At 35.2% G+C, this 72,089-nt stretch overlaps 3 protein-coding genes and 1 long non-coding RNA gene across 7 annotated transcripts; 1 reads left to right on the top strand and 3 right to left on the bottom strand.

The window, feature by feature from the left end:
* Positions 1 to 16,066: 16,066 nt before the first annotated feature.
* Positions 16,067 to 44,167, bottom strand: LOC126876961 (venom serine protease Bi-VSP-like). 2 transcript variants are annotated; one of them, XM_050639830.1, is made up of 6 exons: positions 44,049 to 44,167; positions 42,434 to 42,631; positions 42,170 to 42,265; positions 41,944 to 42,098; positions 41,561 to 41,615; positions 17,347 to 17,404 (listed from the first exon to the last, which is right to left on the bottom strand). In XM_050639830.1, the coding sequence occupies exons 1-6, from the start codon at positions 44,149 to 44,151 to the stop codon at positions 17,376 to 17,378; spliced, it is 636 nt and encodes a 211-aa protein (XP_050495787.1). In that variant the 5' UTR covers positions 44,152 to 44,167; the 3' UTR covers positions 17,347 to 17,375. The 2 variants fall into 2 exon arrangements, 1 of the variants encoding a protein (XP_050495787.1); XR_007694640.1 differs by lacking the exons at positions 41,561 to 41,615; positions 41,944 to 42,098; positions 42,170 to 42,265; positions 42,434 to 42,631; positions 44,049 to 44,167 and adding exons at positions 16,067 to 16,275; positions 16,352 to 16,447; positions 17,815 to 18,062 and having other exon boundaries at positions 16,660 to 17,404.
* LOC126876968 (uncharacterized) lies at positions 39,547 to 40,887 on the bottom strand. The gene is made up of 3 exons (XR_007694644.1): positions 40,145 to 40,887; positions 39,837 to 39,932; positions 39,547 to 39,760 (listed from the first exon to the last, which is right to left on the bottom strand). It is a non-coding gene; the product is annotated as an uncharacterized LOC126876968 (long non-coding RNA).
* A 17,437-nt stretch (positions 44,168 to 61,604) lies between the features above and the next one.
* LOC126876966 (survival motor neuron protein-like) lies at positions 61,605 to 62,885 on the bottom strand (the record flags this gene model as incomplete). The annotated part of the gene is made up of 4 exons (XM_050639836.1): positions 61,605 to 61,781; positions 61,850 to 61,929; positions 62,050 to 62,347; positions 62,735 to 62,885. Coding segments are annotated over 4 exons (588 nt in total), but the record flags the coding sequence as incomplete, so codon positions are not given.
* Positions 62,886 to 69,041: 6,156 nt separating this feature from the next.
* On the top strand, positions 69,042 to 71,092 carry LOC126876965 (adrenodoxin-like protein 2, mitochondrial). 3 transcript variants are annotated; one of them, XR_007694641.1, is made up of 4 exons: positions 69,042 to 69,573; positions 69,704 to 69,894; positions 69,989 to 70,101; positions 70,762 to 71,092. XR_007694641.1 is itself a non-coding variant. In XM_050639834.1 (3 exons), the coding sequence occupies exons 1-3, from the start codon at positions 69,425 to 69,427 to the stop codon at positions 70,770 to 70,772; spliced, it is 273 nt and encodes a 90-aa protein (XP_050495791.1). In that variant the 5' UTR covers positions 69,050 to 69,424; the 3' UTR covers positions 70,773 to 71,092. The 3 variants fall into 3 exon arrangements, 1 of the variants encoding a protein (XP_050495791.1); XR_007694642.1 differs by having other exon boundaries at positions 69,043 to 69,573; positions 69,704 to 69,840; XM_050639834.1 differs by lacking the exon at positions 69,704 to 69,894 and having other exon boundaries at positions 69,050 to 69,573.
* Positions 71,093 to 72,089: the final 997 nt, after the last annotated feature.

The following is a 72,089-nucleotide window of genomic DNA, read 5'->3' as shown; positions in this document are numbered from 1 at the left end:
TTTTGTTCTCAAGCGAGGTATAATCTAAATTTTGTATGTACACAAAAATGTTAAATATCTGTAATAAACATGGTATAATCAATTTTTTTACATAAAATTATATTGTATAGGCTATTGTTATTTAAACATTTTAAATTGGATGAAGAAAAAAAATGACGCAAATAAAACGTAGGACATTTTAATTAAAGAGACTAATATAGAGATTTATCTACTTAACTGTGATTAAATCATCTCCACTTAACGCTCTACCTCTTCTATTAATTATGCTTCGTTAAACTATGATTACAGAGGATGGGTTTTTTGATAAAATGACATTCTGACAAATATATATAGATCGATATATATAGATATAGATAGACAAATATATAGATTCTTACAACAGTAGTTATGAATGAACAGTAGTTATTGTATCAATTCCGTTCTTCAGAAGCTTCATTTGTGAAAAGACAATTCGCCAGAATATGGATTCACTGTAGTTATAGCTATAGGATTTCAATCTAGTTGACAGACTTGCTTTACGTAGAGAATATCTGTCTCTTGTTCTACCTTATCGCGATTCTCTCCTCATCTTATACGCTTTGTCGAGCAAAGTAATATTGGCATATATCTCGGCTCTGGTTACAATCATTAGTTTCCGCCTAAACGGTTAGAATCACATAGCTCGCGCTCTACTCTCGTTTATTCAACATTCAGGCCATATGGTCGCATGCGACGAGTTTTATGTTAATTCCGACCGATTACAATACCTTTCTTTCGTTTACAAGGAACGACGAGACTGGCAGTTGCGTGATTTCCAATGCAAAGGCCGCGATATCTGCACGATAACCTAACCTCAACCGATTTTGTTGTACTATTCTTACGTGGACTTCGTTTGTACCACTTTCGTAACAAAAATAGAATACGTAGAACACAGCATTCCGTTATGCGATATTGTCGATTCCTAACATCCGAAAAATCAGAGATAATTATTTCCCTACAGTTGTACATTTGTGTGAAAAATTACGAACGTAAAGTTGTTTGGTGCATGCACAGTCCTCCCCTCCGCTGCATTTGCGTGGACATGCTAGAAAGATTCACTTTTCCACGGTGAAACTGTATGTATTATAATTTCATTTTTACAAAGGTCGAACATCCTACTATGCATAAATTTAATATTAATATAAGCAGGTTTCGTGTTAAGTATTACATCTGACGTATAAGCACACGTGTGTACGAGCCTTGGTTTTAAATGTCTTATAGTAGACACCGAAAAGATTATTCAGTTGGATATCTGACTCAATATCAATATTTTACTAGGAGATAACATGTTAAGAACACGTTGGTGGATGGCATGGGAGATGATGAATGAAGACATACTTCTGTGAGATACATAAAATAGTAGTCAGAACGTATTTTGGCGCTTGGGGACAGCAACAGCTTTTTTTTTTTTTTATTTATTTGTTGGAATTACAATCAATTCTCGCGTTGAGAATTTTCAGTAATTTTTCTGGCGTGGCGCAGTGACATGGCTGTTTATTTACAATAAGTTAATACTTATTATAGATAGGTATAATTTATAAGTATTATAAGTAAGTGCATTAGCTTAATTTGGATAATTAAATGAATCTAACGTTTAGGTCTAGCGGGTAGTGCCTCTTCAGCCTGCGAATCTGGTCCGTCGTATCGAGTAGTCCAGTGATTAGGGGGTTTCGGTGTTTCTTGACTCTTTTGCTATATCTGTCGCTATATTTTGCTATTTCCTCTTTGACTGTAGGTATCTTGAGGTCGCGATGGATGGTTTCGTTGGTAACATACCAAGGTGCGTCTGTTCGTAACAACATCGAAGTAGTCAATAAGTTTGAAGAGTATAATTAAGGAAGCTATGAAGCAAGAGGTTAAGAACAAATTCTGAAAGAGGTTATGTACAACTCAGTAGTACTGCTTTACATTACTTTGCGAATTACTTTTCAAGCATAAAAATAGTTTAACAGCCACTTATAGTTACTTCCTTACCATTACATTCATTAAATTCGTTTGATTTTGTAAACTAAATAACCACGCTGACCAGTCTCTTATTTAAAATAGAATTATTTTGTCATATATCCAACAGTTTACTTTCTCTTCGTAAATATTATTAATAATTTTATCAATTTCGTATACTTCCATCCTTCGTATAAGTGACAATAAATCAGAAGAGCTTCATAGCAATATTGAACAACATACAGTCAACTACAGCACCATTAGATACATCCACCATACAGTCAACTACAACACCATTAGATAACAGCAATACAATAGATTATTATTTTCTACGTGTCATTGATTCATCATCATCATTTTCCATTTTTTTAGCATATGTAAAAACGTATCTGACGTAATCTTACCTCGCTCTTTGAGTACAAAAATCCATTCAAATGAAACAAAGGGAAAAGAAATAAGAAAACAAACACTCACATACGAATCTTCATTACATAACTGTATGTACTCCTCGAGGTATAATTACTCAGACACGTTACAGCGTACCTTCTTCGTTCCCTGATGGCTGATGTTGATCGTTGACGTTTATAGTGAAAGAATTTCGTCAACGGCGCCATCTGGATCCCTGTTGAAAAATTAAACTAGCCGCAACAGCACCATTAAGCTCATCACCCAGAGTAGCTTTTGTTGCTGAGTCGTGGAGGAATTATTATCATCAACGACATAAACTTTACCAGTTCCGGTAATGTTCTTCATGTGGTCCAGGCATTCGAACTCGCAACATCGCTTTCCAGGACGAAATTTTTTGCATGTCTGTAGTAAAAAGAAATCGAATCTGGTCCGTCGTATCGAGTAGTCCAGTGATTAGGGGGTTTCGGTGTTTGTTGACTCTTTTGCTATATCTGTCGCTATATTTTGCTATTTCCTCTTTGACTGTAGGTATCTTGAGGTCGCGATGGATGGTTTCGTTGGTAACATACCAAGGTGCGTCTATTAAGGCTCTTAGCGTTTTCGATTGGAATCGTTGTAGTATTTCGATGTTGGAGTTACTTGGACAGCAACAGCTGGTGATACTGTCATACACCTCCATTTATAAACTTTCGAAAATCGATGTGACCTTCAAACTTTAGTGTATTCTGTTTCACAGCACAAAATGTTTCCGAAACGTACGTTTATTGTTACAATAAACTTGACTAGTGGCTCTGAAATACTATCCTTGAAAAAACAATGGGGAAATTGGAGCAAAAGCAGAAGGAAATAAACAAAGACCTTGTTGGTTCGTAAAAATAAAATATGCTACAGGAAAAACTTTTTCCAACGGATTGAGATGCGACAAGCTTTAAAAGCTATGACGCGAATCGAGCGTTTGTCTACAAGAGCGCATTTTCGGTGGATATATATGTCGGAATGACATTGGGGATAGGGTTGTCGGTGTTTGAGGAGTCTTCATTGAAGGTAGCCATCGTTGCGGTGTAACGAAGATACGATTTATTGACACAGGTATGAATAACACAGGTTTGACAATCTACCACGGCGGTGAGACGTCCGCGACACTAGTGACAATGGTCTCCGGTTCGATAACGAATCCGCGGCCAACGGGATGACAGATGGGCGTTCTCGCTGAATCTAAGTCTGATTCGTAAAAATAATTGCTGAGCGTAAAGACGTTACTCTTTGGTCGACGGGAGCGCGTAAAAGAATGCCCGTCCCGTCCCGATGATGCCACAGAGGAAAACTATAATGGGGTGTGTCTAAGGACACGAGATCATCGGATTCGTCGAGGAAAGCCTTCGTTTAGGAAGTAAGGGAAATTGACGTTGCTGCTAATTGGTCAATCTCCATATCGGTGGTTAGAAAAAGATGGTAGCCGCCCTCGAGGGAAAGTTGCTAGTGGGAGACGCCGCTCGTTGAAAAATATGTCTCCCCTATCTTCCCGTAGTTGGGACAAAGACTGTTTGTCTGTTTGAAGGACTTTAGTTAACTAAACCTTAAGATTTATAACGGGCCCTCGGGCTAGCCGAACATGTACTGCGGAGACGCATCGACATCTGGCAATCATCTTACTCGAAGAATAGGGTCTGCGTGTGGCGAGCCACGGGACAGAAACCGTGGGAATGTTTACTGTCGCGTGTCGCCACGAATATTTCTTTTAAGGAGAACTATAGAATTACTCCATACCTTTGTTAGGCAAAGCGTTCATCCCTTGACCGCGGCTACGTTGGGCGACAGACTGTCACCTCGAGCCAAAGCTCACCGTCACTAATCTCGAACAATTACAATCGGATTGAATAACTACAATAGTTTAGTTACAGTTATAGTAGACTTTAGATTGCAATGTTGCGGGGCTATCCAAAGGTTCCGGTGTCCTTTCATCTCCGACATATAGATATACATGTATATGTGACGAAATATACTAAAGCAATATTGACCCTTTGTCGCTGAAAGTATCAAACTACAAAACTTCCTTTCAAATTTTCAGAATAAGGAAATCAGGATCATGATAAATAATTGGAACATAATTAAAAATAATATATCTTCTCTATAAGATAATGAATACATTGGTTCATTTAATTTTTATGGATATTCAAACGCTTCTGTGAAATAAAACGTCAAGATTATAGAGTATAAAATTCATAGCTATGAAATAACTAAAACTCTGATGTATTATTAAAAATATACGTTAGGTTGTATGTAGTGATACATACAAAGATTACATGTACAAACCCATAATTAACACAATGCTACCGCAACCATTCTGCAATCTACCTTGCCCAAAACACTCTTCCAGTCACCTCCAAACTCTTCAATTCTCTCCACCTAACCACCCACAAACCATTCACAAACATGCAATTCCCGACAAAAGAAGAACTTATCGTCAGTTGTCCTTAACATCTCGTTCATTCATTTGGTCCCTATCCCCCTATTTCCTCCCACTGCGATGATCGCACTACATTTTTCCACGTCTCTATTCTATTCTCTGGATGATCTGAATTCTCGAGCAGTCGAGTGACGATTGATCTGTACAATTGATCGATTTCTTTTTACTACAGACATGCAAGAAATTCCGTGTTGGAGAGCGATGTTGCGAGTTCGAATGCCTGGACCACATGAAGAACATTACCGGAACTGGTAAAGTTTATGTCGTTGATGATAATAATTCCTCCACGACTCAGCAACAAAAGCTACTCTGGGTGATGAGCTTAATGGTGCTGTTGCGGCTATTTTAATTTTTCAACAAGGATCCAGATGGCGCCGTTGACGAAATTCTTTCATTATAAACGTCAACGATCAACATCAGCCATCAGGGAACGAAGAAGGTACGCTGTAACGTGTCTGAGTAATTATACCTCGAGGAGTACATACAGTTATGTAATGAAGATTCATATGTGAGTGTTTGTTTTCTTATTTCTTTTCCCTTTGTTTCATTTGAATGGATTTTTTTACTCAAAGAGCGAGGTAAGATTACGTCAGATACGTTTTTACATATGCTAAAAAAATGGAAAATGATGATGATGAATCAATGACACGTAGAAAATTATAATCTATTGTATTGCTGTTATCTAATGGTGTTGTAGTTGACTGTATGGTGGATGTATCTAATGGTGTTGTAGTTGACTGTATGTTGTTCAATATTGCTATGAAACTCTTCTGATTCATTGTCACTTATACGAAGGATGGAAGTATGCGAATTGGGAGAAGTCAGGTTGAGAGATGCAAGATTTATACGCTCGTTCTGTCAGTTATCCCAGTGTCTGTTACGCGATAGAAAATGAACGAACTGAATAATAAATGCATTATCGGCATGAAGATTGCTTGATGTAGGCCACCGCTTTTTTTCTATCCTTCCGATACCATTTTTCTTTTTTTTCTTTTTTTGCGAAACACTTTGCTAGTCGTGAGAAGCAGCAATTCCCTTCTGCGAATCAATTACGGTTCACGAGAAATTGTATTATAGCCTGGAACGTATTCAAATTATCTTCAATTATTCTCGGCTGTTTCCATTTCCATTCGTCTCTTACGTAAGTACTCGTTTGATGTACGTACATAGTGAGACAATAATCGTTAACACCTTTAATGTCTTCAGTATTATAGAATAAGACGCGAAAATACGTTGAAACCTGACTTTTAGATTCGCGAGACTCTATAAGACTTCGAAAGTCTCTTGTTTCAGGCCGAATAAAAAATTGTAGATGAAGAATTACATTGCGAGGTCTGTTAAGGAAAATTTTAAATCGTATCGTTGTAATAGGATTATTTCAGCGAGGGAAATTACGTGTTGCGTGCGAAGCCACGAGCTTTCTTTCAGGCTAATATACATAATTGTCCTATCGAACTTTCCATCTAAACCGTTGCGCTCACACGTGGATTTTGCATTTCAATTTTCTTACTTACAGTCCAGTCCAGTGAGACCAAGTTAAATTTTTCAGCCCTCCGAGGTAGAATATGTTTTATAGAGAGACGTACAACGCCATGAAGGGGAGACAGATCAATAAATTGGGTTATCTTTAAATTACTGACAATCATTTCATCGACGCGGTTTCACCGACACCGAGTCCCCCGGCAACGTCTGTCAAAGCTTATTTACCGATACACTGAAATCAACCACAATCATTTTACCGACCTCTTCCTTTGCTGACAGTTATTATACTCGCTGTCATATGTTATCGTTGATTATACATCTTTATTTACAAATTCGTTCCTGTGTATAACGAAACAAAGGAAGAAACGAAAATGATACGTTTCATGACGCATTGTTAAATTATTAATTAACGAGAGTTACATATCTACATGAATGCTTTGAAATGTCAGTTATAATTCATGAAAATGGATACAAGCCATTTTACTATACATAAATAGAATTATAAAGACATGTTACGTACTAATGCTTTTACGAAATATATTTCTGTATACGTTTGACGTTTCTGTATTATTCCTTATGTGCTTTCTGCTCTTGTGTTTAGCTCGTCGGAAGTAAAAATACGTTAAGCGAATCAGCTAATCTATTCGAGCGTTTCAACGGCTCAGTCTTCTCTTATGCAACTACCAAAAGAGAAGATAAGTCTTTGGTTATACAACATTTCATAACGTCCAAAGTAACGGGGCACTAATTAGTTGCAACTTTAAGACAGACCAGATATCAGTCATCGTCCGTAAATACATTTATTACGATCGTTTAAAGTTTAAAGAAACACCGTTATAAAGTCGTAATACGAGACAAAGCGAAGAGAAAGTAAACTGTTGGATATATGACAAAATAATTCTATTTTAAATAAGAGACTGGTCAGCGTGGTTATTTTGTTTACAAAATCAAACGAATTTAATGAATGTAATGGTAAGGAAGTAACTATAAGTGGCTGTTAAACTATTTTTATGCTTGAAAAGTAATTCGCAAAGTAATGTAAAGCAGTACTACTGAGTTGTACATAACCTCTTTCAGAATTTGTTCTTAACCTCTTGCTTCATAACTTCCTTAATTATACTCTTCAAACTTATTGACTACTTCGATGTTGTTACGAACAGAAACTGATAAAATATTAATCTTAAATATAGATTGAAATGAAAGCTTGTCACGTAAATATATATATATATGTACTACTTACTCAAACTATGGATCACATAACCTATAAAAAAAAAAAAAAAAAAAAAAAAAAAAAAAATTATTGTACACTATAAAGCAAGAGGTTAAATCTTTAATCTGTTAAGAATTAAATTTTTTATTGTAACTGCGAAAATTATAAAAGTACCAAGCGAAGCAAGTACGGAATATATGCGGAATATGAATCGCTCAACGAACCAAAGAGCGGCTCAGTGACAAAATTAGTAAAGTAAAGACCACAAATATTACAACATTATATTCTACCACAAAATAATTCTCTATACAAAAAAGGTACACAACGAATCGATTTTTCACAACGATAAGAGTCAACAGAACCAATCAAGACCAGGCGAGACTCTCATAAGACAACGATATCAGAGGGATCAAATCAGCGACTTCAATCTATGTTACAGAGTATAGTTATCAAGAAAAATTGCTCTTTTCATGAAAAGTATGGTAATGATACTCTTATAACACATTGTATATCTGGCAGTCGGGTGTGCCCGTGGCCATCGGAAATGTAAAGACGACGCTTTTAGAAAGTGATAGCGCCATCGCGTATTAAAAACGCGTTAGAAGAAGGACGGTTTCGCTATCCAAGGCGAATCGAAAAGTGTGCGTGTTGCGAGAATCAGAGTTGATCGAGACGTCGAAGCATAGAGTCGTTAGAATTGAGTTGCGAGTGTTGTCGAGTGTTAGAGTTGCTAGTGAGAGAGAGAGAGAGAGAGAGAGAGTTACCAAATAGTTGTCAAGTTATTTGTTGTAAATACGAGCGTTGCATTTAGTTTTCCTGTTAATCAAACATCGTTTCTCTGTCTAACTAATATCTGTATTTTCAATCCATTATTAATATATTCCGATATTACAAGTGGGGGCTCGTCCGGGATTGAATAAGACAGAGAAACGATACGATTTAACGGAGCTATTTCTGCGGGAGTAGAAAAGAATAGAATAAAATGGCAAACGTTGAAGACGAACGATTGTCGGGTGAAGAGGATTTGACGCTGGAGGAGCTGAGGAGTAAGCTCGCACAGATGAATCTGCCTATATCCGGTGCGAGATCAGTGCTGGTTGCCAGGTTGAACAGAGCGTGCAAACCTGGTCGATCTACTCCTAAGGATTCGAAGCGTGGCGAAGAACCAACAAACCAGCGAGATCTAAGAAGCAAGCAGAGAGCCGAACGCAGTCAAGAGGGAGAGGAAGACCTCGAGAAGCTGAGGACGAAAGAGCTGAGAGCGCGTCTCGTTAGCTTGGGGTTGAAGGTAACGGGAAGAAAATCCGAACTACGCGCGCGGCTACAGGCGGCCCTAGAAGGAGACGATGTATCGTCGGAAGAAGAGAGCTCCGACGAAAGTGAAGGCGAGGACGATAAACAAGGCGCGCGAGAATACAGGAGAGGCACGCGAGCGGTGTATCAGGACCGCGATGAGTAGCAGCAGAAGGTATGCGTCGGTTCGATGTTGAGTCTTAAAGACGTGGAAGACTCATTAGAGAAATTCAGCGGGGATGATCTGCTGAGGGTAAATCAGTGGGTGGAAGACTTCGAGGAAATGGCAGAAGTGTGGGGTTGGTCAGACGCCCACATGGTGGCCTATGCTAAGAAATTACTCGCAGGCTCCGCTCAGGCCTTCGTACGACAAAAACGATGCGCGAAGTCCTGGGCAAAGCTAAAAAAGGCGTTGAGGAATGAGTTTGAAAATGTAGTAAGCGACCAACAGATACATGGCGAGTTATCCCATAGAAAGAAGAAAGCAGATGAGAGTCTGCAACAATATATGTATCACATGTGCGGGATTGCAAAACAAGGAAGGGTTGATACGCAATCCTTGATAGACTACATTATTCAAGGCATTCCCGACGAGGTCGCGAACAAGACTGTGCTATACGGAGCCAGGAATATCGAGCAATTAAAAGAGCGTTTCAGGCGCTACGAAGCGATAAAAAGAGATATGGAGATGAGGACGAAATTTGAGGAGCCGAAGAGTAACAGGGTAAAGCCGGTGGCGAAGCTGTCCGAAACCGAGAGGAACAAGGAACCCGGTCGATCTGGAGATGCGAGGAAGACGCGATGCTACAATTGCTTCAAATGTAGGGAGTACGGACACATCGCATCAAGTTGCGACAATTTGGGTGAGCCCTCAAAAAAAGTTTACAGCGTGTTTCGGTCGTTACAAACAAGGCGTGGTAAGGATGTTAAGATGGAAAATTTCAAATTGAGCGCGTTGATAGACACCGGTAGTGAGCTGACTCTAATGCGAGCAGATCAGCATGTGAAAATCGGAGCGCCCAGATTAAGTCGGGAAATCGTTGGATTTGGCGGTGTCGGTTCCGGAAGGAATTTTACGCTCGGGAAATTTTCCACGAACATTATTATAGACAATGAGTCGTACTGTATAACCATACACGTAGTTCCAGACACAGTGATGCAACATTCGCTTATTATTGGCGCAGACTTTTTGGACACTGTTGAAATAAGTATAAAAGGGGGAGAATCTTTTATTAGTAGAATAAAGGACGAAAATCCCGATGAGTGTCCGGAAGTCCTCAAGATAGATGTAGAGACACAGGCGAGTGAGATAGATTTGTCACACGTTAAGGACATGCAACATAGGCTAAAAAGAGATTTGAAGAGAACCAAAGCATTGCTAAGAGACGCTCAAACGATGCTGGAGAGATCGAAAGGTGACTCGACGGGTAAAGCAGCTTTACGACAGCTGAAGAACCAGTTAGAAGATGCAGAATGCGCTAGAGCAGTTGCAGTTAAAGCGAAACAGGCACTGGAGCAAGAACCGAATGAGACGCAGGCTTCGTTGCAGGAAGTACTGCGGCAACGTTCCGAAGCAGAAGATCGTGTTAATGTAGCTAGTCGCGAACGAACTGAGCTACTGTCGCAATTGGAAGAAAATAAAGAAGAGTTAGCAGAAGTTTTGAAGAAGTATCGGGCAGCTGTGCAGCAAGTGTCGGAGGAACGGAGAATAGTGGCAAGACACGTGGTGATTGGTAAAGTGGACCAAGAGATGGTGTCCTCGTCGGATTCTTGCGGCCAGCAGGAGGACTTAGCGAACATCACGAGGAGGAAGAATCTGGCTAAGGATGTTGTTGATGATATTTGCGAATTTACTGAGAAGGATAGCGTTGCGGGTGCGAGGGTTGTTTCAAGTTTTCGGATAGACTCGAAGAGAGTGAATGCAAGGCGAACGAAAAGACAAGGGAAGTCGCACGTGCGGAATCCCTCCAATAATATCGATATACAGAGGATGTGGATGACGAGGACGACGATGGGATTGTCGAGGACACGATGAACGTGAAGACCTTCGAAAAAGAAGAGATCATAGTCTCGGTAGATGGTAAGTTGTTAACGTCTTCCATGTACGAACCGAGCCTACGAAAATGTCACGATGCTGCCACGACGATCAAAGCCCCTGACAAGAGTGAAATGGGTAAACAAACAACGGAGAGGAAGATAGAGGAAGAGCGAAAGAGGAGCAGTAGCATCGAGGACGAACAGGCCGCGGTGTTCCAAGAGGAACGAGATCAGCTGCGTGCGGACGCAAAGAGACGGATTGAGGAGATCCAAATCCGAAACAAGCGGGCGTATAACAGGAGACGCAAGAAGGCGACAGCATACAGGACGGGAGATCTAGTGGCAATCGAGAGGATGCAGAGGGGTCCCGGGCTAAAGCTGCATCCGAAGTTTCTTGGACCGTATCGGGTGATAAAAGTCCTGCGAAATGACCGATGCATAGTGCAGCGAGAGGGGGAGCACGAAGGGCCACGTACAACTTCCACGGCAGCCGATCACATGAAATGGTGGAATGCTGACGATAGTGATGTAAGTGCGAGCGGCGATGATGAGCACATCTGAGGGCAGATGTGATTGTCAGGAAAGGCCGATTGTAATATCGTAGAATAGCTTTGATTGGAGATCGGCTGAAAATAGAAAAACCGTGTACGTCGTGTTTCTGTGGTTCGTTTACATTTAAGAGTGCCTACGTGACTAAAGGCACGTAGTTGGTAGTTCTTACATAGGTATGAGGGAAACAATAGACAACGTTAGAAGAAGGACGGTTTCGCTATCCAAAGCGAATCGAAAAGTGTGCGTGTTGCGAGAATCAGAGTTGATCGAGACGTCGAAGCATAGAGTCGTTAGAATTGAGTTGCGAGTGTTGTCGAGTGTTAGAGTTGCTAGTGAGAGAGAGAGAGAGAGAGAGAGAGAGAGTTACCAAATAGTTGTCAAGTTATTTGTTGTAAATACGAGCGTTGCATTTAGTTTTCCTGTTAATCAAACATCGTTTCTCTGTCTAACTAATATCTGTATTTTCAATCCATTATTAATAAATTATAATTAATCGAACAAAATTACACCTTTAATATATTCCGATATTACATTACCGTGATGTAATATTTATCATGCTTATTTTGTACGTAAAACGAATCGTTGGAATATTCCCGAAGCTAACGAAGCATTTCCCAAAAGTTAAACCGAAGAGATTAACGCGAATAGTTAAGTGAAATTTTTCCATTAACTTGCTGACCAACCGGCAAATAAAAAATCATAAAAATTGTTTCAATGTGTTGAGGTCACGCATAACTTCTTTTTTCATTGACGATTACCAAACAGGTAAAATTTCGAAATTGTACGAAGGCCACGTGACCAGATCGTATTGGAATTTGAAGTGCATGGAAAAAGACAACTCGAAGTACAAACCTTGAGCTGTACTACTCGAAGTACAAACGTGAACTAATGGATGCAGAAAAGCAATTAACGCCAAACATCCGAACAGCATCTTGGAGCCCGTCATTGTTCTGAAATAAAAGAAGTGACGAATTAAAAAGACGCAGGACTAATAATAATAAAGGAAACTTAGTTCGTATTATAAATTGAATTTACATCAGAAAAGAAGCACGATCAAGCGAAACAGATCGTAGAAATGACAAATATCATCGATATACGTTTCAGTGTAATTTCACTTTTGAAAATTATTTAGTTTAATACGATCGTATTCATCGCTCCGAAACTTTCATTGTGCTGCAATTTGTGCTGCGTCTTTTTAATTTCTCTATCTTTCTGTGTTTTCGGAAAAATTACTTGAAAGATTAAGAATTGCTTGCCTTATTTTATTTTCGATTAGTTAGGATTTGATTATTCCAGGTAAGGTTTATTATTTATAACAGGTTTTATCACTTGTTTATTATTTAGGAGTTTGTTATTTTAGGATTAGTACCTTTTAGGATTTCTTATCCTTCGAGTTTCTGTTTCAGATATCTAGGTCTATTTCAAGATGTTTTATTACATTAGGATTATTTATTCGATTAAGATAATTTAAGAGTTTCACAATGTACAAAGAAATAATCGCGTGAAATTTAGATTTATGCTTTAAACGTATTAAACACGCGGTAATTTCAATGTCTATAGCCTCGAACGTGTTCTGATTAGTTGTGTCATTGTCTGTGACATTGAAATCACAAAAATCCATTGCAAGTGTGCTGTCATGCAATGTGGATGTAATTGGGTTTTTTGGGGTTAGGTTGGGGTTAGGTTGTATCATCTGATTTGTACAGTACTGTTTTAACGCAAGGACAGGAAAGTTATTATATATTTCCCGTCCATTATTTGAATCGTTGTGAAGTGTAACGAATTATATTCGATTCGAGGAGATGTTAATGAATTAGCCATTTCATATGTAATTACATGGAAATAAAAATCATTGCAAAAATAATTGATCTAATGACAACGGAATTTCCAATATTTTTTTGTTTCGTCACCTCTTTTTCGTAATATATCTTTTATAGGTACGTGATTTATTAATCGTTCGAATGGAAATAATTATTCGTATAATATTCAAACGATTCTAGCCATAAAATAAATTAAAACGATACCTGTCAATGATATGCAATCTGCGTATGACGTCAACCTCGATCTATGCTTATACAAGAAATTTTATCAATCAATGACTAGATATACAATAATCAAATATTATAAAATTTCCTGAAAACCTTTAGGTGTTAATATCTTTAATATTTGCAAGTTATTGTTTAGCGCTAATTAGTTAGAATGTAACAAGTGGTGTACCAGAATTGAGATAATTAAGCCACACGAACAATCTTATTTAGATCTTTTTAATTTTTTAATTCTCTTTTGCTCTAATACTTCGTAAAATTAATCTTCATTAGCTACTACACTTCATAGAATAACAAGAGATAATTTTTCTTATATAACGTTTCATTCATAAAATCTATCATTAAAGTATATCTTCATAAAAATATCATTCCATACTAACGGTATATTTGGCGTCATACGAGATAACAGTTACCAGTGATGACATATGTAACTTTATAAAGATATCTCGTTTTATTATATATTAAAAGAATGTACTCATTGCTGCTATATTTCAGATGAAAAAAAGGCGGCAACGATTTTACAGTAAAATCGTTCGTTTACAACTGATTCATTTACATTTCATGATAATACTGTGCATTCTGAATATGCTATGATTTGGTTTAAAATAATAAATAGTCCATTCTTGCATACTATTGCTCCAGCTTTACTTGTATTTTCGATATTGGTATAAATAGAAAGACAATTAATGTCGTTCGAGTCTATTTTCGGATCATTTATATTACGTTTAATCCATATAGTTATCATATGAGACATAGTATCGTAAAATTTGGAAGAATAAAACGTTCGTACAGGAAGTACATTTTATAAGAACTCCAACAAATCTGCGTGTGCACCTAAAATACAAACTGATAGTGATAGTGATTGTTCATAAGTTTATATACATTATCTAATGTCAATCGAAGGTATCAATTCTTTTTCTCCATAAGAGTACTTTTTCATTTATATGTGTTCAAAAATACATGTGTTCAACCGTGAAGCATATGTCACCTACAACGAAAAAGAGTTTTCCTATACTTAATATTTCCTTTATATACCTATGAAAGTCTATTCTTCGCGTAGTATGAAATTATGAATAAATCTGGAATATTGTTCAATCTGAAAAGAAAAATAACTTATTGACATCATTCATTGATACGAGATTCAGAATGTTTGTTTTGTCTTGCAGAAAAAGAAGGCAGCCCTCCCTTTCTTTTAATGTGAAATAGAAAGCGAAAATTTGAAAACAGATTTTTTGGAAATTTACTTGCAAATATCGTTTTCAATATCGTGATTTTCTTCCCAATGGTACTGTACTTTCAAATTTTCCAGTATCCCTCTAAAAACAAAAAGTCGAACCTCGTTATTGTTAACGTAGGCATTACAAGGAAGCGAAGTATTAGAAAGCAGCTCCTTTTTATTATGGATTTCTCTATAATCATGTAAATAAGAAATTCCGGAAATTTTTTCCTCAAGAATTTAATTCTTGTGTTTTGATTGATAATTATTACACTGCATACTAACTTTTCGCATACTGTTCGCGTCTAACAGTTTCCTAATAATAACTACTTCAAAATTACATATGTTCTTGCACGAATTCAAAAGTACGTATGATACAATTACAATTGATTCTAAAATAATAATTATTTAAAGATATTAAGATACTAATTAAACGTTTCACTGTATTTCAAAATCTGGAACAACAAATTTTTATTTATAAAAAATGAAACTGTCTTTATATATTCTTTGTCATGATGCTATTTCTTATTACCGTGTCGACATTTTTTAAAATTCATTTTGTTATCTCTACGCAATAGGAAAATTCATATACTGCTTAATATTTTTTGCATATTATCCATCCACCGCATGATATCTTCTGAAAAATCAAAATATTAATGTTATATTATTACAATGCTTCTTAAATATCAATTTTTGACAAATTTGAAATCCAATATATTTTGCACAATTATTATTTATCAAAAAATTCCAAGTTAGTAACTTTCTTTTCAAATGGCAAATAACATATACTTTGACTTACCTGTAAGTTTTTGTTCCTAATCATCATTTCCTCTTATAGAACATCATTATTGTTCTTATAATTACTACCAGTGTCATAGATATTGTAGTGGCTACAACTGAATTAATAGAAAATGATAAATAACTGTGTATAACACTAACACATAATTGTGTATAACAATGACACATAACTTTTACTTACATATCTGTCGATAAGGGATTACTTACTGTGATATCCTGTTGATGTTTCTTAAGGCACTTGATTAGGTGCGATACGGTATCATTCCTTATGGTATACTGTAGATAAGTATTTTAGAAAATAACAAGAATAAATCTAAATTATTCAGAGGTTCCAGTTTCGGCTTAGACATAAATACAGGACCATTTGCAAAGAAGAAAGGGTGCGTTTCTACAGCCTCGTTATAGTAACCATGAATACCAATCTCTGAATTACTGGTTACTAAACATAAATATCCTATAAAATTTAATATATTTCTTTAATTTTTAATACATACATGAGTTAGTAGTTCTAAATTATGAATCATCCTACCTGTGATATTACGCTTTTCCTTATAATATCATCACTCGAGTGAACAACATTAAGATCATGTAAACCATGTCATCCTATCTTACTGTGAAGATACTTAGTTATGTTATCTAACATTATAAAAATATCATCAAATTCAAGTCCTTTTATTCACATCACATGGCCACGACGATCTGGTTCTTCGTTATATAATGTTCTAAAATTTGTCGTATATATAGGATGTACAAACCATGATATCAAGGTATCAGTTCTTCCTTCCCAAGGGACAGTTTCATTAAAATTCTGATAGAATTAAAAATTAATTATTAATATTCTAACAATCATATATGTTAAATACGTTATAGTCAACGATATATACCTGAGCGAATGTAGGGGTGATTCCTTGATAATTATAAATGTCATCAGCCCACATCATTGTGCCACTTCTTTGTACTCCAGCCTCTAGATTAACAGCCTAAACAAACATACGAAATTTTATAGAAGCTGTACAAAATATAGTATATATGCGCAATATTGAAGCGTTCAAGGGGATATAAAGGTAATGTACATCACATACACGTGTACTCTCATGCAACAAAATACAATTAGATTTAATAGTATAAGCTCTTTTATTCATCATAATAGATTGGAAATTTAAGTGTCTTACGAGGGTGAGTAAAAAGTTACCCGCTCTGTCGGTGTAGAATTTATTTTAAGCAATTGTCAAAAAAGACATACATCATTTTTTGACATAATCACTCGATTTCTGTATACACTTTGTCCATTTGCCGAAGGACCTTTGTATTTTCTCATTAAAAAATGTTTTGGGCTGAGCTGCGAACCACGAATGCATCGTCGTCTTCACCTTTTCATCAGCTTTTTCGGCATCCATCTCGCACAAACTTTTTAAAATCCAAATCTGTCGTGCACTATTGCATAAGCAGAGCCGTGGCTGATTTGCAAATGATTTGCCACATTATCCAGTGTCACTCGTCTATTCCATAGAGCATAAGTTCATGAGCACGTTCAATGTTGTCATCGTGGATGTGGACGGGCGTCCAGCTGTTTTTTCATAACACTCGTGCGATCTTCTTTGAACTTTTGTGCCCATTCAAACACACTTCGTGACAAAACACTTTCTCCATAATGTGCATTAAATCTTTGATAAATATAGGCATCAAACATAACCTCCGACCACAAGAAACGAATCACAGCATCCTGCACTGTTTTCCTGCAAATCACCATTGCAAAGCGCCATTACTCGCGCAACGGTCACAAACGAATTGACGTAACACAAAGAAACCTGCGCAGCAGCACTGAGCAGATATTGACGTCATACGAAGAGTGCAGATGGATCAATACGGTCGACAGAAGTTTTAACTATCTGGAGTGCGGATAAATTTTTACTGAGAGTCGTATAGGAATCTATAATCTGTAAGTACACCTTTGGCTGAATGGAAATTTCTCTTACATATAGTCAAAAATGCTGAAACTGTGTATTGAATTGGAAAGTGATAAAAAATAAGTGAAGTTTCGAGGTTGCATGTGATTGCATGAGTACACAGGACGTTTTTAGCGAATAAAAAATAATTTTGAAAGACACGAGACTTATCTTGTATTTTATGCACTCTCTGTGTCCGAATTTCCAGAAGCTCTCTATCTTATGAAGTGTTTTAGATTAGCCGGAAAATTTTGTACGTACGTACAAGAAGTATACGATCTAAGTGGAATATTCCATTATTCTCTTGATACAACAGAAACGAAATTTACAGAACTTCTCAGAAAGTTGGTTTATTATTACTAAATTTATAGAATTAATATACGTTTATCATCTTTACATACCTAAGTCGTGGAGGTTTATCGTGCGTAAAAAATTAGTGTCGTTTCAAAGTTACATTTCGTACATTTTAAGCCTATAATTTGTAACGTACAAAACAATGTAAATTTGAGCTGTTTCTTATCTCCACAATAAGAAAATCCAACTTTACGTTTTTTACACAATGATATTTATGGAACAGTAATATCATATTATTGCATCGCTTGGAGAATGAAGTCAAGGTACGATGTGACCCTAGTGTAAACGCTGGGATACCCAGCTGTGCCGCACTTATAAGCATAAGACACAATACCTATTAAATACGAGGTTAATTCATGTTGTATCAGCAGTGGTCCGCCGCGGTCAGCCTGAAAGGATCGTTAAATTTTTAATCAAAGATACTGAAATATATCGATCGAATTGTATTGAAATTATACTTATATACAGTAATAATCTTCTATTGATTTGTGTATTGAAATACTCCAATTTATAACGTACATGTTATATGTATTTTGAGCAAAACTAAGATTAGAAGGAAATTAGATTAAATACCATAACGAGGTGTGAGAAGTGGGCAAAACTATTAAATTGTGTTTATCTATTATTTTTAATGTTTAAGACGTCGATTTGATGTTAATTCGAATCGACGTGTCTTCAGATACCGTATAGTTTGTAGTAACTCTGTAACTTAATTACCGTACAAGAATCCTCTCCACCCTGAGCATGTTCGGCGCATATTATACCATCAGTGATATCAGGTGCATTAGGAAATTTGGAATAAGCTATTTTGCATTCGGCGTTCTTAATCACTGGCATTTGTACTTCCATTAATGCATTACGTCGTGGTCGTCCTACGAAGAAAATAAGAAAGATATTTAAGACTGGAACTATTTAATTTTATTATAAAATTGATATCACTTACTATATCTTAATGCTCCCCATCCAGCAACAAGGGGGTTATAGCCGACGAAGTTGCTCTTTCGTAGGGGCTCTTTCGTACAAATGGGATATACGTACCCTGAAAAATAAAAAAATAAATGAAAATGCAGGAAACGAATGACCAAAAGTATGAGAAAGAATTATACACGCTTTATGACACAATATATGTGTACAGTAAGAAATTTCAGGATATGATACTTCAGTAATACTCAATAGCATATATATATATATATATTTGAGGACTTACTCGAAAATGGCACCTCCTCCACCAATCTAAGAATGACAATATTATGATTGTGTATGTTTTCTATTCCATCCATATGTGCACAATGTGCTGCGGTCAAAACATGCCTAGCCGATATCAGGGAACCTCCGCACTTCCATAGTGGTTTGTCTGGGTTTCGGGGATTACGAAAACCTAATGCAGCGATCCATGGCCAAGCGCCTAAAATGCAATAGTCATAGTTGTGAATATACATAATTTTTTCTCACATAACAGGTAACAACGATTATTACCTATTCGATATTCGATCATACAGCAGACGATAAGTACATACGTACAAATACTCTGAAATAGAGATTTGATAAAGACAGAAATTAAATTTTTATTCCAGTGGAATACAAATTATTAAATAATTCTATATAATTTCTATTTGAACTATACTGAACTATAAAGTTCAAACGTGTAATTTCTGCCCTAACAGTTTTTGATCTCTATCCATATTATTACTCCTATATCAATTTTTTATTTCAAGCAAAAAGATACTCTTCCTAACATGAAGTAAAAGAAAGAAATAATTCAAGTTAATAAGTAAAGTTACTACCGATAAAATCATAGCATTATTATTTAGTCTAATTGAAATGTACATTGATGTGCTGTTTAATGCCTTTAAAGTTCATTCTTTGCAGTAAATGGCTTATTATTAATCGGAAAGAAAGACATAAAACGTACCAAGTTCAGCTGGTTTACCATCGACCACCCTGGTATGAGAGACGTTGCTAAAACCACAGTATGGTGGTCGCAAAGCCTTATACTTATACACAGTTTTTATTAAAATTTCTCTCTTCTCTTTGTTTGGATCGTTCGGACAGCAAACGATCGTAACATTGCCCTGGTATCTGCACACTGATCGTCTATAAAAATCGGTGGTTGTACGGTACTGTATCTGCCATATTTCTTGCAGAGGTTTACATTTTCTGTAGTCAAGGCACCTGCCTTCTTGATTGTCCGGTGTGGTACATTCTGGATCAAACAATTTTAAAACATTTATACAGTTCAAAGATGCGTAAGAAAGCGACACCGATTACTCAACTTTCGAAGTAAAAAGCCGATCAAGTCCACCGGATTGCCCTACAGACACGTATTAATCCGTAAGAGTGAGTCATCATGTTGATAATAATTATCTAAAGAAACTTTTCACGTGAAAATATAAAATTTTAATTGATTAGATATTGTGTTAGCCATACTTAAGAAAGAAAATGAAAATGAATGAAATGAAAGAAAAGGACTACCTTCAACCTCATGTTTTAAATAAACACTTTGTCAGTTTTGCGGTAAATAAATTCTTAGGAATTCAGGACAGTTTTTAGTGAATCATTTTGTTTCGACCGTTCGCGGAGAGACGCGATCGCGAGATAGCACGTCAACGAGAGTTGTAAGTTCCCGTTACGATTAAATAATCGACGCCACGAACTGATCGATCCCCTTATTTCGATTATGATAATAAGGGTAGTTCAATGAAATTCCACAGAATTAACACAAATAAATTAATGTTTATTTCAACAACTTATTAACTAGAAAGATATAAATGGAACAAAAAAAATGTAACTGCGTTTTGGTTGATAAGTAATGCGCGACATACCACATGTGTTGACGGTTCGACATCTCGAAAAGTTCTGAACGCCTTTCGATTTTTTTCGTTTTTTCTGGAAGGCGACCCCCACTACGTTCGGATCACGCCACATTCTTTTACGCGAGGTAAAATACGGGCCACGAGTCAACGTTTCTGGAAGTCGCCCTGCTTAATGAACCATGCGCTTGCCACTACAATGTTTGTTTGCCGGGCAGACACGACGATCCGTCTGCGACATTATAGTGCCGCGATCGATAGTTAAGAATATGACCTATGGTAAGCCGCATGGCGTAACATTCTCCCCCCGTTGAGAGGGTACCGATCAAACTAGGGAGGTGTGGTTGAAGTTCCCATCTTATTTCGTCTCGGTGGCTAGTTGTTCGGGTTTCTCGAGATCGGGTTGAATTGGCAGTGGGACAAGCCTTTTGACGCCCCGATCCAAAATGCTCTTTGCCGTCTGAACTGTAGCTGTCCGGATGACACCATCGGCGCCTGGATGAATCTTGATAACTCGGCCCAGAGGCCAATGCATGGAGGGAACGTTGTCCTCTCTGAGGATGACGATTGTGCCCTTTTGGATGCTGTGTCCACCCTTGCTCCATTTATTGCGGTTGGTTAGCTCGTTCAAATACTCCTTATGCCAGCGGTTCCAAAAATGTTGTTTAAGCTGTTGGATATGCTGCCATTTGGAGAGTCGGTTCGATGGAATGTCCCTGAAATCTCGATCACGTAAGCACATTAATGAATCGCCAATGAGGAAATGTCCGGGAGTGAGGGCTAGGAGATCATTTGGATCGGTGGAGATAGAAGTTAGAGGGCGGGAATTGAGGACTGCTTCTATTTCTATGATAAGAGTATTACGGTGTTAAGCTCATATGTTTCTGTTTCTCCACTCGCGCTGCGCCATAATATCCTTTGATATTTCCGATCCTCTGGTCGTACGAGGAATTGCCGATACAGGAATTTTCTCGATGTCGCCAGTGAGTACGTACTGATGAGCGCGGAATCTAATTAATATGCAAAATAAATTGTGAATTGATTCGAGAATATAGGATTTCCCCATTTTCATGATTATCGTGATTTTTGTATAAATATATTTTTTAAGATACTAATAATTAGGTACTTATAAATTAGTATTATCAATTATTTTGCATTTATAATTCCGCCTCTAGTATAAGTGTTAATTGAAAACTAACTTTATGTTTGAAAAAGTACTAGCAAAGTCGTTGAGTAACAAGCCACTGATGCTAACACAAATAGCATTGTCGTAATTAAATATTTCTAAATATTCATTTTTCATTTTGAACCTGTAGAAACAATTTATTATATATACTATTAGCTAAGTAATTGCATATTTAATTAAGTCGAAATATAAAACTTAGTTATTTTAATAATTTAAAAAATAAAAAACTAACAAACATTTCAATTTAATTTATGGTTGGAACAAAAGACAGTTATTTTTCATTAATTGAAATATTGCAATGCAGAGTACTTTCCAAAATACGCCGAGAGTATTCCTGATGGTGAAACGAGCGTTGCTTCATCGAACGCAGCTAAAGAAAACAACATCTATGTAGTTGGTGGTACGATGCCTGAAATAGGGGGCGATAAATTGTACAATACCTGTACTATTTGGGGTCCCGATGGAACTTTGATAGCAAAACACCGAAAGGTAAGTAATATATTCCTTTATGGCTTTGAATTTGAAAATATTGGGGCGAAGAAAGTGACTCTATCTAGGAATAATTTAGGAATATACATATGTACATACGTATACTATAACCAATTCTATAATTTACGGTTTATAAAATACGTTATGATACGGGAAACGCCCATTTTTGTTGTAATGTGTTTGTGTTGTATAAATTTTTCACATACTTAAAATATTATTATACTTATTTTTTCTCCTTTTTAAACATTATTAAATGATAGGATTTTTTAATAAAAGAAAGTGATAAAAACGCTGTCAGTTATTAAATAAAAAATAATTAAAGTTTAGGAGTTGGTAACTTTGATATTAAATTACAAAAGTTGCAGCAATAGAATTAGCGACTACATTTTTATGTTATTAGGTACATCTATTCGACATCGACATTCCTAATAAGATTACTTTTCGAGAGAGTGATTCACTCAGTCCTGGTAACTCCCTAACGACGTTCGATGTGAAGGGCTGCAAAATAGGTATTGGCATTTGCTATGATATTAGATTCGAGGAAATGGCACGCATTTATCGGAACAAAGGTACAGTAACTTAATCGATCAATACTTAACTAGCAAAAAATTAAATATCTTTCTTAAATATATTCTATATAAAATTAATATAATCTGTAACTCTGTATAAAAAGAAGCTTAATTTAAAAAACCAGTATATTTGCTGAAAATGAAACAAATAAAAGAATTAAAAGCACAATAAGAGGACTGTCCTCGCATATTCAGAAATGATGGAATGTGAACCGTGCAACTACGAAGTTAATTGGTATTCGGTGGCTTCATATTTCCTGCTTCTCTGGGTTAGGTTGCCAAATGCTGATATATCCAGCGGCATTCAATATGACCACTGGACCACTGCACTGGTCATTACTTCAGCGTTTCAGAGCGAATGATAATCAATTATACGTTGCCTGCATATCACCGGCTCGTGTTCCTTAAGCAAGTTACGTCGCATGGGGACATACACAGTTGACCAATCCCTGGGGAAAGATTCTTTACGATTTGGAAACTCAAGAGAATATGGCAGTCACCGATATCGGTAATTTACAGCTTAAAATTAAAAGCGAGAGATCCATGATGTAATTAATTTTTAGTCTCGTTAATTTATCGATTTAGCCATCTTCCTCTGTATTTGTTGAATTTATTAGTAAGCATTACTTATTACTTCGTATGTTTCTTTTTTCTATCAGATCTAAAAGTTGTTGAGGAAGTAAGGGCTCAGATACCTACATTTTCTCAGAGACGTACAGATTTGTACGACACTGTCTGTAAGAAGGAGTAACTCTACACTAAAACAGAAAATGTTTTTTTATAATATTTCTACTACGATATCCTTTTTTTGTGAATTATTACTAATTTCTTATCATTTGTACTAAATGAATGACTCAATTAAGAAAACCAAAACGTTATAAATAATAATCTGTATATCTTGTGTATCAACATGTAATTGGATATTATAATAATATAGGAATGCTATAATAATATAGGATAATAATATAGGAGAATAGTAATATAGAAAAAAACTACATGCTTTTAAACACCTTTAATATCGATCACATAAATTGTTATAATTCACAATGATTACGCATACATAAAAGACCCCTTGATAGTAAAATTTACGATCAAAAGGCAATTACGTATCGTTTAACAACATTTAATTTATAACACCTTTTAAACATTTAGACAGATTAACACATAACACTTCTTATATAGAAACATCAATTCGAAGTTATCAGCTTGGAGAAATTGGTCGATTAATACCTGTAGATTGTCTGTCTCGATGAAAGACTTAAAGAGAGCAAAAACATGATAATGCCGCTAATATAATATTCCTTCTTTCTTGTATCTGTCTGCCTCTCAGGTCGATTTACTAATTACAATAAGTAATTTCGCCTTCTTTGCGCTCTCTTTTAACGCATTCGAGACCGAAAGAAATTCATATCAGTCAGTAGGCAAGGGTATAATATACATATTTTATATATAACTTACGTAGTAATGTATATATCATGTTAATTTCATATTTTTTTCAATATAGAATTATTATATATATATATTTAACTGTACATAATACATTATAGAATAACATAGTATATAATTTTATATTTTAAAAATATGAGGCATACTATTTAAGATTGTCATCGATTTAAAATCAAAGTATGAAAAGGATACCCTGGAGAGAGTAAAACACAGAATCATTCTAACTAAACATTCAAATCGTAGCGACACCTAGGTATCGTCTTACAATTAAATCTCGGTCTCGAATGGATTAAAATGAAATACATACTTGCAGCTTCAACATCTTCAATATCGAGGAGATTCAAACTTTACAAATAAATGTAAATTGCGATGTAAAACAAAGCGATGTAAAAAGGGAAAAGGAGGAAAGAAGGAACAGGGAAGCAAAGAGAAGAAACGAATTTTTCATTTTCTCGAAACTGGATCAAGTTTCAGGAAGGCCATCCAAGTAATTGATGTCCTCTGTACTTATTTGTTAATCATGCGCGGAATCAGAACGATTCGACCTCGTTCCAAAGCAAATCGTTACTAGAGTAGAGACGGGAATTAATAATTCGTGTCAATTGTTCGATCGTGTTCACAAATTCAAATGCGGTTGAGTAGCGGAAACCATTTATAACACGTCCCATACAGCGTAGATCGCATACACGTCTTAGGATGTATTTTTGGTACTTATATATACTCTATATATATTCTTACTCTATATATACTTATATGTACTCTATGTATATTCTCTATCTTATATATACCATAAAATATTTCGTGAAATCGCGTATTCGTGTCTAATGTCAGGGATTCTCTTTCCATAAGTCTGCGTTTTCTATATTATCTTTCTTCCTTATCAGTAGGCATTCTCACAATTTGTGATTAATACTGCTCGTACAGGAATGTTAGGTTTTTGACGTTGTAAAATTTCACGTGAAATAATAATGCCTATATATTGACTAATTTATCAATTAATTAAATCCGTGTATATCAAGTTTTCTATAATTTAGTACTTTCGTGTAACTACAGAAATTTGATGCAATATAAAACTTGATTAAAACAGCGATTCATTAGGAAACGAGAATAATGATGCAAATATTTTTTGTAGCCATTATATAGGATTTCGATTGCATAATTAATCAGTATCAACTTACCAATCTTTAACTGAAGAATGTGAAGAAGGGCTGGCGGTATATAGACCGCAATTATGATCGTTTTCATGTAAATTGCCAAGCTGCTGTACATGTTTGTTATTCGTAAAAAGTTGCGATGACAAGCGGAAAGAAATAAACAATCCAAAAGTATCTGCAACAGAAATCAGAATACACTCAGAATACACGTTTTCGCATGGTTGGATCAATTTCGCGTGGGACTAACCTGATTGAACCTAACGCGGGATAATTGCTCAACTCACGACCTTAACCAGCCCGCTTGATTCTCTGTAAATGCTTGAAATTGACGCTTGGATTCTTTCCAGATTAACTAGCTTTGCCCCTCCCTCCCTTTATCTATTTTCTTAGATCAACTTAGAATGGATCGAACAAAGGCACAAAAGAATTCGAAGAAAACAACAACTTATTATCCAAATTGTTCATCGAGGGTAATCAATGCTGTATACTTCCTAGAATTAGGATGAATAGGGATTTGGAGAAACCCACCGGCCATGTCCAGAATAATAAAATATCTCGCTTTTGCAATCTCGCGACTTGATCCGCAGTGAGGGGTAAAGGATACCGATCCGCGACCGTATATTTATTTAGTTCTCGAAAATCTACCTATCATCTATCTGAACCATTGTTCGTCTTCACGAGTAACACGGGGCTCGCGAACGGTGAATTACTAGGCTTTATGATTTTTGGCTGTAATTAAGTCGCTTGTTCTATCACGTACTACTCTGCGCTCGCGAAGTCTATTAGGACTCCTTGTACGGCGATGTTAGGATCAATTAATTGTACTTCTAACTGTCCTGTATTTTTTTTGTACGAGTACGTAGGGAACCCGTAACGGATGAATCTCTGAATTTTCGAAAAGAAAGATTAATCGACTTTTATCACTACCACGTACCTCATTGTCAACTTCATTGACATCGATCTCGTTTTCAGCGGTTTTATTACGGGCATGAATTATTTTTGTTTTACACATAGCGAGGCTAGTTTGTGTAATATTACGTCAAGATCTTGGCTTAAAATTTGACGAGCAATCGCGATATCGTATTTTTAAATAACTATCAGTCAGGACATGAAAAATTTATCTCTAACCACTAAAAAGAAAAGAAAAGAAAAGAAAAGAAAAGAAAAGAAAAGAAAAGAAAAGAAAAGAAAAGAAAAGAAAAGAAAAGAAGAAAGATAATATGTTGTGGCAGTCTAAGTCGATCTAAGAAAATAGATAAAGGGAGGGAGGGGCAAAGCTAGTTAATCTGGAAAGAATCCAAGCGTCAATTTCAAGCATTTACAGAGAATCACTATTGAAAGTTCAAAGGCCGACTAGTGAGCTTCATCCTATCTCATTTTTTAATCAGGCGATGGATCGACGAATCGTATTGATTTCGAGGATTATTATAGTTCTGTGGGGATTTTAAAGCGTGGTTTGTCTAATCTTGTCTCGTTAGCTACAGACTCTTTGGCGAGCAGCCTGAAACTTGATCCAGTTTCGAGAAAATGAAAAATTCGTTTTTCCTCTTTGCTTCCCTGTTCCTTCTTTCCTCCTTTTTCCCTTTTTACATCGCGTTAAGACCCGTTAAATAATATTGACTGCCGTGGACGCTGGCTGAGAAGTGCACTTTATAACTAGCTTTAAAATCACTGACGTCGACGAGGACAAAGGTAAGTTAGAGGGTCATTTATCTGAGCTGGTGTTATTCCGCTGTACAAACTATTTCCGGCCAGTACCTTTTATGTACTTTCGCTTCCGCTAACAAGCAACGCGCCATGTCCATCACTGTTCTATTATACCTTTCCGCTGTCCCGTTTAATTCATGTACGTATGTTGGGCAATTATTTATTCTTATACCTTTATCCCTAGCAAATTTATAAATTCGATTATTTAAATATTCTTTACCATTATCGCATCTTAATATTTTTAACCTCTTGCCCGTTAAATTTTCGGCTTCATTTACGAACTGTACGAAAGAATCAAAGACCTCATCTTTTGATTTTATACAATAGATCCTAGCTATTTTACTATAATCATCGATAAATGAAATGAAATATTTTTCTCCATTGAATCCGGTAGTCTTAAAGGGACCACATACGTCCGTATGAATAATTTCCATTATTTCCCTAGCCTTAGTTCGATTATTTTTGAAAGGTAAGTTATGCATTTTGCTTTCTATACACACCCTACATTTCAAAAGTTCCTTTTCAAATTCATTCGGTATGCCAGTCACTAGCTGCTCTTTACCCAAAATCTCTAAATATTTAAAATTTACGTGTCCTAGCATCCTATGCCATCTTTCCTTTTTACTCATACCACTACGTTCGGCGCTGTTTACTAAGTGCTTCTTCCCTTTCAATATACTTTTTATTCTATATGTCCCATTCTCTTTGAACGCTACAGCTGTAAGTATATTATCCTCATCTATTACTTTCGCAATATTTCGTTTGGAAATAACCGTATTCTTATTGTCTGTTAGTTTACCTAAACTAATCAAATTTGCGGACATTTCTTTCGCGTAAAATACTTTCCTCATATTTATTTTATTTTGTTTTCCGAATGCTTCAAAATAACTTATAACATTCCCAACTTTTGTCGCTTTTATCGGTCTATTATCGCCTAAATATATATTTACCGGTTCTTTTAGGTCGATAGATTTATCGAAATAATTTATATTATTAATTATGTGATCGGTACAACCGCTATCTAATAGCCACACTATTTCGTTCTTACTTATTTCATTCGTCTCACTGCTGTTTGCTGCGTGCGCCGTTGCTGTCCATATGCCTGCTCTTGAGTTTCCATGCTCGCCCGTGCCGGTTCTTGATTGACGATGAAAGTTTCCACGTCCTCTGCTCGTATTGCCTTTGTTCTCTCTTCCTCTGTTTCGACCACGTGTTGGCCCATGCCAATAGCCGTTACTGCTTCCCGCTTGGACGCCATTTTGACACTCTCTCGCAAAGTGTCCTAATCTTCCACATCTGAAGCATCCTTCCTTTTTTGCAGAAAAGGCGTTGGTTTGCCTTTCTCCTCGATTGGATTTATTTTTCTTCTCTGCTATTTCTATTTTATTTTTCACATACGCTACCGTTTGATTCTCTTCTTTCAATGCGTCTATTATGTCCGCTATGTAGCTGTATTCTTCGGGTAACGTATTCAGCATGTAATTCAGCTTTTCCCTCTCACTTACTTGTGCGCCCGCACTTTTTAATTCATTTATTAATTTTTCGAAATCGTTAAAGAATGATGCTGAATCAGTGTAGTTCTCCAGTCTTATGTTTTCCAATCTCCTTCTGCATACGATCTGCAGTGCCGTCGACTCTTTCAAGTACATTTCATCGAACCTTTTTATTATATCATACGCCGTTTTTCCTTCCCTAACATACTCCAATTGTCTGTTCGATATTGCACTATAAATTATATTTATCGCCTTCAAATCCTTTTTGTCCCAGTCTTCATCGTCTCTTTCGTTCTTCATTCTAGTTGTAACAACCTCGCATTCCTTATATTTGAGAAACATCGTGATTCTTTGCTTCCACATTCCATAATCCTCACCATCGAATATAGGTATCATGATTTCCGATCTCTCCATTTTAATTGATTCTTCTTTTTTTTTCTTTTCTTACTCAAGCGTTCCTACGTGCTCGAAGTATATTTTGTTCCTCTGAAAGTTTTTTTTTCTTTACTGAAAACTCACTCGCAAGATCGTAACCACGCACTAAATATCTTGCAAAACTAGTAACCACGCTCTGCTACCATGTTAAGGAAATTCGAGGATTTGGGAATACAAATAATTGACTATATTTCCCACGCAACAGTTATACATCTATATTACACTCTGAAGAACGTCTTGCACGCACGCTTGTCGCCAACCGACTATCCTAGATTCTTCTAACATCTGGCAACAGTCTTTTGTCTCCACTAAGACCTTGACGCCCTCTGGCCCTTACACACACACTCTCATGTACAGTGTAAATGTATCACTTCCCTAACACAATTATCCCGCGTTAGGTTCAATCAGGTTAGTCCCACGCGAAATTGATCCAACCATGCGAAAACGAGTGTATTCTGATTTCTATTGCAGATACTTCTGGATTGTCTATTTCTTTCCGCTTGTCATAGCAACTTTTTACGAATAACAAACATGTACAGCAGCTTGGCAATTTACATGAAAACGATCGTAATTGCGGTCTATATACCGCCAGCCCTTCTTCACATTCTTCAGTTAAAGATTGGTAAGTAGATACTGATTAATTATGCGATCGAAATCCTATATAAAAACTATACAAAGATATTTGCATCATTATTCTCGTTTCCCAATGAATCGCTGTTTTAATCAAGTTTTATATTGCATCAAATTTCTGTAGTTACACGAAAGTACTAAATTATAGAAAACTTGATATACACGGATTTAATTAATTGATAAATTAGTCAATATATAGGCATTATTATTTCACGTGAAATTTTACAACGTCAAAAACCTAACATTCCTGTACGAGCAGTATTAATCACAAATTGTGAGAATGCCTACTGATAAGGAAGAAAGATAATATAGAAAACGCAGACTTATGGAAAGAGAATCCCTGACATTAGACACGAATACGCGATTTCACGAAATATTTTATGGTATATATAAGATAGAGAATATATATAGAGTACATATAAGTATATATAGAGTAAGAATATATATAGAGCCAAACCAACCAATTACTTTAATTAATGCAAGCTGTACTCGAGATTCGCGCATCTTGTGTATACACACCGGGTCAGACAAAAGTTTTCATTCATCCCAGTAGAACTTTCGTAGTCCTTGAATGAGTGGACTGATTCTTCGTGCGAAAACAAATTGGAAGCGCAGAGGGATGTATTGTTTCAGCGTATATCGATTTTAAAGCACGGTTTTAAAGCACGGTATAATCAATTCTTTTACATAAAATTATATTGTATAGGCTATTGTTATTTAAACACTTTAAATTGGATGGTTTTTACATATGCTAAAAAAATGGAAAATGATGATGATGAATCAATGACACGTAGAAAATTATAATCTATTGTATTGCTGTTATCTAATGGTGTTGTAATTGACTGTATGGTGGATGTATCTAATGGTGTTGTAGTTGACTGTATGTTGTTCAATATTGCCATGAAACTCTTCTGATTCATTGTCACTTATACGAAGTATGGAAGTATACGAAATTGATAAAATTATTAATAATATTTACGAAGAGAAAGTAAACTGTTGGATATATGACAAAATAATTCTATTTTAAATAAGAGACTGGTCAGCGTGGTTATTTTGTTTACAAAATCAAACGAATTTAATGAATGTAATGGTAAGGAAGTAACTATAAATGGCTGTTAAACTATTTTTATGCTTGAAAAGTAATTCGCAAAGTAATGTAAAGCAGTACTACTGAGTTGTACATAACCTCTTTCAGAATTTGTTCTTAACCTCTTGCTTCATAACTTCCTTAATTATACTCTTCAAACTTATTGACTACTTCGATGTTGTTACGAACAGAAACTGATAAAATATTAATCTTAAATATAGATTGAAATGAAAGCTTGTCACGTAAATATATATATATATGTACTACTTACTCAAACTATGGATCACATAACCTATAAAAAAAAAAAAAAAAAAAAAAAAATTATTGTACACTATAAAGCAAGAGGTTAAATCTTTAATCTGTTAAGAATTAAATTTTTTATTGTAACTGCGAAAATTATAAAAGTACCAAGCGAAGCAAGTACGGAATATATGCGGAATATGAATCGCTCAACGAACCAAAGAGCGGCTCAGTGACAAAATTAGTAAAGTAAAGACCACAAATATTACAACATTATATTCTACCACAAAATAATTCTCTATACAAAAAAGGTACACAACGAATCGATTTTTCACAACGATAAGAGTCAACAGAACCAATCAAGACCAGACGAGACTCTCATAAGACAACGATATCAGAGGGATCAAATCAGCGACTTCAATCTATGTTACAGAGTATAGTTATCAAGAAAAATTGCTCTTTTCATGAAAAGTATGGTAATGATACTCTTATAACACATTGTATATCTGGCAGTCGGATGTGCCCGTGGCCATCGGAAATGTAAAGACGACGCTTTTAGAAAGTGATAGCGCCATCGCGTATTAAAAACGCGTTAGAAGAAGGACGGTTTCGCTATCCAAGGCGAATCGAAAAGTGTGCGTGTTGCGAGAATCAGAGTTGATCGAGACGTCGAAGCATAGAGTCGTTAGAATTGAGTTGCGAGTGTTGTCGAGTGTTAGAGTTGCTAGTGAGAGAGAGAGAGAGAGAGAGAGAGAGTTACCAAATAGTTGTCAAGTTATTTGTTGTAAATACGAGCGTTGCATTTAGTTTTCCTGTTAATCAAACATCGTTTCTCTGTCTAACTAATATCTGTATTTTCAATCCATTATTAATATATTCCGATATTACAAGTGGGGGCTCGTCCGGGATTGAATAAGACAGAGAAACGATACGATTTAACGGAGCTATTTCTGCGGGAGTAGAAAAGAATAGAATAAAATGGCAAACGTTGAAGACGAACGATTGTCGGGTGAAGAGGATTTGACGCTGGAGGAGCTGAGGAGTAAGCTCGCACAGATGAATCTGCCTATATCCGGTGCGAGATCAGTGCTGGTTGCCAGGTTGAACAGAGCGTGCAAACCTGGTCGATCTACTCCTAAGGATTCGAAGCGTGGCGAAGAACCAACAAACCAGCGAGATCTAAGAAGCAAGCAGAGAGCCGAACGCAGTCAAGAGGGAGAGGAAGACCTCGAGAAGCTGAGGACGAAAGAGCTGAGAGCGCGTCTCGTTAGCTTGGGGTTGAAGGTAACGGGAAGAAAATCCGAACTACGCGCGCGGCTACAGGCGGCCCTAGAAGGAGACGATGTATCGTCGGAAGAAGAGAGCTCCGACGAAAGTGAAGGCGAGGACGATAAACAAGGCGCGCGAGAATACAGGAGAGGCACGCGAGCGGTGTATCAGGACCGCGATGAGTAGCAGCAGAAGGTATGCGTCGGTTCGATGTTGAGTCTTAAAGACGTGGAAGACTCATTAGAGAAATTCAGCGGGGATGATCTGCTGAGGGTAAATCAGTGGGTGGAAGACTTCGAGGAAATGGCAGAAGTGTGGGGTTGGTCAGACGCCCACATGGTGGCCTATGCTAAGAAATTACTCGCAGGCTCCGCTCAGGCCTTCGTACGACAAAAACGATGCGCGAAGTCCTGGGCAAAGCTAAAAAAGGCGTTGAGGAATGAGTTTGAAAATGTAGTAAGCGACCAACAGATACATGGCGAGTTATCCCATAGAAAGAAGAAAGCAGATGAGAGTCTGCAACAATATATGTATCACATGTGCGGGATTGCAAAACAAGGAAGGGTTGATACGCAATCCTTGATAGACTACATTATTCAAGGCATTCCCGACGAGGTCGCGAACAAGACTGTGCTATACGGAGCCAGGAATATCGAGCAATTAAAAGAGCGTTTCAGGCGCTACGAAGCGATAAAAAGAGATATGGAGATGAGGACGAAATTTGAGGAGCCGAAGAGTAACAGGGTAAAGCCGGTGGCGAAGCTGTCCGAAACCGAGAGGAACAAGGAACCCGGTCGATCTGGAGATGCGAGGAAGACGCGATGCTACAATTGCTTCAAATGTAGGGAGTACGGACACATCGCATCAAGTTGCGACAATTTGGGTGAGCCCTCAAAAAAAGTTTACAGCGTGTTTCGGTCGTTACAAACAAGGCGTGGTAAGGATGTTAAGATGGAAAATTTCAAATTGAGCGCGTTGATAGACACCGGTAGTGAGCTGACTCTAATGCGAGCAGATCAGCATGTGAAAATCGGAGCGCCCAGATTAAGTCGGGAAATCGTTGGATTTGGCGGTGTCGGTTCCGGAAGGAATTTTACGCTCGGGAAATTTTCCACGAACATTATTATAGACAATGAGTCGTACTGTATAACCATACACGTAGTTCCAGACACAGTGATGCAACATTCGCTTATTATTGGCGCAGACTTTTTGGACACTGTTGAAATAAGTATAAAAGGGGGAGAATCTTTTATTAGTAGAATAAAGGACGAAAATCCCGATGAGTGTCCGGAAGTCCTCAAGATAGATGTAGAGACACAGGCGAGTGAGATAGATTTGTCACACGTTAAGGACATGCAACATAGGCTAAAAAGAGATTTGAAGAGAACCAAAGCATTGCTAAGAGACGCTCAAACGATGCTGGAGAGATCGAAAGGTGACTCGACGGGTAAAGCAGCTTTACGACAGCTGAAGAACCAGTTAGAAGATGCAGAATGCGCTAGAGCAGTTGCAGTTAAAGCGAAACAGGCACTGGAGCAAGAACCGAATGAGACGCAGGCTTCGTTGCAGGAAGTACTGCGGCAACGTTCCGAAGCAGAAGATCGTGTTAATGTAGCTAGTCGCGAACGAACTGAGCTACTGTCGCAATTGGAAGAAAATAAAGAAGAGTTAGCAGAAGTTTTGAAGAAGTATCGGGCAGCTGTGCAGCAAGTGTCGGAGGAACGGAGAATAGTGGCAAGACACGTGGTGATTGGTAAAGTGGACCAAGAGATGGTGTCCTCGTCGGATTCTTGCGGCCAGCAGGAGGACTTAGCGAACATCACGAGGAGGAAGAATCTGGCTAAGGATGTTGTTGATGATATTTGCGAATTTACTGAGAAGGATAGCGTTGCGGGTGCGAGGGTTGTTTCAAGTTTTCGGATAGACTCGAAGAGAGTGAATGCAAGGCGAACGAAAAGACAAGGGAAGTCGCACGTGCGGAATCCCTCCAATAATATCGATATACAGAGGATGTGGATGACGAGGACGACGATGGGATTGTCGAGGACACGATGAACGTGAAGACCTTCGAAAAAGAAGAGATCATAGTCTCGGTAGATGGTAAGTTGTTAACGTCTTCCATGTACGAACCGAGCCTACGAAAATGTCACGATGCTGCCACGACGATCAAAGCCCCTGACAAGAGTGAAATGGGTAAACAAACAACGGAGAGGAAGATAGAGGAAGAGCGAAAGAGGAGCAGTAGCATCGAGGACGAACAGGCCGCGGTGTTCCAAGAGGAACGAGATCAGCTGCGTGCGGACGCAAAGAGACGGATTGAGGAGATCCAAATCCGAAACAAGCGGGCGTATAACAGGAGACGCAAGAAGGCGACAGCATACAGGACGGGAGATCTAGTGGCAATCGAGAGGATGCAGAGGGGTCCCGGGCTAAAGCTGCATCCGAAGTTTCTTGGACCGTATCGGGTGATAAAAGTCCTGCGAAATGACCGATGCATAGTGCAGCGAGAGGGGGAGCACGAAGGGCCACGTACAACTTCCACGGCAGCCGATCACATGAAATGGTGGAATGCTGACGATAGTGATGTAAGTGCGAGCGGCGATGATGAGCACATCTGAGGGCAGATGTGATTGTCAGGAAAGGCCGATTGTAATATCGTAGAATAGCTTTGATTGGAGATCGGCTGAAAATAGAAAAACCGTGTACGTCGTGTTTCTGTGGTTCGTTTACATTTAAGAGTGCCTACGTGACTAAAGGCACGTAGTTGGTAGTTCTTACATAGGTATGAGGGAAACAATAGACAACGTTAGAAGAAGGACGGTTTCGCTATCCAAAGCGAATCGAAAAGTGTGCGTGTTGCGAGAATCAGAGTTGATCGAGACGTCGAAGCATAGAGTCGTTAGAATTGAGTTGCGAGTGTTGTCGAGTGTTAGAGTTGCTAGTGAGAGAGAGAGAGAGAGAGAGAGAGAGAGAGTTACCAAATAGTTGTCAAGTTATTTGTTGTAAATACGAGCGTTGCATTTAGTTTTCCTGTTAATCAAACATCGTTTCTCTGTCTAACTAATATCTGTATTTTCAATCCATTATTAATAAATTATAATTAATCGAACAAAATTACACCTTTAATATATTCCGATATTACATTACCGTGATGTAATATTCATCATGCTTATTTTGTACGTAAAACGAATCGTTGGAATATTCCCGAAGCTAACGAAGCATTTCCCAAAAGTTAAACCGAAGAGATTAACGCGAATAGTTAAGTGAAATTTTTCCATTAACTTGCTGACCAACCGGCAAATAAAAAATCATAAAAATTGTTTCAATGTGTTGAGGTCACGCATAACTTCTTTTTTCATTGACGATTACCAAACAGGTAAAATTTCGAAATTGTACGAAGGCCACGTGACCAGATCGTATTGGAATTTGAAGTGCATGGAAAAAGACAACTCGAAGTACAAACCTTGAGCTGTACTACTCGAAGTACAAACGTGAACTAATGGATGCAGAAAAGCAATTAACGCCAAACATCCGAACAGCATCTTGGAGCCCGTCATTGTTCTGAAATAAAAGAAGTGACGAATTAAAAAGACGCAGGACTAATAATAATAAAGGAAACTTAGTTCGTATTATAAATTGAATTTACATCAGAAAAGAAGCACGACCAAGCGAAACAGATCGTAGAAATGACAAATATCATCGATATACGTTTCAGTGTAATTTCACTTTTGAAAATTATTTAGTTTAATACGATCGTATTCATCGCTCCGAAACTTTCATTGTGCTGCAATTTGTGCTGCGTCTTTTTAATTTCTCTATCTTTCTGTGTTTTCGGAAAAATTACTTGAAAGATTAAGAATTGCTTGCCTTATTTTATTTTCGATTAGTTAGGATTTGATTATTCCAGGTAAGGTTTATTATTTATAACAGGTTTTATCACTTGTTTATTATTTAGGAGTTTGTTATTTTAGGATTAGTACCTTTTAGGATTTCTTATCCTTCGAGTTTCTGTTTCAGATATCTAGGTCTATTTCAAGATGTTTTATTACATTAGGATTATTTATTCGATTAAGATAATTTAAGAGTTTCACAATGTACAAAGAAATAATCGCGTGAAATTTAGATTTATGCTTTAAACGTATTAAACACGCGGTAATTTCAATGACTATAGCCTCGAACGTGTTCTGATTAGTTGTGTCATTGTCTGTGACATTGAAATCACAAAAATCCATTGCAAGTGTGCTGTCATGCAATGTGGATGTAATTGGGTTTTTTGGGGTTAGGTTGGGGTTAGGTTGTATCATTTGATTTGTACAGTACTGTTTTAACGCAAGGACAGGAAAGTTATTATATATTTCCCGTCCATTATTTGAATCGTTGTGAAGTGTAACGAATTATATTCGATTCGAGGAGATGTTAATGAATTAGCCATTTCATATGTAATTACATGGAAATAAAAATCATTGCAAAAATAATTGATCTAATGACAACGGAATTTCCAATATTTTTTTGTTTCGTCACGTCTTTTTCGTAATATATCTTTTATAGGTACGTGATTTATTAATCGTTCGAATGGAAATAATTATTCGTATAATATTCAAACGATTCTAGCCATAAAATAAATTAAAACGATACCTGTCAATGATATGCAATCTGCGTATGACGTCAACCTCGATCTATGCTTATACAAGAAATTTTATCAATCAATGACTAGATATACAATAATCAAATATTATAAAATTTCCTGAAAACCTTTAGGTGTTAATATCTTTAATATTTGCAAGTTATTGTTTAGCGCTAATTAGTTAGAATGTAACAAGTGGTGTACCAGAATTGAGATAATTAAGCCACACGAACAATCTTATTTAGATCTTTTTAATTTTTTAATTCTCTTTTACTCTAACACTTCGTAAAATTAATCTTCATTAGCTACTACACTTCATAGAATAACAAGAGATAATTTTTCTTATATAACGTTTCATTCATAAAATCTATCATTAAAGTATATCTTCATAAAAATATCATTCCATACTAACGGTATATTTGGCGTCATACGAGATAACAGTTACCAGTGATGACATATGTAACTTTATAAAGATATCTCGTTTTATTATATATTAAAAGAATGTACTCATTGCTGCTATATTTCAGATGAAAAAAAGGAGGCAACGATTTTACAGTAAAATCGTTCGTTTACAACTGATTCATTTACATTTCATGATAATACTGTGCATTCTGAATATGCTATGATTTGGTTTAAAATAATAAATAGTCCATTCTTGCATACTATTGCTCCAGCTTTACTTGTATTTTCGATATTGGTATAAATAGAAAGACAATTAATGTCGTTCGAGTCTATTTTCGGATCATTTATATTACGTTTAATCCATATAGTTATCATATGAGACATAGTATCGTAAAATTTGGAAGAATAAAACGTTCGTACAGGAAGTACATTTTATAAGAACTCCAACAAATCTGCGTGTGCACCTAAAATACAAACTGATAGTGATAGTGATTGTTCATAAGTTTATATACATTATCTAATGTCAATCGAAGGTATCAATTCTTTTTCTCCATAAGAGTACTTTTTCATTTATATGTGTTCAAAAATACATGTGTTCAACCGTGAAGCATATGTCACCTACAACGAAAAAGAGTTTTCCTATACTTAATATTTCCTTTATATACCTATGAAAGTCTATTCTTCGCGTAGTATGAAATTATGAATAAATCTGGAATATTGTTCAATCTGAAAAGAAAAATAACTTATTGACATCATTCATTGATACGAGATTCAGAATGTTTGTTTTGTCTTGCAGAAAAAGAAGGCAGCCCTCCCTTTCTTTTAATGTGAAATAGAAAGCGAAAATTTGAAAACAGATTTTTTGGAAATTTACTTGCAAATATCGTTTTCAATATCGTGATTTTCTTCCCAATGGTACTGTACTTTCAAATTTTCCAGTATCCCTCTAAAAACAAAAAGTCGAACCTCGTTATTGTTAACGTAGGCATTACAAGGAAGCGAAGTATTAGAAAGCAGCTCCTTTTTATTATGGATTTCTCTATAATCATGTAAATAAGAAATTCCGGAAATTTTTTCCTCAAGAATTTAATTCTTGTGTTTTGATTGATAATTATTACACTGCATACTAACTTTTCGCATACTGTTCGCGTCTAACAGTTTCCTAATAATAACTACTTCAAAATTACATATGTTCTTGCACGAATTCAAAAGTACGTATGATACAATTACAATTGATTCTAAAATAATAATTATTTAAAGATATTAAGATACTAATTAAACGTTTCACTGTATTTCAAAATCTGGAACAACAAATTTTTATTTATAAAAAATGAAACTGTCTTTATATATTCTTTGTCATGATGCTATTTCTTATTACCGTGTCGACATTTTTTAAAATTCATTTTGTTATCTCTACGCAATAGGAAAATTCATATACTGCTTAATATTTTTTGCATATTATCCATCCACCGCATGATATCTTCTGAAAAATCAAAATATTAATGTTATATTATTACAATGCTTCTTAAATATCAATTTTTGACAAATTTGAAATCCAATATATTTTGCACAATTATTATTTATCAAAAAATTCCAAGTTAGTAACTTTCTTTTCAAATGGCAAATAACATATACTTTGACTTACCTGTAAGTTTTTGTTCCTAATCATCATTTCCTCTTATAGAACATCATTATTGTTCTTATAATTACTACCAGTGTCATAGATATTGTAGTGGCTACAACTGAATTAATAGAAAATGATAAATAACTGTGTATAACACTAACACATAATTGTGTATAACAATGACACATAACTTTTACTTACATATCTGTCGATAAGGGATTACTTACTGTGATATCCTGTTGATGTTTCTTAAGGCACTTGATTAGGTGCGATACGGTATCATTCCTTATGGTATACTGTAGATAAGTATTTTAGAAAATAACAAGAATAAATCTAAATTATTCAGAGGTTCCAGTTTCGGCTTAGACATAAATACAGGACCATTTGCAAAGAAGAAAGGGTGCGTTTCTACAGCCTCGTTATAGTAACCATGAATACCAATCTCTGAATTACTGGTTACTAAACATAAATATCCTATAAAATTTAATATATTTCTTTAATTTTTAATACATACATGAGTTAGTAGTTCTAAATTATGAATCATCCTACCTGTGATATTACGCTTTTCCTTATAATATCATCACTCGAGTGAACAACATTAAGATCATGTAAACCATGTCATCCTATCTTACTGTGAAGATACTTAGTTATGTTATCTAACATTATAAAAATATCATCAAATTCAAGTCCTTTTATTCACATCACATGGCCACGACGATCTGGTTCTTCGTTATATAATGTTCTAAAATTTGTCGTATATATAGGATGTACAAACCATGATATCAAGGTATCAGTTCTTCCTTCCCAAGGGACAGTTTCATTAAAATTCTGATAGAATTAAAAATTAATTATTAATATTCTAACAATCATATATGTTAAATACGTTATAGTCAACGATATATACCTGAGCGAATGTAGGGGTGATTCCTTGATAATTATAAATGTCATCAGCCCACATCATTGTGCCACTTCTTTGTACTCCAGCCTCTAGATTAACAGCCTAAACAAACATACGAAATTTTATAGAAGCTGTACAAAATATAGTATATATGCGCAATATTGAAGCGTTCAAGGGGATATAAAGGTAATGTACATCACATACACGTGTACTCTCATGCAACAAAATACAATTAGATTTAATAGTATAAGCTCTTTTATTCATCATAATAGATTGGAAATTTAAGTGTCTTACGAGGGTGAGTAAAAAGTTACCCGCTCTGTCGGTGTAGAATTTATTTTAAGCAATTGTCAAAAAAGACATACATCATTTTTTGACATAATCACTCGATTTCTGTATACACTTTGTCCATTTGCCGAAGGACCTTTGTATTTTCTCATTAAAAAATGTTTTGGGCTGAGCTGCGAACCACGAATGCATCGTGGTCTTCACCTTTTCATCAGCTTTTTCGGCATCCATCTCGCACAAACTTTTTAAAATCCAAATCTGTCGTGCACTATTGCATAAGCAGAGCCGTGGCTGATTTGCAAATGATTTGCCACATTATCCAGTGTCACTCGTCTATTCCATAGAGCATAAGTTCATGAGCACGTTCAATGTTGTCATCGTGGATGTGGACGGGCGTCCAGCTGTTTTTTCATAACACTCGTGCGATCTTCTTTGAACTTTTGTGCCCATTCAAACACACTTCGTGACAAAACACTTTCTCCATAATGTGCATTAAATCTTTGATAAATATAGGCATCAAACATAACCTCCGACCACAAGAAACGAATCACAGCATCCTGCACTGTTTTCCTGCAAATCACCATTGCAAAGCGCCATTACTCGCGCAACGGTCACAAACGAATTGACGTAACACAAAGAAACCTGCGCAGCAGCACTGAACAGATATTGACGTCATACGAAGAGTGCAGATGGATCAATACGGTCGACAGAAGTTTTAACTATCTGGAGTGCGGATAAATTTTTACTGAGAGTCGTATAGGAATCTATAATCTGTAAGTACACCTTTGGCTGAATGGAAATTTCTCTTACATATAGTCAAAAATGCAGAAACTGTGTATTGAATTGGAAAGTGATAAAAAATAAGTGAAGTTTCACAGGACGTTTTTAGCGAATAAAAAATAATTTTGAAAGACACGAGACTTATCTTGTATTTTATGCACTCTCTGTGTCCGAATTTCCAGAAGCTCTCTATCTTATGAAGTGTTTTAGATTAGCCGGAAAATTTTGTACGTACGTACAAGAAGTATACGATCTAAGTGGAATATTCCATTATTCTCTTGATACAACAGAAACGAAATTTACAGAACTTCTCAGAAAGTTGGTTTATTATTACCAAATTAATAGAATTAATACACGTTTATCATCTTTACATACCTAAGTCGTGGAGGTTTATCGTGCGTAAAAAATTAGTGTCGTTTCAAAGTTACATTTCGTACATTTTAAGCCTATAATTTGTAACGTACAAAACAATGTAAATTTGAGCTGTTTCTTATCTCCACAATAAGAAAATCCAACTTTACGTTTTTTACACAATGATATTTATGGAACAGTAATATCATATTATTGCATCGCTTGGAGAATGAAGTCAAGGTACGATGTGACCCTAGTGTAAACGCTGGGATACCCAGCTGTGCCGCACTTATAAGCATAAGACACAATACCTATTAAATACGAGGTTAATTCATGTTGTATCAGCAGTGGTCCGCCGCGGTCAGCCTGAAAGGATCGTTAAATTTTTAATCAAAGATACTGAAATATATCGATCGAATTGTATTGAAATTATACTTATATACAGTAATAATCTTCTATTGATTTGTGTATTGAAATACTCCAATTTATAACGTACATGTTATATGTATTTTGAGCAAAACTAAGATTAGAAGGAAATTAGATTAAATACCATAACGAGGTGTGAGAAGTGGGCAAAACTATTAAATTGTGTTTATCTATTATTTTTAATGTTTAAGACGTCGATTTGATGTTAATTCGAATCGACGTGTCTTCAGATACCGTATAGTTTGTAGTAACTCTGTAACTTAATTACCGTACAAGAATCCTCTCCACCCTGAGCATGTTCGGCGCATATTATACCATCAGTGATATCAGGTGCATTAGGAAATTTGGAATAAGCTATTTTGCATTCGGCGTTCTTAATCACTGGCATTTGTACTTCCATTAATGCATTACGTCGTGGTCGTCCTACGAAGAAAATAAGAAAGATATTTAAGACTGGAACTATTTAATTTTATTATAAAATTGATATCACTTACTATATCTTAATGCTCCCCATCCAGCAACAAGGGGGTTATAGCCGACGAAGTTGCTCTTTCGTAGGGGCTCTTTCGTACAAATGGGATATACGTACCCTGAAAAATAAAAAAATAAATGAAAATGCAGGAAACGAATGACCAAAAGTATGAGAAAGAATTATACACGCTTTATGACACAATATATGTGTACAGTAAGAAATTTCAGGATATGATACTTCAGTAATACTCAATAGCATATATATATATATATATTTGAGGACTTACTCGAAAATGGCACCTCCTCCACCAATCTAAGAATGGCAATATTATGATTGTGTATGTTTTCTATTCCATCCATATGTGCACAATGTGCTGCGGTCAAAACATGCCTAGCCGATATCAGGGAACCTCCGCACTTCCATAGTGGTTTGTCTGGGTTTCGGGGATTACGAAAACCTAATGCAGCGATCCATGGCCAAGCGCCTAAAATGCAATAGTCATAGTTGTGAATATACATAATTTTTTCTCACATAACGGGTAACAACGATTATTACCTATTCGATATTCGATCATACAGCAGACGATAAGTACATACGTACAAATACTCTGAAATAGAGATTTGATAAAGACAGAAATTAAATTTTTATTCCAGTGGAATACAAATTATTAAATAATTCTATATAATTTCTATTTGAACTATACTGAACTATAAAGTTCAAACGTGTAATTTCTGCCCTAACAGTTTTTGATCTCTATCCATATTATTACTCCTATATCAATTTTTTATTTCAAGCAAAAAGATACTCTTCCTAACATGAAGTAAAAGAAAGAAATAATTCAAGTTAATAAGTAAAGTTACTACCGATAAAATCATAGCATTATTATTTAGTCTAATTGAAATGTACATTGATGTGCTGTTTAATGCCTTTAAAGTTCATTCTTTGCAGTAAATGGCTTATTATTAATCGGAAAGAAAGACATAAAACGTACCAAGTTCAGCTGGTTTACCATCGACCACCCTGGTATGAGAGACGTTGCTAAAACCACAGTATGGTGGTCGCAAAGCCTTATACTTATACACAGTTTTTATTAAAATTTCTCTCTTCTCTTTGTTTGGATCGTTCGGACAGCAAACGATCGTAACATTGCCCTGGTATCTGCACACTGATCGTCTATAAAAATCGGTGGCTGTACGGTACTGTATCTGCCATATTTCTTGCAGAGGTTTACATTTTCTGTAGTCAAGGCACCTGCCTTCTTGATTGTCCGGTGTGGTACATTCTGGATCAAACAATTTTAAAACATTTATACAGTTCAAAGATGCGTAAGAAAGCGACACCGATTACTCAACTTTCGAAGTAAAAGGCCGATCAAGTCCACCGGATTGCCCTACAGACACGTATTAATCCGTAAGAGTTAGTCATCATGTTGATAATAATTATCTAAAGAAACTTTTCACGTGAAAATATAAAATTTTAATTGATTAGATATTGTGTTAGCCATACTTAAGAAAGAAAATGAAAATGAATGAAATGAAAGAAAAGGACTACCTTCAACCTCATGTTTTAAATAAACACTTTGTCAGTTTTGCGGTAAATAAATTCTTAGGAATTCAGGACAGTTTTTAGTGAATCATTTTGTTTCGACCGTTCGCGGAGAGACGCGATCGCGAGATAGCACGTCAACGAGAGTTGTAAGTTCCCGTTACGATTAAATAATCGACGCCACGAACTGATCGATCCCCTTATTTCGATTATGATAATAAGGGTAGTTCAACGAAATTCCACAGAATTAACACAAATAAATTAATGTTTATTTCAACAACTTATTAACTAGAAAGATATAAATGGAACAAAAAAAATGTAACTGCGTTTTGGTTGATAAGTAATGCGCGACATACCACATGTGTTGACGGTTCGACTTCTCGAAAAGTTCTGAACGCCTTTCGATTTTTTTCGTTTTTTCTGGAAGGCGACCCCCACTACGTTCGGATCACGCCACATTCTTTTACTGCGAGGTAAAATACGGGCCACGAGTCGACGTTTCTGGAAGTCGCCCTGCTTAATGAACCATGCGCTTGCCACTACAATGTTTGTTTGCCGGGCAGACGCGACGATCCGTCTGCGACATTATAGTGCCGCGATCGATAGTTAAGAATATGACCTATTGTAAGCCGCATGGCGTAACATTCTCCCCCCGTTGAGAGGGTACCGATCAAACTAGCGAGGTGTGGTTGAAGTTCCCATCTTATTTCGTCTCGGTGGCTAGTTGTTCGGGTTTCTCGAGATCGGGTTGAATTGACAGTGGGACAAGCCTTTTGACGCCCCGATCCAAAATGCTCTTTGCCGTCTGAACTGTAGCTGTCCGGATGACACCATCGGCGCCTGGTTGAACCTTGATAACTCGGCCCAGAGGCCAATGCATGGAGGGAACGTTGTCCTCTCTGAGGATGACGATTGTGCCCTTTTGGATGCTGTGTCCACCCTTGCTCCATTTATTGCGGTTGGTTAGCTCGTTCAAATACTCCTTATGCCAGCGGTTCCAAAAATGTTGTTTAAGCTGTTGGATATGCTGCCATTTGGAGAGTCGGTTCGATGGAATGTCTCTGAAATCTCGATCACGTAAGCACATTAATGAATCGCCAATGAGGAAATGTCCGGGAGTGAGGGCTAGGAGATCATTTGGATCGGTGGAGATAGGAGTTAGCGGGCGGGAATTGAGGACTGCTTCTATTTCTATGATAAGAGTATTACGGTGTTAAGCTCATATGTTTCTGTTTCTCCACTCGCGCTGCGCCATAATATCCTTTGATATTTCCGATCCTCTGGTCGTACGAGGAATTGCCGATACATTTTCTCGATGTCGCCAGTGAGTACGTACTGATGAGCGCGGAATCTAATTAATATACAAAATAAATTGTGAATTGATTCGAGAATATAGGATTTCCCCATTTTCATGATTATCGTGATTTTTGTATAAATATATTTTTTAAGATACTAATAATTAGGTACTTATAAATTAGTATTATCAATTATTTTGCATTTATAATTCCGCCTCTAGTATAAGTGTTAATTGAAAACTAACTTTATGTTTCAAAAAGTACTAGCAAAGTCGTTGAGTAACAAGCCACTGATGCTAACACAAATAGCATTGTCGTAATTAAATATTTCTAAATATTCATTTTTCATTTTGAACCTGTAGAAACAATTTATTATATATACTATTAGCTAAGTAATTGCATATTTAATTAAGTCGAAATATAAAACTTAGTTATTTTAATAATTTAAAAAATAAAAAACTGACAAACATTTCAATTTAATTTATGGTTGGAACAAAAGACAGTTATTCTTCATTAATTGAAATATTGCAATGCAGAGTACTTTCCAAAATACGCCGAGAGTATTCCTGATGGTGAAACGAGCGTTGCTTCATCGAACGCAGCTAAAGAAAACAACATCTATGTAGTTGGTGGTACGATGCCTGAAATAGAGGGCGCTAAATTGTACAATACCTGTACTATTTGGGGTCCCGATGGAACTTTGATAGCAAAACACCGAAAGGTAAGTAATATATTCCTTTATGGCTTTGAATTTGAAAATATTGGGGTGAAGAAAGTGACTCTATCTAGGAATAATTTAGGAATATACATATGTACATACGTATACTATAACCAATTCTATAATTTACGGTTTATAAAATACGTTATGATACGGGAAACGCCCATTTTTGTTGTAATGTGTTTGTTGTTGTATAAATTTTTCACATACTTAAAATATTATTATACTTATTTTTTCTCCTTTTTAAACATTATTAAATGATAAGATTTTTTAATAAAAGAAAGTGATAAAAACGCTGTCAGTTATTAAATAAAAAATAATTAAAGTTTAGGAGTTGGTAACTTTGATATTAAATTACAAAAGTTGCAGCAATAGAATTAGCGACCACATTTTTATGTTATTAGGTACATCTATTCGACATCGACATTCCTAATAAGATTACTTTTCGAGAGAGTGATTCACTCAGTCCTGGTAACTCCCTAACGACGTTCGATGTGAAGGGCTGCAAAATAGGTATTGGCATTTGCTATGATATTAGATTCGAGGAAATGGCACGCATTTATCGGAACAAAGGTACAGTAACTTAATCGATCAATACTTAACTAGCAAAAAATTAAATATCTTTCTTAAATATATTCTATATAAAATTAATATAATCTGTAACTCTGTATAAAAAGAAGCTTAATTTAAAAAACCAGTATATTTGCTGAAAATGAAACAAATAAAAGAATTAAAAGCACAATAAGAGGACTGTCCTCGCATATTCAGAAATGATGGAATGTGAACCGTGCAACTACGAAGTTAATTGGTATTCGGTGGCTTCATATTTCCTGCTTCTCTGGGTTAGGTTGCCAAATGCTGATATATCCAGCGGCATTCAATATGACCACTGGACCACTGCACTGGTCATTACTTCAGCGTTTCAGAGCGAATGATAATCAATTATACGTTGCCTGCATATCACCGGCTTGTGTTCCTTAAGCAAGTTACGTCGCATGGGGACATACACAGTTGACCAATCCCTGGGGAAAGATTCTTTACGATTTGGAAACTCAAGAGAATATGGCAGTCACCGATATCAAAAAAAAAAAAAAAAAAAAAAAAAAAAAAACTGGCGAACCGTGTGTTACCACAACGAGACACGCGATGCTATTTGTCGCTTTAAATTGTGCCGCAACTCGTTTTTGAGATCTTTGCCAGGGGCGCGGTAAAACATGCTGAAAATATATTTCTGGCTTTTCTGGGGTCTAACTGAAATATGACAAATAACGTTGTAAAACATATGTACTTATGACTTACAGAGTAATTGAGTGTACAAAATATATAGTATACAAAATAGCCAGCGATTTAGGGCTTTAAAAGATCAAAAGGAAAGAAAAGAAAAGAAAAGAAGAAAGATAATATGTTGTGGCAGTCTAAGTCGATCTAAGAAAATAGATAAAGGGAGGGAGGGGCAAAGCTAGTTAATCTGGAAAGAATCCAAGCGTCAACTTCAAGCATTTACAGAGAATCAAGCGGGCTGGTTAAAGTCGTGAGTTGAGCAATTATCCCGCGTTAGGTTCAATCAGGTTAGTCCCACGCGAAATTGATCCAACCATGCGAAAACGAGTGTATTCTGATTTCTGTCGCAGATACTTCTGGCTAGTGCAGTACCTACACGGTGGTTGTTGAAATAGCCGCTTCTCATCTATTTTCCGCAGCACGGACATCATCCTTTGATCCCTTACGACTAACGAAGTTTTCGAAGATGTACGGCAGTTTGAGATTCTACTTGAAAATGATCATGATTGCGGTCTGTGTGTCGTCTGCTCTTCTTTTTGTCCTTCCGTTAAAGACTGGTAAGTTGATACTGATTAATTATGCGATCGAAACCCTATATAATGGCTACAAAAATGCCGCTAATATAATATTCCTTCTTTCTTGTATCTGTCTGCCTCTCAGGTCGTTTTACTAATTACAATAAGTAATTTCGACTTCTTTGCGCTCTCTTTTAACGCATTCGAGACCGAAAGAAATTCATATCAGTCAGTAGGCAAGGGTATAATATACATATTTTATATATAACTTATGTAGTAATGTATATATCATGTTAATTTCATATTTTTTTCAATATAGAATTATTATATATATATATATATATATATATATATATATATATATATATATATATATATATATATATATATATATATATATATATATATATATATATATATATATATATATATATATATATATATAACTGTACATAATACATTATAGAATAACATAGTATATAATTTTATATTTTAAAAATATGAGGGATACTATTTAAGATTGTCATCGATTTAAAATCAAAGTGTGAAAAGGATACCCTGGAGAGAGTAAAACACAGAATCATTCTAACTAAACATTCAGATCGTACCGACACTTAGGTATCGTCTTACAATTAAATCTCGGTCTCGAATGGATTAAAATGAAATACATACTTGCAGCTTCAACATCTTCAATATCGAGGAGATTCAAACTTTACAAATAAATGTAAATTGCGATGTAAAACAAAGCGATGTAAAAAGGGAAAAGGAGGAAAGAAGGAACAGGGAAGCAAAGAGAAGAAACGAATTTTTCATTTTCTCGAAACTGGATCAAGTTTCAATGCGTTAAAAGGGAGCGCAAAGAAGTCGAAATTACTTATTGTAATTAGTAAAACGACCTGAGAGGCAGACAGATACAAGAAAGAAGGAATATTATATTAGCGGCATTTTTGTAGCCATTATATAGGGTTTCGATCGCATAATTAATCAGTATCAACTTACCAGTCTTTAACGGAAGGACAAAAAGAAGAGCAGACGGCACACAGACCGCAATCATGATCATTTTCAAGTAGAATCTCAAACTGCCGTACATCTTCGAAAACTTCGTTAGTCGTAAGGGATCAAAGGATGATGTCCGTGCTGCGGAAAATAGATGAGAAGCGGCTATTTCAACAACCACCGTGTAGGTACTGCACTAGCCAGAAGTATCTGCGACAGAAATCAGAATACACTCGTTTTCGCATGGTTGGATCAATTTCGCGTGGGACTAACCTGATTGAACCTAACGCGGGATAATTGCTCAACTCACGACTTTAACCAGCCCGCTTGATTCTCTGTAAATGCTTGAAATTGACGCTTGGATTCTTTCCAGATTAACTAGCTTTGCCCCTCCCTCCCTTTATCTATTTTCTTAGATCGACTTAGACTGCCACAATATATTATCTTTCTTCTTTTCTTTCCTTTTCTTTCCTTTTGATCTTTTAAAGCCCTAAATCGCTGGCTATTTTGTATACTATATATTTTGTACACTCAATTACTCTGTAAGTCATAAGTACATATGTTTTACAACGTTATTTGTCATATTTCAGTTAAACCCCAGAAAAGCCAGAAATATATTTTTACCATGTTTTAACGCGCCCCTGGCAAAGATCTCAAAAACGAGTTGCGGCACAATTTAAAGCGACAAATAGCATCGCGTGTCTCGTTGTGGTAACACACGGTTCGCCAGCTTTTTAAAAGCGCTCTCCGTCTGCTTTTTCCTCTCTTCCCTGTCTCTTCGTTTTTCCTTAACAAGCGAAACCATTTTCGCGAGGACGAGAGTACGGAAATGACGTACTGGCAATTTTGTTTTGTGATAATACAAGCAGCTCGGTTTCAGTGAATTAAACTTGACCCCAAGCTTCTACTTATCTATCTTCCTTTCCTTTATTTTCCCTTCTATATCTGTTTTGCGGTTTTCCACATTTCCATCACAATAAACCATGTTTTTTCTCGATTTTACATGTTAGCCAATGATTCACGGCAAAAGCGTCGACTGTAAAAATATTTGTAGTTGCAATAGCAACAAATATGTTTTCTCAAATAGAAAATATTGGGAGCGTACACGCTGGCAAAACAATTCATGAATAGCTCGTCCTCTGCTTGTTATTTGTTTCGATACTGTTAGCAAACAAATTCATGAAACATACTGGTATAGCGTAAAATGAACATAAAAGTTTTGCGTACACTTGAGAGCTGAACTTTGGTTGTTATACGTATATTATACATATACGCACACAGTTATGTATATGTATATATATATAGAAAATTCCTTAGAACCTTGAGCTTAATAACATATTAAAATCATTAACATTAAGGAGGTGAACTTTACTTACCAATTACCAAAGTTTCTTCCGCCAAATAATACATAAAAATTGAAAAAGATAATGTAACTAGTTTTAACTTTTTTTTGTGTTATAATTTGAATCACTCGATTTATCCGACTGAGGATGGTCGATCGCAATCTCAATTTATACGTATTCTCATCGCATGAAATAGATCACATGAGGGATTTTCAAAAGTCGATGGAATATTAATCGCGATTAATTATTTGTAGGTGTATTCTGTGCGGCTAAAGCAGTCACCTAATGAATTATTGAGTACCAGGAATGTTAGCGGTAAACAGGATTGCGGCTATGAATGATTCTCTAATGTCTATATTAGAGATGAATTTGATAATTTATCCTCATAATATGCAATCCGCTTTTAAGTGGAAATCATAATTAACAATTTCTGTTTGATTAAATATGAAGAGCAGATAAATCGATACGCTTAAATCAATATTAGAATTTCTTAACATTTTTATCAAATATTTTAGCACTGTAAAAGCGTCGTAGTAGAGAAATATTAGGTTGTTCCAAAAGTTTCTTTCGTTTTATAAGAAAGTAATAGATGTACAACATTTTTCGTTTTATATTATTTTATTGAATTACGTGTGATCCACCTTTTTCCAATTTAATGTAAAATAATATAGAATAACATAAAACAAAATATGTTGTGCATCTGTCATTTCTTTATAAAACGAAAGAAACTTGGGACAACCTAATAGGAATTTACTTTTATTATCCATTATAAAAATGGATTGTTAATCCTCTAGGAGATACGAACAATATAATTGCAATTAATAAGGAATAAGCTAGCATAACTTGAACCAGCTTTTGCAGAAAGCTATTAGCTAAAGATGTTTATTAAACAATGACAACATGAATTTTCTTAAGTACCCCATTTGGTACTTAATCTACTTCGTAAGTACTGTGTGTCCTAGCCTTCAAAGGATGCAATTTTAACCAGAATGTTTCACATTACTTGCCCGTATTATTTCCTTGTAATATAATTTATATTTACATTATCTACGTTACGTTACATTCTACGCGTTAATGTAATGTGATTTTTATTTCTAATCGAAGTTATTCAAAATTTGTAGTATCTCAATAAAAAATTAACAGCCTGCAAAAACTTCACAGAAGCATTAGTATCTTCGAAACTATTTAATTCAAATGACTAATATTCTTTAACAATATGCACTCGACGACGTTTATCGAGAGAAGTATGTGGCGTAATAGTTAAACTTTCAATTCATATACATATATCGTTTATGAAAAAGTAGTCATTCTGCTTTTGTGATCTGTGACACACTATAAATTCTCATAAGCTAACTAACGCGTAATCTTCTGTAACGTATTAATGTAATATAGGTATGTATATCTCGATTTTGAGCAACCAATTGGTGATAAATAAGCTTTAGTACATACTTCTTACACGTAACAAAAGACCAGTTAACATCTCTGCTCTTAAAAGAAAAACGAAAGAAGCTCTGAAAAGCTGCAGAGTTCAGGTCGAATAACACCAGCTCAGATAAATGACCCTCTAACTTACCTTTGTCCTCATCGACGTCAGTGATTTTAAAGCTAGTTATAAAGTGCACTTCTCAGCCAGCGTCCACGGCAGTCAATATTATTTAACGGGTCTTAACGCGATGTAAAAAGGGAAAAAGGAGGAAAGAGGGAACAGGGAAGCAAAGAGAAGAAACGAATTTTTCATTTTCTCGAAACTGGATCAAGTTTCAGGCTGCTCGCCAAAGAGTCTGTAGCTAACGAGACAAGATTAGACAAACCACGCTTTAAAATTGCCACAGAACTATAATAATCCTCGAAATCAATACGATTCGTCGATCCATCGCCTGATTAAAAAATGAGATAGGATGAAGCTCACTAGTCGGCCTTTGAACTTTCAATAGCGCTTACGGCTCGTATACTCTAGTTTGAATGCTACAATGTAAGCCAAGTCAGCTGTAACTAGCGTTCGCGTGATTGTCGCTATCTATTATTCACGCGTTACACGTTCACCAGACAAACGCGTCTACCGGTTGACATTGTTTTCTGTCCTGAGTTTCAAAGCAATTATGTTGCTTCGTGTAATCAAATCTCGCCAAACTAACGATAAGTTCTTGTTTGATCTTACACAGTTATTAAAACTATACAAGTTAAACCAATCTAGCCTAAACAAGTAATGTCGTTATATATTCTTTTTTAAATCTATATATTGTTTAATAAATCCTGGTTAGGATATAGTAGCTGACAAAAATATTCGGACAAATATATTTGTAGAAACATTTTAGGAGTGTATTATGCATAGTGGCACTATTTAATACTGTACTGTGACTATCATGGTCGTGTTGGTATTATTCGAAACTAATCTGAAAATCTGTATGGAATTTGTAAGATATTTAGTACGAGTACTGTGCATTACTGATATGTACACAACCGAGACGAGATAACGAAGGTACTGCTCTCCATCGTTCATCGCTACGCGTTGCTAATAGCAACGTATAATGCATATATATCTCGCAAAGACCATAAAAGTACCCAATGGAACCACGTTTAATATTTGATAATAATGTCCCATTACAGTTTCGTCATTTTCAATTAATTAAACACGACCCTCTCTTTAAAAATTAGAAGATAAAATACGTAATACAAATCTACTCGAAATCTTTTAAACCTTACGGACGACCTTACGGACCTTACTTATGGTCTTTGAAAGCAGCAGGGATTAGCAGAATATTAACTGCGGATTTTTCTTGGACCGCAGCATGCAATATGAAATATGGTTATTAAAATGTACACTGAAAATTTCATATCCATAAGATACTCGTGCTTGTAGAACCTTGAAAATGAATTCTTAACCCAAATAGTCGACCGCGATACTCGAGAAATTTTGTGAAGCTGACGTCAATACCAATATGTACCGTCGTTGTGCTATTATTTCGTGATAAACCGTATTGATTGCACTTCCATTTCACGGAATTAATTTTTTCACACAAAAAGTGATAACGATAATCGAAAAAAGAAAAATATACTACCACATTTCGTATCAGCATACACAAGCGCACTCGATTTTACACGAGTATACAATTTGCAAATTCGACAGAACGATCGGATTTAATTATTTTTTCGATATTTCAGGCATCAAGTTCTATTTACACAGCGAACGTTGAAATACGGCGAAATACAAAATGTACAAACCACTCTGGACATTAATTAACTTTAAACGTTATTGATTAATTAAAGAAACCAACCATTGTGTTGATTTTTACATTTTGAAAAATTGTTATCCACTTTTGCTTTGTTTAAAAATTGAAAAAAAAAATACTTTTATTGTAAGTCACGAGTATCTCTTTTATTTATTTAAACTTTAGATCAAATATTACAATTTATAAATATATCATTTATTTAGATATACTTGTAATATCTGTTTTATAAGTTTGTACAACCATTTATCTATTTATCTATTTTATTTGCACATAATCTTTATAGACTGATTTTGTAAAGAATAAAAAATTGTGATTCTATTTAAAAACGATCGTGTCAGACTCAAGTGATAAGCGATATATATTTCAGCGATATATATATATTCAGATTTCACTATCACATAAACGGTGCTATTGGAAACGTTTCACAATAGACGTCTTATAAGCGCCTGCGATGTCCGTCATATGTAAAGCTATACCACTGAATCACGGCCGCCATTTAGTGATTAAGGTCGATCACTTAGAGTTGTTAATCCGACATAATGGCGAGCAATACATCGAAGACATTATTGGAAACACAGTTACAGTTTAATTTCATTGAGCTTATTTGCAAATAAATGTGTACAATATATTTTAGAGGTTTTAAATATTATTGCTGACTAAACTTCGCATCTACGCATCATCTTTCTTTAACTTTTTTTGCATTTTCTTATCGACGCATGAAGACGAAATGCGTAAATTTTATTATTTATTTAAACATTACTATATTGTGCTCAAAGTAGCGGAATATCGTTCTATTATCAATATATGAAGAACTAAAAGAATTAAAAAAGAATTAAAAAAATATGTAGTTCAATCAATACTTCGTGTATTTTTCTATCTCCACAAGACAATATCCGGACCAGTTACGCTTACAGTATCAACAAAGATTTGTCCAGCCATACGGAATAAGTCGTACTCAGTAGTTTAAAAGTATTAACCGCACAAACTCCAGAAACACTTTTGAAGTAACTTTCGAACCAATAAATCCCCGAACTAAGAACTGTCATATTTCGTCTCTATTTATGGAATATTGTGAGAAAATGCAAAAAAAAAGAAGTTAAATAGAAAAAGTACTTGGAAACTTAAAAGAAAAAATCTCGAAAAATCTCTTAATACTTTTTACTGTCGTCTTGAGACGCACCATATGTTAAGCTTCTTCGTAGTTACAACTTTTACCGCAGATGTAACGAACTGACAAATGCTTCGAATGGCGCGCGCGCGTCAACGCCTACACTTAAATTTTAAATAAATGTTTTTAAATAAATGTTTAAAATAATACATTAAATGTATTAACTTTCTTGCGCAATTTCATTTAATTTCTTACGATATGGAGGGTTTAATTACGTTTAAGATATCTATTTGAATCTTTTAAATTCGAAGTTTTTTAAAAAATTACCTTAAACTTTATAAAATTAAATCGTTTTTCCACTTTGTTGTATCATAAAATAGTTACTTAAATTCAAACCTTACCGTCGTCTTGAAATATTCTATATTTTCCTCGTCTTAAAAAATTTCCCTACAGAAAGAATAAAGAAGAATAAAATCCCATACGTTAAATTTCGCGTGATTGATGGAATACATAACGATAACGAGAACTAACTAGCGACAACAAGCAACCATTAGCAAGGACAACTGGCGACTATAACCGTCGTCTCTACGATGTATGGCGACTAAGGAGAACAGCCAGCAACTACGGATGACATGTAACAACCAACTGCCCCACTTCTAAAAGACAACTAACTTGCAAACCCTTTGATGGTTTCTGTAGCGTGATATACCCCTTGAACGTGGTTAAAGAATGTGGTCGCCGCTGGACGGCGGTTTGACAGCAAAGCGATCTCGCCAATTCAAAGCTTGACATTACAAACTACCCAGAATCATTAGGCTCGTTATCGAGCATCTAGCTTTCAGAAGGTGCTTTATCATATGATATGACTTCACGATATTTTTATAGCAAGAAGAATGGCCAACCTCTAACAAAACAAATTTTTACTAAGTGCTGCATGTGAGCTGCAGGCCGGCCTACTAGGGAAATTTGACGAATGAATAAACTAAAATATATACGAATATATTCGTTATATCATAAAATGCTCGCATTATGTTCTCTAACACCATAGAGGAAACTAAATTTATATATTAAAAAATTGGAATACCCTCGTACTTCGCAGTCCATGTGTCCGAGCGATGAATTCCCTCCAAACAAGGAAAAACCAAAGGGAGGTCTTCTTCGAAGGACGTGAGAGGGTAAGGGGAGCAACGGGAACGATGATCACGCGATATACTGGCGGCGTACGTATAGAACGGCTGTTGCGAGAGAGTTCGCAAGAAACAAGAAGAAAAAAGGAATCGTAGGCCGACGCGACTATACGCTGTCGACGGACAAACAGCGACTGAGCCTAACTGAAACGAACTCTGTCGCAGTATGAGCACAGGCTACGTTCGCGGGTCGATCGAACACGTTCTGCGCCTTTCCTCGGCACCAGCGTCAAAACCACCCTCGACGAGCGCAACGCACTGGTGCACCTGCAATATTAACCACTGGTCTTTCCTTTTTCGCGCGATATTATATCAGCACCTATGATACCATTTCAAAGACCGCAATCAAAACATTAAATACCGCATTAAAGCCATACAATAATTCGCAATATTCATTCGTAAACGTTATTGTATATGTGCTTAATTAATCGTTATTATGTTTCGAATGATTTACTACCTCATATTCCATAAGCAGATATATGGTTCATTTTCATCTCAAGTACGATATAATTTGTAACAAATATTTATAATTCACAATGTAAAATATTTATAATTCATTGGAAATATTATTCTATCACGGTATAGTGGTCAAATTTCACATAAATCACAAACATATGGTAGTCAGAAGCTATACTCACGACATGACAAATCATGATGATGTCATGAAAAATGGCGTCCGTCCATATATATTCAAACGCAACGAACAAGTTCGAACTTTTCGAGAATAAACGATTTGTTCGATAACATCTGTCGCGAGCTTCTCTTCCTTTAACGATAACAATTGACAACTAAAGCTCGAGAGGCTCGTAAGGATGAACAGCGACGAGTATCTAGAAGCTATGTACTCACCTGGGCAAGGAGACTCCAACACCAAGGACGTTGGAAGTTTCAAGAAGCGAAGATGGAAACTGAAGTAGCACGTCAGGTCAACTCTGGCAAAAACTGCTAAAGAAAGAAAAATCCAACTAATTTGTTTCCAACAATAAAATGAAATTAATTTGTTTCACAAATTATTAACTGGATATTATTCAAAAATTATTCAAAATTCGCTTGATTGATTCACGGCCCGGGACACTTGGGTCATGCCATTTTGGTAATGGACGAAAATGGCAGAAGGAAGAACGACCGTTTTTTTATATTTCTCTTTCCCCGGGAAACGAAAGAATGCCCGAGCACCTTGTTTCATTTCTTCTCGACATCAATTTCAATCTTTTTAAACGAAATATAATCTGAACGATGAAAAGTTCATTCAAATAATGCTCCGCGCCAGACACTCACGAAAATTAAGAAGAAACACGGAAAATTCGCGAATAAAACGGATTTCTTTGTCCCAGTGAGATAATAAATCTCGTACACGTATTGGTTTTTAAAATCAATATATCCACCAATGTGCACTCGTTTAACAAGGGTGATGGAACGTGCCAAAAATCTCTCAAGAGGGTCTTGGCAACGGAAGAGTCGAAAATGTCACAATTATGAATGAAAAATTCGAATAGTTGCTGATTTTACAGTCGAAACCGATAAAGAACTCCAGATATTCCCCCAATTAATTTACAATAAATTCGCGAAAATGATCGATTGCTGACGTCATTGTATTCTAGAAAGATTGTAAAACGATAAGAATTTATTGAAAAAACTTATATTCGATGATAACACTTCTAATAAGAGTACTAAGAGGAGCGATTCTGTACTCACCTTCCTGCCTCGAAGTACCGAACGCAATTAACCGTCCGCCCAGGATGGAACCGTTCGGAACTTTTGTAAGTCACTGCACGGCCGCTGCTTATGGTGGAAATGTAATAGATATAAGTACAGAGCGCGTGAGCGAACTAAAAACGCGATAGAGAAGTAGAGAGAGGATGTTCCGTCCTTGTATAATGACGCGCACTTGTACAGGAAATATGTAACAGCGGTATACGAGCAGCGTCAGTGTCCACTAGTGTGCATGCCTGATTAAACAAGGACAGGAAGTATCTATACATGGTGTTCTCTTTCTATTTCCATGTTGCATCCATCTTACTATACAGTACACACACTCAGCTATTCTATCATTATATTTGTGCGTTGCTTATGTGTGAACCAAACATTTCCATGACAACAAATCGTTTGTCTCTTGTTTGATGCTCGGTTTTCAACAGAGTTGAAAGAATTTTTTAAGAGAAACGCAATGGACGGGTTGTTTTTAAAGTAATAAACGGAAATTCTCGTATCCATTGAGAAGCGATAGGCGATTTGAAAGTGTCACTATGAACGGTGATTTATCGATGCAAGGTAGTATGAATAAGATATTTTATAATCTGCGAAAAAAGGTAAGGAATATTCTAGATTTTAGATTTTAGAATTTCCACGTCACAGACGAGTGTGTTTTGTTATTTGATTTGTAATATTGCTGCAGTTCTCTTAATAGCTGTTCGTTTCATGCGATACTCGCACATAGTATCTATGACTTTTGCTTCTAACAATTTTTATAATTAGGCTGTATCAAAAATTTTTAACGTTCGTGTTTCATGAAAAATCATGTGTAACTCGTTGAATTCGCAAATGTAACAAAAAATTACATGAAAAACCTTATATTATTGTAATGAAAAAATAATTATATTAGGAGGAGAGTCGTATTTCGGAACGTCATCGGAACATATTACACCTTGTATGTGATTATTTGGAACACAATGGGTGAGTATATTATAATTAAAATATATTCCTAGTTCCAATTCTTTTGAATAGTGTCAGTGACCAATCGAAATAGAAATCAGTGGACATCATGGAGAGAGAAGGCGAAACCAAATTTGAAAATTCGACATCGGTAATTCAGTAGTTAAGAATAACTCAATCGATTATGTAGATTAACTAGTTATAAACAAATATATGAAGTATAAATTCAAATTATTCTTATCCATCTAAAAATTGGAAATTAAAAAGCAGAAGACAAGAAATTATCTTCGAGGATTTATATAGTAAATACATTCTTTTGCCTGTCTTACCTAGAGATAAAACAGTTGTTTGATGGTTATCTTATAGTGTTCAGTCATTGCGAAAAATATTTTTAATTAGTTAAAAACTATAATTAATTAAAAACTACATTTTTTTATGTATATAGACGTTAGCGATGTATTATTCCGGGAAGCTCGTCTATCTCCCGAACATCGGGTTTGCGACAACATCGATTTGGAAATTATCGTTGCAGAGTATGAAAATTATTACAAGATGAAATTTCAAAAATATCCCATATTGTGTAAGAAAATAACTGGAAGGGAAATGACGAGGGAAGTGACAAATGCAAGCAAAACGTAAGAATTTAAATTATTTAACGATATTAAACGGTATTCAACGTATTCAACGTATCGTATTCAACGTATCATATTACAATATGATCCAGTGTTTGTAGAAGTATTGAGACAAAAGCCAAATCTGTTAGTAAACAAGCGAGAAGTGAGCCTGTGAAAGAGACGAATCTACAGCAGAAGATAACTGATGACAATACGAATCATATTAATCTCGCAATGACAGTGACGTCAATATTCCCCAATGAGAGTGATGGACGTTCATCAGAAGAGCTATTTAACGTCCCAATGGAACCATCCATGCAATCGAAGATATTGAAATGCATTGAAAAGCTTTATTCAGATAATCCGGAATTACGAGGCTGAGGACATCTCATGCGTAAGTTATTTTCAAGTAATATACGTATCGTAAAGCTTTTAAACGATAAAATTCCCGTCGATAAACCGTCCAACGTATATCGACGATGACGTGATTTCAGTAACGCTTCAAATATCAAATTACGTAACACTTACTTAATATAGAGAAGACGTCATTTTATCTTTGTATCGTCACAGGAGATCATAGTAAACAAATTAAATGTACATTGGGATGACGTTATAGGCCTAGAGGAATGTAAAACCGCTGTTAAGGAGGCCGTTGTGTATCCCCTTAAGTATCCTATCTTTTTTGATGGCCCGTTTTCCCCCTGGAAAGGTATTTTGCTGTACGGCCCACCTGGTACAGGTAAGATACTCGTATTCTTTTCATTTCTGTACGTGTTTACAAGAAATATACAAAACAGGGAAAACGAAGTTAGCGAAGGTAGTCGCGACAGAATGCCATTGCACCTTTTTTAACATAAATGCCAGCTCATTGGTCAGCAAATGGAGAGGCGATTCCGAGAAGTATATACGTGTAAGTTGCTTTGTCTATGTAAGTTTCTTTGTTCCTTTGTCTATGAAGGAGAGATTCTAGGTATAAAAAGATTTGATTTTATTTTTCGTCATTTATATATAAATAGAATAGTTGTTTGGAAAACGAAATGATATCATATTCGTGATGAGGCAATGAATTTAAGGAATTTCGAATATAATATTTAATGAATAATACATTTGTTAAACTGAACAGGTTTTATTTGAACTTGCCTATAGTCATTCGCCTACAATTATTTTTATCGACGAGATTGACTGGATCGCCACAAATAAAGGAGACTGTATATTGTCTGAACCTGCAAAGAGATTCAGATCAGAACTTCTTTCTAGATTGGATGGATTAGTGTCTAATGAAAATTCTAATGTAGTTCTTCTGGCTACAACTAATTCCCCTTGGTACGTATATCACGTTATTTCAATGTTTTCTAAGTAGAAAATATCGTAATATTTCTCCAAATTCCAAATATGTTATTGTGTTGTTTGAAGTATTCCTTCATTATTATTAGTATAATAGAACGATAATATTTATTGTAAATATGTTATTAGGGGCATTGATGCAGCTTTACTCAGGCGTCTCGAAAAGCAAATATACGTATCATTACCCAATGAAGTTGCTCGACTTGGTATATTCAAATTATACCTTAGCAACCACTTATTAGAAAATACAGATATTGTAAACCACATAGTAAAATGTACTGAAAGATATTCTTGTGCAGATATAAAATTGCTTTGTAAGCAAGCGTGGCTACTAGAAATAAGCCCGATATGGAGGAGACTTGAAAAGAAAGAAACACCTGTTACCACTTTGAAATATGAATTAAAAAGTTATGAAATATTAGCAAAATTGTTAAAAAAAATGTCACCTACAGTTATGCAAATAGATAAATATGATACGTGGAACAAATAAATACGCAATCGTAAGGACAGATATTGAAAAATCGTTCGAGAAATCATTCGCATGTGTGTGCATGTGTGTGCGCGCACGCGCTATAGGCTAAGTTTAAAATGTTCGGTTGTATTATATCCTTGTATTATATATGTCGGAGATGAAAGGAAAACCGGAGCCTTCCCTTTGCAATTTTGAGGAAGCCTTCTAATGCTTTAGCCTAGATTTTATCATAACTGTAATTAAGCAATTGTCATTTGTAATTGTTTGATATTTGTGAAAGCGAAGGTGGGTTCGAGGTGACAACTGGTCGCCGAACGTAGCCACGGTCACGGGATAAACGTTTTGCCCGACGAAGGTGTGGATCGGTTGTATTGTTCTCCCTAGAAATCACATAGAATTGTACTTTAGAGATGTCGATATAATGGGACACACGTTGTATTAGGAATCAATCTCCAGACAGAAACTGCCTAGTAACGGCGTTTGAATCTTTCTCGATGTTTCCAAAGAGTATACAACAAACTTTTGACAGAAATTGCCTAGCAACAACGATTGGAACCTTCTCGATGTTTCCAGCGAGCATATAACAAACAAATGCAATCGTATAGCGAAAAAGATTTTCATCAGATATTCATTCGTGTGATCACCTTGGAAAGTGATACATCGAGCAATTTACCGAGTGTCTCAGCAATTGTAGTTTGTGTTTAAAATTATTCTACACATAGTAAAGAGTTATCCTGTTGACCGTGGATTCGTTTGAACCCCGGAACATTGTTAATAGCGTTAATTAAATTCATTATTCGTGAAACTTATCAATCGTTAATCTCATTATACGTTAAATTCATTATTCGTAAGACATATTATTCGTTCCTCTTATTGTTCGTTAAACTTATTAATCTTTAATCTAATTATTAGTTAAACTTATCGTTTGTTAATCTTATTATTTATTAAACTCATTATTCATAATATTTTGTAAAACCTTGTTTATTCGCGTAAATATATTCTCTGTTTCGTAAAACAATGGCTAATTCAAACGAAGGATCATTACGCGCCTTAAATCCTAATGATAACCCGACATATATATGTGAGTGTATTTTATCAAAAATATGTTTTTTATGTTTTCTTATCTTAGTAATTATTTTTAAAAAAGTCTTAAAGTCTTATATGAAAATAAAGCTGTTCTTTATTTCAAATAATTGAAGTAAATAAATACAATGAGTTTTATATTTTATTATATCTTATATTATTGTTATATTGTTATTGAAAAAATTGATATAATCAACAGTTCTTCCTGTTCTCTTGATTGTTTCTTGCTTGTTTCAAACCATGGTAATAACCTACAAAAGAAATAACATAGTCCATTGAAAATTTAATATACAATAAAATACTTATATGAAATAATTACCTGTGTAATATACCATGTAACCACTAATATACCATGACATCAACATACTTGAAAGTGCGTCTGTATCATTATCTGGTAATCTAGTACATTTTATTAAAATTTCGTATTTTTTTTCCAAATAAAATGTTAAACTTATTCCAAATTACTTATTAATATTAGAAGTATTCAGCATTCCATTAGAATTTTTAAATTGTACTTACTTGGCCATTAATTGTGGTGGTAAAGGAGGTGCAGGTGGCATTATATCAGTCATCGAATTGAAAGATGGTCCCGGTATGAAGTGATGTTTATACGCATTTGCTTCTTCAGAGTCACAATCCATTTTTTCTACATTATATTTTTTCGAATTTACATTTGTAGAAAAATTAGTCTCACAAGTCTCATCGTTCTCTTCATTGAATTTCTCTTCCAAAGCTTTCTTTTGTTGTGCTATTTGACTTTGCAAACCTTCTGATTCTAAAAGAGAACTCAACTCGACTTTCTGTGTATTACCATAGCCTAAACACAGAGTAAAAGAAATTTTTGTCATTTAATAGAATGACTGAGTGCCATTCGGTTACTGTCCTTACAGGCAATGTATTAGAATTTCCCGTGCATAAATGTATATGTATAAATGTTTGCCTTGATATATGTAGTAATAATCACTCGTCTAATGAGGAGAATTATATTCCAAGCAGCTAATAATGAACAATAAGTAACATGCATGTTTATGGTTCATGACCCTATATCCCACGGGTCTCCCCATAGACATTGACAGGTACTCCTGCCCAGTTAAGGACCTGCTGAATGACACTGTGATAGACTATGCGAAAGCCTTTACTTCATATATATATGTATTTTTAGTACATTTCTTAATTGACATAACCATCATGCTAAAGGTATTACCTACAAATTTTACAACACACGTGCTGTTGAGGTTATTCGGTGTGTAAACAGAGAAAACACGTGGATAAATTGTAAGGTAGAAAATATATTTAAATAGAAGTGTAATAAGTAAAAATACAATTTGAGCTGGTCCAGATCCGCACGCTAGCTGTGTTACCTAATAACTGAAAAACCCCGAAGCCAACGTCGCCTGTCTACTGTTTATGGCCTGACTTCGTCGCAGTCTTTTGTCTACACGCTGTCGATGGCTTCAGTGCTTGAGAAAACTAAAAAAGACCAGATGTAGAGTTTTCTTAGAAGTGAACTTCAACACCCTCCCTAAAACTCTACATCTCTACAAACAATTATCTCAAATTTACAAATTATCTCTTAATATTTTCTAACTCTTGTCGTAAATATCTGAAAATTAATTTGTCAATGCCTTCTCAAGTACATTTGCCAGCCGCCTTTCTCTTTTCCATACAAATTAATTTATTACACAAAAAAAAAAAAAAAAAACTAGAAGACTAAACAGATCATGTAGAGTTTTTCCTCTTTTTGTTTGAGAAGTAATAATCACTTCGACACCCTCCCTAAAAACTCTACATGTTTACAAACAATTACATCTTAATATCTTTTTTACTTTTCAAACCTAACTTTTTCCTTAAATATTCAAATCTCGGTTTTGGCAATGCCTTTGTACATATATCCGCCAATTGCTCTTCGCTTGTTACATACGTTATATCAATTTCGCCTCTATTGTATAAATCTCGCAAGAAATGATATCTTACGTCAATATGCTTACTTCTTTGATGGAATTCTGGATTCTTAATTAATTTCACGGCACTAGTATTGTCTACACATAGCATATACTTAAGGATCTCTAATTTACATTCAAGAAATATTTTCTTTAGCCACATAATTTCTTTCGCTCCTGAGGCTGCACTGACATATTCAGCTTCGGTCGTAGATAAAGCTATACATTGTTGTCGCTTACATTGCCATGTGATGGCCGCATTCGCATACTTACATACAACGCCTGATGTCGACTTTTTTGTTTCTTTGTCGCCTGCATAGTCAGCGTCGCTAAAGGTTTCGAGACTGCCTGCTTTTGTATATAAGAGTCCCATGTCTGCGGTCCCTTTTATGTAGCGCAAAATTCGTTTGACTAATTTCCATTGATACTGGTTTGGATTCTCTAAGTGTCTCGCCGCTATATTTATTGCAAAACTAATATCTGGCCTACTTACGGTTTGTAAAAACATTAAGTTCCCTACGGCTTCTCTGTATGGTGCGTTACAATCATTATCGCCTATGTTACTTTCGTTCCAATTAGTCTCGATAGGTGTAGAAACACTGTTTGCCTCATTCATATTAAATTTTTCCAATATGTTTTCGATATACCTACTCTGATGAATGAATATTGAACCATCTTCTAATCTATTAATTTCAAGTCCAAGAAAACTCTTTACTTCTTTCGAACTCGTAATTTTGAATTCTTTATTTAAATCATCGAAGAATTTATCAATTAAAGATTCGTCTGAAGCTGCTACCAGTCCATCGTCTACGTATATGGTCATCAACATTAATTTGTCGTCTTCTGTATAAATATAAAAACAAGGATCTGCGTTACTCTGATAAAATTTTAAGTTCGAGATAAATTTTGTGAAACGTTCCGTCCAACATCTTGGAGACTGCTTTAAGCCATATAGGCTTTTTAGCAATTTACAAACCCGATTTGTACCATCATCATAACCTTTAGGTTGTTTCATATAAATATCTTCTTTCAGACTTCCATATAAGAATGCGGTTTTAATGTCGAACTGTCCGAGGTGTAAATTATTTTTGGCTGCAATACTGAGCATTAATCTAATTGTGTCAAACCGAGCAACGGGACTATATGTTTCCTTATAATCTATGCCTTCTTTCTGTGAACACCCTCTTATTACAAGTCGCGCTTTGTATCGTTCCGAGTTGTCCGGATTTAGCTTTATCGTTAAAACCCACCTATTGCTAAGTACCTTCTGATCTTTAGGTTTTTCTACAAGTATCCACGTCTTATTTTCATGGTGCGATTTCATTTCATCATTCATAGCTGTTTCCCATAACTCTTTCTTTTCGGATCTCATCGCTTCGTTAAAATCCACCGGTAATTTTTCCGCCACGTACGTTACTGGGTTACCATAAAAATCGGTTCGTTTGATCTTATCTCTATCTCTCAATTGTCTCATATTGTCGCTAGTTCCATGAGGTTGTTTTTCATGTTCACTCTCTGCACTTTCATACGTACATGCTCTATCGCTCTGCGCACTCACATCTTCGCGCTCGACAATTTTCGGTAAACTTAATTTTACGAATTTCGCATTTTCTAGTTCAGGCTTAAATATTACGTCACGGCTTAATATTACATTTTTTACTGTTGGCACGTACACTCGATACCCTCGTCCGTCATCTAAATAGCCTACCAAATATCCTTTGTTAGCCTTTTTGTCAAGTTTTGTCCTTTTCTCCGCAGGTATGTGAGCAAAGCACTCAGTACCGAAAACCCTAAACTTTTCTAAATTCGGCGGTTTCCCGTACCACAGTTCATATGGTGTTTTCTTATCTTGTCTTGTCGGCCCCGTCTTATTTATGACATGTACTGCTGTGTTCATGGCTTCGGCCCATAAGAACAGCGGTAGATTTGGTTTCGAATATAGCATCGACCGACCTGCCTCTACTATTGTTCTATTTTCCCTTTCTGCGACACCATTCTGTTCAGGAGTGTATGGGACGTTAATCGTGTGCCTAATTCCCTGACTTCTTAAAAATTCTTTGACTTCTTTATTTTGGAATTCTTTCCCTCCATCACTATGAATTTCTTTAATTTTATCCTTAAATTGATTTTCAACTTCTAGGCAAAAGGTTTTTAGTTTTTCAATTACTTCTGACTTACGTCGTAAGAAGTAAATCTTTGTGAATTTTGAAAAATCATCTTTAAATGTCAGAAAATACAGTTTCTTGCCTAATGACTCGACTTCCATAGGTCCACATACATCCATATAAATAATTTCGCGAGGTTTAGTCGCCCGATTGATTTTCTCGTGAAAACTCGATCTATGCTGTTTCCCGTACTCGCAACCTTCACAGAAAAAGTTATTATCCTCTACAACTTTCATATTTGAATTCTTTAAGAATTCTTTAACATGTCTGATGTTCTGATGACATAGCCGTTCGTGCCATAACTGCAATGTGTCCGCGTTTGACTCCGCTCTATTGCTAAAATTACAAACTGACGGTATGATAACTCGCATATCTACTTTATACAAATTTCCGATAACAGAACCTCTTGCTATTATTTTCTGATTTTGTAAAAATATGCAATTGGTCCCTTCCTTTGAAATACAAAAATCTATGCCCCTTCTTGCGACAGATCTAATCGAAAACAGATTTCTTTTCATACCTGGTACGTATAGAACATCGTTCATTGTACATGTTACCCATTTGCCGTCCACAAAAGTCTCTACTCTGATTTTTCCTTTGCCGCACGCATCCATGAACGGACCATCGCCGATCTCTATCTTCACCGTGTTATCGAATTCTTCGAAAACGCTGAACCATTCCCGTCGTCCTGTCATGTGATCCGTAGCTCCTGAGTCGATTATCCAAACATCAGCGTTTGCCGTTTGTATCGCTGAGGTACTTCCTAATAGACCAATTCCGCTGTGATCCCGATTTTGGTTTCTAGGTTCCTGGTTGTCTCTATTGTTGCTTCTTTTGTTATTTTTAAAACAGTTTTTGCTGGTGTGGCCTTTCCTTTTGCATATAAAGCATCTAAAGCAATCCTTCTTTAGATGGCCAACTTTTCCACAGTTAAAGCAACTTGGTCCTTGTTTTTCGTATTCACGTTTACTTGACTGCTTCTGCTATTCCCTTTTATAATTATTACCTTTTGTTACCAGTGCCACCGATGTTTCCTGGTCGTCTTTCTTCCATCTAATTTCTTCCGTCATCAGCCTGGTACTAAGCCTGTCTAAGGTCTTCTTTTCTTCTTCCGCGGAATCCCACGCACTGTGAAAATGATCGAATTTGTTTGGTAACACCGATAAAATGCGTGTTATCAGCATTTTCTCGCCAATTTCACTCCCAAGGACTTTCATCTTCGCCGCTATGAGTTCCAACTTTGATAGGTTGTAAGAGACATTTTCAGATTCTTCCCATTTAAAATCGAAGAACTGCTTCTGGACCATATTTAAATTCTCATCCGACTTCATGTCATATACTGTATTCAGCTTTTTCCACATTTCATGTGCTGTCGTGCAACATAAAAGAAGATCCAACGGTTTCTTTCCTACTGAGGTCACGATTAATTTTCTCGCTAATCGATCTGCTTTCAAAAATCTTCCACGAGCGATTTCTTTCTCCGCGCTGTTACCTGGATGACACAAATTCTCTTCACACACGTTGATCAGGTCGTCATCTTCCTCCAAAAGTGTACGCATAACAAAACGCCACTGGAGCCAATTTTCTTCGCCGCGTAACATCTCGACCTTCGCACTTGCTGATTCCATTTTAGCACTATCCCTTATTTTACTAAGCACAACACTTTAACAATTTATTCATTTCACGTTGCTACCTTGCAATTTACAGCCCTGGGCCCATAACCTGTTGAGGTTATTCGGTGTGTAAACAGAGAAAACACGTGGATAAATTGTAAGGTAGAAAATATATTTAAATAGAAATGTAATAAGTAAAAATACAATTTGAGCTGGTTCAGATCCGCACGCTAGCTGTGTTACCTAATAACTGAAAAACCCCGAAGCCAACGTCGCCTGTCTACTGTTTATGGCCTGACTTCGTCGCAGTCTTTTGTCTACACGCTGTCGATGGCTTCAGTGCTTGAGAAAACTAAAAAAGACCAGATGTAGAGTTTTCTTAGAAGTGGTAACCACTTCAACACGTGCCATTGTTTTCGTAAATTTTTGATATTATAGCTTCATAAGTTTCTCCATCCTCTGAGTATATTGCACGATAAGGTGCTCCTATGATCCATTTCTATAGAGAGAAGATGTGTATACAAATAAATATAAGTAAATAGCAAAATAAAATAATTTGCTTCTTAATCAATATATTTAATAATATTCTGTATCAAATTTGTAATATTCTATCAAAATCACAACCTTGTGTAATTTACTTGCGTGTTTAGGCTGCTTAAGATTTTGTAGGTTTTCTTTCGGTTGAGAATTTCCAACATCCATTCCCATTCGCTTGATAACTTCTTCTTTTGCTAAATATATTGCTTTATCATATGCTTCTATTAATGCACTATCATCCCAAACATTATCATTGGCTGAGTCTGTATCTTTTTGAGATAGCAAATTATACGTTATTAATATTGATACAAGTATTTTATTATCAAACTATTGCAAATTATCATATATGTCATTTTTCAAAAATTGACTAAAAGGTAGTGGATACTGTTAATTACTATTATGCTAAGATCTTGTACTAAAATAATGTTAAAACCATTACGTTTCCATTACCATACATACGTTTCCATTTCCTCGTATAAAAAGAACATTCATATCATCTGCCATTTTAAAATAACATCATTTAAATATTGAAGTTGCTTCTGAAATATTAATTTGTCTCATTTCTTTAACTCTAACACATTGTAAACAATGATGACATTATACCAACTATAATACTAAAAATCTATTCCCCATACATTCGAAAGATTATTTTTTGAAGCAAGGTTAACATTGAATGTTCCCAAACTTCAATAACTGTACTTTACTTTCTTTACAATATCTAACAATATATTAGAATACTATAAAAAAATATTGTATGCACAAGAAACTGTTTATAGCGAAATAGCAAAAGAATTAATCACATATTATAACTAAAACGAGATTGTTAAGTAGATTATATTATACTGCATATGCGTTAGTGTTTCAGCTGGTAAATATAGTTTTTATATCTGAAGATAAATAAGATTTAATTCTATAAAATTGCATAATGAATTATACATCTATCTATTACTATTCGTATTTCCCCTTAGTTGTATGTTGTCAATAGCATCAATCACGAACATATAAATAAATATAGAAGAAACCGTTCGGAAATGGAAAGGGAAAAATGAACATGGAAGACAAGAAAGTTTTCTTCAGGTTTAGCGTATGCGTGATACGCTTTGAATGTCTCAGATAAAGATAAAGATACTCTGCTCATTTCTATTTGTTCCGCAGAACGAGAAATTTGTTGTCTTTCATATTGGTTTTTACGATTCAATTTTTGGGCAGTTTTCCCTAGCGAGTGTCGGTTCCTGTTTGATATAACCAGACCGTAATTTATACAGATATGTATTATAGATATATATTTGTAAAACTGAAATCAGATGAAATAAATGTTGCCTGAGGTTTTAAACGTTTAATAAAAACAATATTTCATTTGAAAAAAATGTAAGATATGTAAAATTACACATTGATCATTTTGCTGGTCTTGTATCATAAAACGTGTGGCCCGAAGAGCACGTGTCCGGTAGAGATACGTCACTTGTGTTAGGAATCGTTTTATAACCTATCACAGTAAAGGAACGTCCCAGTATAGCAGCCGAAGAATGCCGTGGAAGTTTTTGTACAAAGTACAATTGATCTACAATTGATATTTTCCGCAATACTTATCTGGTGTTCGGTCAGGGTGTCCCATACTCATGATATTTATGACAGTGGAATGGCGTTAGTAAATCAATTACAAAAATTTTCGAGATCAATTCTCGGTATTGCATCAAATTATTCAAAATATACAAGCAACACAACGTTGCCCTTTTTGCAGGCAACAAGAGGAATATCGACCACGCAACCACTTTCAGAAAAACAAGAGTAAGTGATACAAATTTTCTTGTGCTTTCCTTCTTTTTTTAATAGAATTTCAGTACTTGCCTTCCAATATAAAATTGGTGTCAAAATAATAATGCTAATAATAATGTCTAAGAAATTTTTCTCTTTGTAGGAGTATAACATCTAGAAAAATAACATAGTATTAATAGAATAGTATTAATAAGAACAACATTGACAGTGAACAACTAAAAATATAACACTGTTATAAATATATGATATACGAATTTTATTTATGTATTATTAAGACAAGTATATCTTATTTTTAAATTATTTCTATTATCATAAGTGATACATATAATTAAGGTATAATTAAGAGAAGATTAATTGAAGAAACACAAAAAATAAAGAAAATAATTATATTGAAATAATTTTTATCTTTCATAAATATTATTTTCAGAGTAAATATAACGTTTGTTAAAGCAAGTGGAGAGAGAATCAAAGCAAAAGGGAAAGTAGGAGATACTATATTAGACATAGTAGTAAATAATGAAATTGATTTAGGTGGATATGGTATGTTTTAAAGAAGCATAATTTACTTAATTTAAAATAAATAATTTTGAGGTAGAAAATATTTGAAAATTTTCATTTTTATCAAGTTTAATATTCTTATTATTTTTAACTTTTGATACTTTATTATATAAGTATGTTGTAATCTTAAAATATAATTGATATAGGTGCTTGTGAAGGAACATTAACTTGTTTAATATTTTCGAAAGAAGTTTATGATGCACTTCCTGACAAACCAACAGATGAAGAATTAGACATGTTGGATTTAGCATATGAATTAATAGATACGTTATAATCAGTAATATTAATAATCAGTATCAAATCATTCACATTATTAATTCTATTACCTTTTAATATTTTATAAAGTGAATTTTTCTATTCAAATTTATGTAAAAACAGGTTAGTATTGGGTATTTCGAAATCTGCATCTCAATGTAGAATTTTAAATCGCTATCTCTGAATACTACGAAACTGAAATTATAATAAATTTTCATAGTTTTTTATTTATGACCCTATAATCATTACAAATCTATGTTGGAATTAGCATATTTACAATGTTGATTTTCAAATGGATAAATAGAAATCTTATTGTGTATTAGTATTAATTTGTATAGCAATAAATATATTTATTGACATATTCAGTTATATAATATTTAATTTCAGGTCACGGCTAGGCTGTCAAATAGTAATGTCTAAGGAACTAGATGGAATTGAGGTAAGAGTTCCATCAACAATTAATGATGCAAGAGCATAACTGAAATTATCTATAGGTTTTTGAAAATTTGTATACAATGTTATACATCTCTTGTTAAAAAACCCTTGTTATAATTATTAAAATATTGGTATTAAAAAAATATAATAAAGAATCGTGTTTAAATGTGAAGCTTATATATATACATATGTTATAGTATAATTGCAATTTTGATATTTGTACATTGCCATTGTAAAAAGCCTATCCAATTATGAAGAAAATATATCTTTTATTTTTAATATACAGGGTGTCAATTTTAAAACGTTCATCTAAATTATTTTCGTTACTATTAAAGATAAGAAGAAATTACTAAGGAAGACTTAAATGGTTTTAAGATGTGTACTTGGTTATGATAAAAAAGACTCTTGTGGAATAAATTTTGCAACTTCTGAAAGATTAGATAAAAGCTTAGAACCTAAAAAATAATTTGAAATTAATTTCGTTTAGATATACTGTTTGATTTCTTAGCTATGGGCAAGTTTAAAAGATCATCAAACTCATGGTCAACAAAACAACAGAAATGTACATGCAATGCTTTTTCGTTTCACAACAAGTTATCTGACACTATCATCATTTTCGTGGCACATGCAACATTATCGATTCAGTATAGTAATGTTTTGGATTAAAACAAATGTCTCGACATTGGAGCAAAATATTTCAACTTTTAAGGACTAAAATTAAAACTTATGAGTTTGTTTATAATTTTAATAGATTTTATTAATATTGTGTTTACTGGTTTATTAATTACAAGAAAGTTTGTAAAAGACTGAAGTTTTACGTAAAAAGTACAAATATTCTTTCAACAAAATTAGTCAAATCACATCATTATTTATACATATTGTATATAAATAAAATATGCGGATATATTACTTTACCCTAGAATTAAAATTCAATAATATTGAAGAATCTTATTTATTCAGATTTTGTACATTATCGCTTCTAACCTCGGATAATAGAACAACAAATTAAATATTTTTAAACAAAAAAACTTTGTTCCTTTGTTTGATATCCCTTGCTCGCGTTTCTTAACTACTTAGATATAAAATACTTACGTTTTCGAAAATTCATACTTCACAAGCTACTAAACGCTTTATCTGTTCAGAATAATTTATTGTTTTCTTAACTAGGTACATACCAAATACATCTATTAAGTTGGTATTTCTCATAATTACCAGTACATAAAGCTAAAACACTTTTGTACTATGCTTGTTATACATGGATCTAACAAATAATTTAACTT

The sequence above is a fragment of the Bombus huntii genome, unplaced genomic scaffold, assembly GCF_024542735.1.
Source record: "Bombus huntii isolate Logan2020A unplaced genomic scaffold, iyBomHunt1.1 ctg00000108.1, whole genome shotgun sequence".
Lineage (NCBI taxonomy): Eukaryota > Metazoa > Arthropoda > Insecta > Hymenoptera > Apidae > Bombus > Bombus huntii.
This window is presented reverse-complemented; position numbering and strand designations above follow the sequence as displayed.

Bases quoted from the DNA above. Each gene is read 5' to 3' on its own strand.
- LOC126876965 (XM_050639834.1), top strand. From the start codon at position 69,425: ATGGCGTTAGTAAATCAATTACAAAAATTTTCGAGATCAATTCTCGGT. The intron at 69,574-69,988 runs GTAAGTGATACA...TATTATTTTCAG, and splicing joins CCACTTTCAGAAAAACAAGA to AGTAAATATAACGTTTGTTA.
- LOC126876961 (XM_050639830.1), bottom strand. From the start codon at position 44,151: ATGTGGCGTGATCCGAACGTAGTGGGGGTCGCCTTCCAGAAAAAACGA. The intron at 42,632-44,048 runs GTATGTCGCGCA...ATTGCATTTTAG, and splicing joins TCGAACCGTCAACACATGTG to GCGCTTGGCCATGGATCGCT. The intron at 42,266-42,433 runs GTAAGTCCTCAA...TTTATTTTTCAG, and splicing joins GGAGGAGGTGCCATTTTCGA to GGTACGTATATCCCATTTGT.